The sequence below is a fragment of the Lycorma delicatula genome, chromosome 4 (genome assembly GCF_047948215.1).
Source record: "Lycorma delicatula isolate Av1 chromosome 4, ASM4794821v1, whole genome shotgun sequence".
NCBI lineage: Eukaryota > Metazoa > Arthropoda > Insecta > Hemiptera > Fulgoridae > Lycorma > Lycorma delicatula.
The window spans coordinates 70,137,648-70,209,401 of NC_134458.1; the positions used below are offsets into that span (position 1 = coordinate 70,137,648).

At 30.6% G+C, this 71,754-nt stretch overlaps 1 protein-coding gene across 7 annotated transcripts; it reads right to left on the reverse strand.

Moving 5' to 3' along the window:
- Positions 1-4,343: 4,343 nt before the first annotated feature.
- Atf-2 (Activating transcription factor-2) lies at positions 4,344-60,170 on the reverse strand. 7 transcript variants are annotated; one of them, XM_075363295.1, is made up of 12 exons: positions 59,720-60,168; positions 57,744-57,840; positions 50,867-50,954; positions 49,343-49,485; positions 44,826-44,970; positions 40,779-40,947; positions 28,944-29,118; positions 17,482-17,634; positions 9,901-9,996; positions 9,005-9,123; positions 7,048-7,238; positions 4,344-5,103 (listed from the first exon to the last, which is right to left on the reverse strand). In XM_075363295.1, exons 3-12 carry the CDS (start codon positions 50,904-50,906, stop codon positions 4,502-4,504), a joined length of 1,833 nt encoding a protein of 610 aa, XP_075219410.1. In that variant the 5' UTR covers positions 50,907-50,954; positions 57,744-57,840; positions 59,720-60,168; the 3' UTR covers positions 4,344-4,501. The 7 variants fall into 7 exon arrangements, with proteins under 7 accessions (XP_075219410.1, XP_075219408.1, XP_075219407.1 ...); XM_075363298.1 differs by lacking the exon at positions 57,744-57,840 and adding an exon at positions 5,240-5,279 and having other exon boundaries at positions 4,964-5,103; positions 59,720-60,170; XM_075363293.1 differs by lacking the exon at positions 57,744-57,840 and having other exon boundaries at positions 59,725-60,169.
- Between the last annotated feature and the right edge of the window lie 11,584 nt (positions 60,171-71,754).

Sequence of the window (71,754 nt, forward strand, 5' to 3'; positions counted from 1 at the left end):
ATTATAAGTAATAATTTTGTTATAAAATAATTAAAAGTTAATATCATTCTGTGACAGCTTGACAAATTAAAAGGTAACTAAATTTTTCTTGTTAAATTCATCCTTCACTAAATAATACATATTTTTTAATAAATACATTAAAAAAAAATAATTAACTCATGTTTAAGGTCTTTTTTATAGTAGACTTAATGGTATTTTATTTTGTATATAATGAAATTTAGTAGTATTTTTAGAGATATAAAGAGATAATAAAATTTTAAATTTATTTATAGACAAAGTTGCTAAAATTCTATTGTGTTAAATTCTTTTCTTCTATTTCTGCTATCAAAATAAATATAGTTTAATTTTAAGACTTATACAGTTTGTGTTGTTAAACTTAGAAAAAAATGTACTGATATTAGCAGCTTTAAATGCTATTGAGGGGAATGTCAGTTTGGAAGGAGTACTGGTATGTGGCTTTCTCTCCTCAATTATTTTCAAATAGATTAGAGTATGGTATGATGAGAAAAGAACAAGTAAAATATCAAAAGACAAATAAACAAAATTAGAGATTTCTATCTGAAACTAACAGGGCTTGGCTTGTTTGTATGCATCTTCTGCATTTTCTTTTTACAAACACCCTATGAACAGCTGGTTGAGGCAGCAGGACTGGTTTTGTTTGGGGATTACACAAACTTAAAACATTAACTCATAGTTATGAAGTAAATCAGCCAGAACATGACTGAACACTTGAAATTTGTTAGTCAGTGTACAAAAATAAGATTTTTTTGAGAAAGTTCTTTACGGACTAAATTTTTAAAAATTGGAAGAAATTTAATAAATAGTTATTAAAAATTAAATTTAACATATTTATTATAATGCGTAATTTTTTAAAAATAAATAGAATGAATTTACAAATTTATTAATTTCATATTTTTTTTAAATTCAGTAAACTTCCAGCTAGGGACCTTCTGTTAGGATATAATATAAATTAAATATGCTTCTGAAAGTTTTTAAGATTAATTATATTTGTTCAGAAGTCTTACTCTTCATGTTAAAAAAATATGTAAATTGTACAATACACAAGGGGGACCTAAAAATAACTGCGAGTTATTTGACTTTTTTCAAGTGCCATCCAGGAAGTTTGTTAATTTTTATGATGACTAATAATAAAGGGCAAAGAGTGTAAGAGAAGTTTAGTTTTATTTTGGGGATATCAGCTGCTAAAACTGTTTTAATAGTTCAACAAACTTTTAAGGAAGAAGCTTTAAGTAAGAGTGTAAAAGTGGTATTCATCTTTTAAATGAGATAAAATGTCACTCTAAGACTAACCAAGATTTGATTGATCTGATCTTTAAGCAAAACTTTGAAAATATTTATAAGAAAATTAATAAAACTCATTGCTGGACAAATGCTAAGATGACTGATTAGTCTTGTTCATGTTAGCAAAGATTAACTGAAGATTTGAAAATGAAATATGATTCTGGAGAATATGTTTGTTGATAGAGGATAAAAAACTAATTTGAGTTTTTTTTGTTATGATTTGATAAAACAAGTTTAAAATTATTCTTAAGTTTTAAAACTTGAAAAGAAATCAAAAAATGAAACTGGTGTAAAATTTGATCTAAAAACAAAACAAGCATAAAACCATTGCAAATTGCTGAATTCACCAACATCTTTGAAGGCTTGACAGGTTCAAACTCATGTTAAAGTTCCTGTAGATTTATTTTATGTTAACAGAATCACATACAATCAGCTCTTCTAAGAGTAACTATGAATTAACAACTGTTGAAAAACTTACACATAGTGTGTGAAAAAATTACAAAATATCTACAGCAGTGGTGAATGGATACTTCCTGCCTCACAGCATAGTGTACAGCAGTGTTTCCTGATCACCAACACAGAATGTGGATGATGAAACTTTTTTCTGTTTCCTAATATAATTTCCCAAATGAAATGAAACTGTTTTATTGAATTCAGTGAAATGAAAAAGAAAATGGTAGAAATATTGTATTATATCGACATTAAAAGACTTCCAGAAATAATTTCAGTAAAGGTAAAAAAACAATGGAAAAAGTGAAATAAGTCTGAACTAAAGTACTTTGAAGATTATAGTGATAAATTATATTAAATTCAATAAAAATATTTTATAAAGAATTCCAGTTATTATTGTGTCTCTGCTAAGATATATATGTAAACATTTATACAATTACATTATGTATCAAAGCCAATATTAACTTCCAGTTTATATATTTATTATTTCATCTGAATACATCGATATGATCTATATATGCTATGCAGCAACTGATGCATTGGAAGACTCTAGCATAAACATTTTTGAACACCTATTATATTTACCAGATTTAGAACACGACTTCTACTTATTAAAAAAAAAATCAAGCCATCTGCTACAGATATACTATTCTGGATTCATGGAAGACACAAAAAAAGAAAGCTTTCTCAGAAGCTTTTGAACTAAAGACTTCAAAGAATCCTTTAAAGAAATAGAGAATGTGCACACAGCCCAGCAATGTGCTGACTGAGATGGAGAGTAAATTGAAGGGGATATATGCTAAAAGGTAAGATTTTTACTCCTGAGATATTAATAGGTCGTCCTGGAGCCTTATAACAAGAGTTCATAATTGTAGACGAGTATATCATATCAGACCAACAATTTCCTTATGACTAAGGAAGGTTCCTTTGAACAGAGACATTGGTCAATAGTAATTATTAGCTAATGCACATTTGAGGTAAAATTCTGTCTGAGTAATACTTCAGTACATATCTGATCACATAAACGTTTGAGGAGATAAAGGAACCAGACTACCCCATAATTCCGCACTTAGTACACCTCATAGTTTTGCTGGAGCTTTAAACAATTGATAACAGCTCAAGTGAGGATGACCCTTCAGGATGATAACTTAAATAGTACGAGGGTAGATCAAATATAAACAGGATTTTTGTTCTTGAGTGTCTACGGTTGGTAGGACTGGGCCCGCGCTTCTAGTATGCTTGGGTGGGCTCATTACGAGTGGGGAAAGCTGGCCATTCCACACTCCCAACCAATTCATCAGTAATACTCACAATGTCAGAACAACAGGTGTATCCCTCCACTCCGCATTGCATAATTATAAAATTTCTTGCTCATGAGAGAGTTCAAGCAACGGAAATTTTCCAGAGATTGACTACACAGTTCGGGGACCAAACACTGTAAAGGACTCTTGTGTTTGCCTGGCATAAAGAGTTCAAGGAAGGATGAGAATGAGTGGAAAATCAGAGACATGATTGCTGTCCTCTGACCAGCATTACAGACAAAAACATTTGCGCGGTTTGAGACATTCTTGAAGACGATCGATGGGTGAGTATCAGAAATTGCAGAGCAGGTTGGAATAAGTTATGGGGGGCTATAAAGCAATTATCACAAACAACCTAAAGCTCTGTTAAGTGTGTGCCAGATGGGTCCCTTGCCTTTTGATCGTAGATTAGAAGTTGAGACATTTAGAGGTCTATCAGAGACTTACAGCAAGGTTTGTGAAGGAAGGTGATGCATTTTTGAGTTGGATCATCACCTGCAATGAAATGTGGGTCCACCACTACACTCCCCAGCCGAAACAAGCCTATATGGAGTGGCGGTGGAAACGGGAGGCAGCCCCAGTGAAAGCCAAGACTCGACTGTGGCAGCTGGCAAGGTTTTTTCAACAGTTTTTTTACCAGTGAGGCATTTTGCTCGTTGATTTTTGGCATGAGTGATGCACAATCAATGCTGCTTACTACTGCGAGCTGTTGAACGAGGTGAGAGCTGCATATCGCCGCAAAAGACGAGACCAAGCAATTCGAGAAACCATCCTCCTCCACAACACCAGGCCCATACTGCAGCTCTAACGGTCTCAAAACTAGACGAAATGCATTGGACTCAACTTAATCATCCTCAATACAGCCCAAACCTGTCGCCCTGCGATTTTCATTTGTTTGGGCTGTTTAAAGAAGCTCTAGGAGGGCAATGATTTGAAGATGAGGAAGGCATGGAAGGATTCGTGCGTAATTGGCTCCTGATGCAACCAGCTTCATTCTACGATGCTGTGATAAAAAACCTTCCTTCTCGCAGCAAAAATGTATTTCTAAAGCAGGAAACTATGTAGAAAAAAAAAATATTTGCTTTTATTTTTCAATAAATTTAAAAAAATAAAATAAAATCCTGTTTATATTTGATTTACCCCCGTGTATAATAACACAACTATGTAATTAAATAACATATAACTGACAACTATAACTGAGGACCACTGAACCTCAGTGAATACTGATACATCTAATAATCTATTTATGGATTATTATAAAATATATTTTTTAAACTTAAATCACTGAAATCAATATATACAACTGATTATTTAATTTTCTTAAATACAAAAAATTTTAATGAAATTTTTTAAGTTAAACACAAATTATAAAATGCATCTGCAATAATAATTATTATAACATGGCATTAATGAAATAACATTATTAAAATGTACCATAATTTAAATGATCATCTGTATGCAGTTGTGACAATTGGCTGCATGTCAATAATACGTAAATTATTATCTTCAGGCAACCTTAATGTAATATTTTCACGATGTAATGCGTTCGGATTAATTTGTATAACCTGAGTTGCAACTGGTTTACTAGTTTTCTTTTTACCAGGTTGAACATCATTTGATTGTACATTGTCAATAATAACATTGCTATCTTTAAAACTTTCTACAACACTTTGTAATGTCACATACTGTTGTGTATCACTATCTGTTGCGATGCTTGTTGATTTCTCATTTATTTGGAAGTCACGTGCGTTTTCTACATCTATGCCTAATGTTTTTATTGCACTTTTTTTCTTCAGTCCATCATTCTGGGCAAGAGATGTTGATTTTTTTGTGGAAGAATTACAAAGTTTTTTCCTAAGATTTTGTCGAAGACCAGTCTCTGCTGACGACTGAAGTCTTTTCTTTGTAATGCCAGGTGGATTAAAAAGAATTACAGTAGCTGGTTTTTGTGCTAACAGACTGTGATCAGAAATAACTTTGTTTTGTGTTACAGGTAATGTTACATTAAACACCTGAGTTGTCAATGGAACCAAAGGATTTTCAGCATTACCTAGAAAATAGAGACACAAACAATAATATAATATAAAAACTAGTCTATCCATAAGAAGTCTGATTATGAACAAAATTTGTTAATTTAAAAAAAAGATCATAAATAGCAAACATAATTCATTTAAAACAGAACATACCTGTATTCGGGTGGATTTTTTACTAACTACATCAACACACCTAAAAAGAAAAGCACTACTTTAGTAAAAATCTTACCCCTCCCCCACCAATCTCTTTTATTCCTTGGAATCTATATATTATAGCTCCTTCAAAGTTCAAGAGAAATATTTTTAACAAGAATCACTTTAGTTTATTACACGTAAAAGAGAAAATCTATAGATACATTAGGAAGAAATTTCACAGAATTCATAGAATGCAAAATCAGGAGCTTTTTGGGGAAGATAATGAATATACCCAAATTTTGGAAACTAGATATTAGTTAGAATATAATAAAACCTTCATTCGTTACCTGAGCACAGCTCGAAACTGTAATTTTTCTGGGTTAAACTGCTAGTACACTGGAAATAAAACAGTACAGCCAGTTCATAAGAAATCACTAAACAAGATAAAATATCAACAGATTTCTAACAGTCTTTCCTAATTGCAATACTTTTCTTTTATAATAATTTTTTTAGTGCCACACATACAAGCATTAGTATGGCACTAATAAAAATCAATTTATATAATTCATACACATAGTTTAGATATATCACAACAAATTACTGACAAATTAAAGATGGCAACTTTCTGATTTAATACAGAGTAATGATGTGATTTCCAATTGAGCATGAAGCAACTAAAACTACTATAACATCTTTTTATCAGCTGTAATAATTGAGTACATAGTTAATTTTCTCTTTCCTGTTTTCATCATTATTTTATTACTTCATATATTTCTTAATGTTTTAATGTAAAAGGTTTTGAAGTTAGATATATTATAAATGAGTTTTATTGTAAGACTAATTTATTTATCATTTCTTTTAATTAGTTTTATTCAATCTTTTATTTAAATAGCACTCCTCTTTAGTAATATTAAATTTTTAACTTCAGTTTATTTTGTATGATTAAATTCATTTTATTAAGGGTTTTTAAGAATTACCTTAGTTTGTAATTTTTTATATATGTTCTTGAGCACTCCTCACTTTCTACACACAAAAAAACAATGAATGTAGAAGGTAACTAATTCAAATTTTATAATTTGTATAACTACTTTATTCTATGAAGGGAACTAAATATAGGGCTTACGTAATCTTAATAATAAAAAAAGGATTATGTAAACATGAAATTAAAAAAATTACACGCATTAAAATATAGTTAAAAATTTTAAATGAATTTAATTAGTATGTATATACTTGTGTCACATACTAATAAAATACTACTACATACAAACTAATGAAATCCATTTAAAATTTTTAATTATATCTTAATTGTGTGTAATTTGTAAAATTTGACTTCTAATAATGAAGTAACACTTTGAAAGCACTACAATTAGGTGAGTGTTTTTACCTTTTATTTGTACTGTACTGGTGGCTGTAATACATATATATAGGTATTATGTTGAGGCAACAAATATTAATGCAATTGACCATTATGAAATGTATAAACATATAAAAGCATAGAACAATGGCATACTAAATGGACAATTCTACGTTTGCCTAATTAAAAGAAAAAATCACGAGAATAGCAGCACCAGTTACTAATGATGGACTGAAAATCTTTTCTTTTTTTTTTTTTTATTTAAAAAATGTTTTATTACAATATTTTGGTTTGGATTGTTGATGGAAAGTTACTTTTAGAATAATATAGATATTAACTCCATTAATTAAATCCATTGGTGATGGAAACTTAACAGGAGAAAAATTTATTTTCTTCTAATACCTTAGATAAATGAATTATTGAAACCAGTTGAAATAGACATTAATCGTTAAATATGATGGATTCAACTAACCTTGTGCCATAGCCTGAGTGACAGGACAGTCTTTATGGGCCAGCAACAGTGTCTTAAGTTGTGCAACTTCTGCTCTAAGAGAAGCAACTTCAAGCTGGAGCTGTTGATTTGTATTCCCCATCTGTTCAGCTCTTCTTTCCAGGGATGCAACCCATGATTTGCGTTTTTCACGACAACGCATAGCAGCTATCCTGCGGTAAATAACGATAAAAATGTGGTATGATTGACAACTTCTTATCTATAGAATTATTATGGGTCATCTAACAGAATAATGACCCATTATTATGGGTCATTATTTTATCTTTAACCTTGTGGTCATATAACCAGTTTAAAAGAAAACAAAATTTATGAGAGACAAAAAAAGGATAAATCATTTTTTTATTAAATCTTTTTATCATATATTATTCTTTTGCACTGACCACTAAGAAATAACATATCTGTCTTTCTTTCATGAACAACAGTGTTGAACAATAAAGATCTCAAGTTTTTATAAGTGATGGTATTTTTTAATGAAGAATATCAATGCAAATATGCATCTAATCCTGTTAAGACAAGGTCGCCTTACTGGTACAAAGCAAATTTATGTAGCAGAAGAGCACCAAACCATAAACACTTCAGTCAGTTGAGAAACTGGTAATTTTTTTTAAACAAAAATGACCATTAAATGAAAAGAATAAATTCTTAAAACTGTTGAGCACACACAAACACACACACACACACACACACACACACACACACACACACACACACACACACACACACACACACACACACACACAGAGAGAGAGAGAGAGAGAGAAAGTGCGAAAGATAGAGAGAGAGAGAGAGAGAGCACAGTTCCTTTGTTTAACTGGAGTAGCTACCTACATGTTCCTAAGAATTAAAGCAAGCACTAAAGTTAAAAAAAGTTATGACAGTTATTATAAGCCATATTTATAAAAAAAATTATTAAAAGAAGATTCCTTAAAAAAATTCAACTTTATTTACTACTTTTACTTATTCATTAATTTATTATATTTTTAATGTAAACAATAAAAATGTCTGTTACTGTTAACAGAAAGTATCATTACATACACACATTTTCATAAAAAATGTACTTTTATAACAATGTATTTACAACTCTTACATTAATTAATAAACATTTTTTTTTTGTAGAGGAAAATAAAAATTGGTTCAAAATTCAGTCTGACTTTCCCAGTTTTGGAAATGGAGCATTGATAACTTACAATTTCCGCTGTACTTAGTTGTTTGATGTCACACCAGAATAAATAAGGTGTCATTTTGTTCAAAACACAGCGCTCCAGATTTTATATATAAAAAACAATTTTCTGAGCTATTACTTACCAAGACATCAATGATCCATAAATTTAAATAGCTGGCTGGCATTTTGAAATTTTGCACTGATAAAAATTGAACACAATATATTTCACGAGAATATCAAATTAAACATGTAATGTAATTTTCATTTTAAAAAGAAAATTTTAATTTGTTCATGAGAAATGAAATTATGTTTAAGAAATATAAAATAGCAGTAAGATGAAAAACAAAGAATTTATCGATAAATATTTATAGGAAATCTTTTGCTAATTTTAATATCTCACATCACTTTCCAAAGTTAAGCTATTTTTTGATGTCATAAAATGTATAGCAGACCTAGGCAAATGGAAAACTACTTTGATTACAAGCAATTCTCCAGCGAGTTAATTGTCTTTTTTCTTAACTATCCCTCTTTCCTTATAATTACCTTTTCTTTGAATAAGTACCATGGGAATTGCATCAGTTGCCACCCTGGTTTCATTTGCAATACCACATTTGGACTTCTGGTAGCAAAGGTAGTAGCAAACAAAGTGTTTACTAAGGCTCAATAGGTCAATGATTTTTAATATGGGACCGTTTTCTACCTGGAGGTCACAATAAAAAGCCAAATAGAGGTTGAGATGACTATTAGAAAGCTCACCTATTTCTTTCCAGAACCTTCCTTCTTTTATCTTCTTCTTCATCCTCTGAACTAATTAGACTGGAATTCCTTCTAGGCTGTTTTTCTATAATGTATTCACCTTTACGTGAAATTGGTATCTTAAAACAGAAAATGAATAAGCAAAATTAACAACAAAAGTACTTCTTAGGAACAGCAATTTTTTTTGTTTCAAATAAATTATTTAAAAAATATAATAAAACTGATACAATAAAGGAAGATTGCTACATACAATGACTACAAGGAAAATTTCTGAAAGTTAAGACAGTAAGATTCAAAGCAAGATGACAAGGTATTCCTCTAATCTGATAGCTCTACAGCAGCTAAAATCTTTAATCATATTTCATTAAGCTTATCTACAAAATTCAATACATACTAATGGCTAAAGACCTTAGTGACTGATAATTCATTTTTTCAGTTTGGTGAACTGTTCACTAGTTCAATTATCAAAAGTCATTCATGAATAAAATAATAAACTTCACTTATTAGTTTGTGGATTCTAAATTTATACACAAGTAAACTATTTTTCTATAAGTTTTTTACTAATAATAACAAGGGTGATTTTTATGGAATCTGCAGAAGGTTTATGTGAACAAGGTTAAGATTCATAAAATGATCACCATGTTATCTAGCAAATTAAAAATTAATTGAAATGTTAAAAAAAGACTGTGCAGAGTAAGATTAAATTATGTGTTACTAGCAACACTACTTACTAAAAATCAAAATTTTGGTGAGTGAACCTTGACAGTAGACTGGAAAGAATTTAAAAAAAAATGATGGACATAATAAGATGATCCTGTAATCTGTGTAAAGTATTACAAACTAAATCTGAGAGTACATGTTAAAACCCTAACAGTTAATAAGTTGTTTTGGCTTACCTTCTTTGGTTCAGTAACATGAGAATGACTTTTCTGAGAACTAGAATTCATACCGCTTGCAGGACATGAATTTCCCAGTAGTGCTTGTTTTAATTTCTGAAAAGTAATTAGAAATTCAGTAAACACAACTGATACAGATTATAATTACCATAAAGAAAAGAAAATGTTTTAATAAAAGAATGAATATTAAAATTAAGTAATAATATTAAAACAGTTCTTGTAACAAATTAGGTGTAAAATTACATTTTACCTAGCTTTACAGCAACATGGTTGCTAAAATTCATTTAGTAGTTTCCTCAACTTGATGCCAACTATTTATCTATTATATCTAAATTAGTGGGAGACATGAGTAATAAAATTACTTTCATAATATAGCAATAAAATTTCTTTCTTGCTGATGCTGGTGAATGAAATTTTCAATCAGATGAACACTAAAGACTAGTACAAATGCATTTAAAAATTTATAATTAAATTCTTGTGAAAGACAAAAATCCATTTTATAACTAATTACTATTTTTGTAATAACCTAAAAATTAATTAATTATAAAATTTCATTCATTGTCTTCTGTTCTTCCGTGCTTTCTTTTATGTCCTGATACTTATTGCTTCAAGTAATTATTTTTCTATCATTTATTATATAAATCAACTGGATTTTTAAAAAAATACAGTCTTTATTATGCCCCAGTAAGATAACAACTTTACTGAAAAATCCTGAAGGAAAATAAAAGTATAATAATAAATGTTTTAGTTTAAGAAGAATTAACCTGTAAAGAGTGATTTTTGCATCCCACTGCATAATGAGTACCTAAAATATATAACTATAAGCTGTGTGAAAAATGTGTCACAAAAAAAATGCATATATTGCATTTTAAATGCATGACTGAAGTAATAGTCTATTTGGTTAGCCTATCTCTGGTAGATTAATTGATTACATGATAAAACATTAATGAGTAGTTTTCAAAGTAAAACTTTTAAAAAACTCAGTAAATCTCTAGCTAAGACAGTATTCTGGTTCTAGACACCTTTGAGAACTGTGATAAGAAAAACAGATTTTGTTATTTAAGTTAGAGGAAAGGATGTCAAAATTAAAGATGTAAAAGTGAAATCAGGACTTAAATTTCAGTTTCTTAAAGCTGAACTAGGTGTCCAGTAAATTCAATCTTGCATTCTATTTTATTTTTCATTTACATCAATTAATTCTAGGAAGTAGTTTAATATGGGGTAGTGCTATGATATACCCAGACGATGTCAATCATTTTTTAACATTTACAGTCGGTATGCATTTAAGTAATAATGGACTAACATTAAATGGACAAAAAATTACTGAACTGCAGAATAAATACAATAAAAAAAGCAAAATATGAAAATGTATGCATTAATAACATGTTAAATGAAAATTTTTGCTGTAAATGTCATCTTACCTCCATCTTGAACACTCATAAATAGAGAAATGTTAAGGGACCAAGAAAAAAAATCACAGGAAAGATGGCTACAAGTTAAGAAGAATATTACAAAAACAACTGTGGAAGTAGAAAGCGTTATGAAGGAGGGGTGGTGGAATATAAAAGAAGATGGTAGCCTGCGACCCATTGCTTACCAACTCAGGTTATTGGAAAAAAGGAGAAAGAAAAGCAAAATTTTAGGGGCTATAACTATTTATCATGGGATAAGTATATGATTTAGGTTACTAGCATGGTAAAGTAGAATTTGGTGTACATACTTCAAGGAGAAATATTGTACTGAATGGTTAAATAAATTAAATGCAAGAGTTTATCACAGTTTCAATATGTAACAATTGGATATGGTATTTTCCTTCATTAGGTTCCAATCAATTTAGAAAAATGTCATTAGACTTCTGTTAAATACAACACAAGTAGAGCATTGGAGGGAGGTTTTCTCTTGTAACTTTTATATAGATAAAATATAAAACCTCAAAAAAAAAAATTAAGATGACCGATTGCAATATAAGAAATAAGCATGGTATTCATACCAACAAGATAATTTAAAATTATTTCAAAAGAAGCAACATTGCATGGCTAATTAGTATAAAAATATCCAGAGTAAAAGATTATAGAAATTAAAAAATCATTCAAAAGACCATTAAGACATTTTTATTTGATAATACATATTATTCAACCAATGAATTCTTTCTTCATAGAGTTAGGTTACCTATATTTCACTATTAATGTATTCATTTAGTGATAGTAATAGAAATTAGATAATAAATAGTACTGCATGCTAGTTTAAAGTTGTCATAACTCTTTGTATACTTCATTGTATTCCCAAGATTTAAAAAGAACCTTATGTCAAAATTCTTGTTTAATATTTTCTTCCTCAAGGTAAACAAATGGAAGGTGTTTTGTCTTTTTTACAGCGTGTATCTAAATTACTGTGTAAGGAGAAAGACTTGAATTCAGGAATTCATCAATTAAAATAAATTATTGAAAATAGGAATAAAAACATCAGCGTTTACAGGTTAAACTTCAGCAAAATTCAATTTTTTTTCAAAATAAAGTTATGTCTAATGACCAATTTTTGTAATTAGATAATATTTATATAAACTATTATATTACAGATATATTATAGTGATTATGTTAACAACTTTAAAATTTTTAACATACTTTCATGTTTCTTTCATTACTACAGCATGTGCTACTAATATAAGAAAACTTATTTCAGTTATGCAATACTGTCTTTAAGTTTCTTTTTGATAAGACTATAAATAAATGACAATCATGAATAACATATTCAATGTATAGTTCAGACATCAGCCACCTAACATCAAGGCAGGGACAAATTAAACCATCTCTTCTAAAGTATTTCAGTAAATTTTCATTTTGATTTCTATATACTGAAATGTTAGTGTCCTTGTTTAATAAATTCCATTATTTAAGACATGAACCTAGGAGTTCTGCATGTTAATTTGACAAATACAAGTCATAAATTTGGCCACTCAGTTCTGCTTGTGTGATGAGGTGAGGTTCAATATTTGATTCTTCTGGAATGTAATTAAAATCTATTGAAGTTGAGGATTCATCAGTTGAAACTTCTGGGGAATTATAAATTTCTTTCCAAGAAGTTGGAGCGATCGAAATTGGTAAATCAACACCATGAATTACTGGTCTGATAGCTGAACGAACATTTGGGTATACAATAGTGCTTTTATTGTTTGAATTGAAATCAGTAACATCTGTTAAGCAAAAATAGCAGTCGTCATAATGGTTAGTAGGCTCTCGCCAAAACATACGTACACCAAAAGGCAAATGCTCTTTTTTCTTTTCAACCACTAGGTTAGTTTAACGTAGCACTTGATGCATTCTATATGTGGACTCCAGGATTTATCTTGGTCTCCCAAGGGAAAGTGAAAATAATGTTTGTAAGCAGTTTTCAGCAGATTTGATACTATTTTTCGTTGACTTTTCATGGTGAATTCTCTACAAATGTAACAAACAATATTTGGAAAATTTTTACAAGCTCGATTTTTATTCCTTGTAAAATTCAAAATGTTTAAATAAATGACAGTAAACTGAAATACTAGAGAAGTACTTACTTAATTATAAATATAATTAAGTTTTAATTTATAAATACTTAATTACTAAAAATATATTAAAATTGTTTCACAACGGAATGCAATAAAACACACACCTACACACACAACTTAACAAATCTTAATGTTCAATAAAATAATACCAAAGTTGTTCTGTCATAAAAATCTTTCACTAAATTTATGGCAAATATAGGTCTACAGCATGCATCACAATATAAATCAGATGTGAATAAGTAAACATACAGACGTACTAACTTATTTATACTGTTTGTTCCAAGAATGAGAACAAAAAAAATTTAAGGGGTTGTAACTTAAGAACGTTATGTGATGGGTTGTTTCGGAATACATAGTCAGATTTAGCATATAAAATACTATACAGAACACCTCTCCCTTTTCATTTCCAAATTTTATGTTGAACAGAGTAATTGGTCATTTTATGAAATACTGAGAAAAATATACCATTTTTTCAGCTTGGTGTGTACGAAATGTGGGTATGTGAGTTGTGTATCATATGATACTAAATACAGATACAAAGAAGAAAAAGTACTCAAGAAATAAAATCTACAAAGAGTACTTTTAATTAAATAAAATGAATAAATGCAAAAACATATTACTTTAAAAACATTTGAATGAATACATACACTAACAGAAATATAAATTATATTATCAGATTAAAAACCACAAATTACTTACAAAAATGCTGGGATTAACTTCCTGCATAAGAAACGACTAAATTACGAGGTATAAGACAACATATAAAATATGAAACTGTAGTTTATAAAGCTTAAGTTAAAGACTGATTTTAAAATAGTCTTCCTAAACTGTAACTAAATCTGATATGATGTATGATAAGCAACATGAAAGTTAAACAAACATCACTGAGTAAATGGAACAACAGAAGACAATAAGTCTATATGTTTATTTATTCAAATTTATTGAAAAAATTTGAATTTGTGACAATGTAATATTAATCAAAACTAAACTGTCAATATTATTTCTTGTCTTCTAATATATCATCAGCTTCTGACACACCCCTCATATATAAGCAAAAGTTAAAGTAAGTAGCCATAAATAACAGTTAACTGAATAACATTGCAATATAATACTAATACATTTGTATAAAGCTCAGATACTTTATAAAGTCAAGATATTGAATAAAGCTCAGAATATATCATCACAATATTTTTAAATGTCATTCAAAACACTGGTCAACGGGGTTCAATTACAATTAATGAAATTGTCTCAGGAATAGTTTCTGAAAAATGGCTTTACAAGACAAACTACTCAACTGTAATCAGGCTTACAGTCTGTTGTTAACTAGTATGACCACAAGAAAAAAGAAAGTCTGTAGAAAATCAACCCATTATTTTAATCTGTATCCATGTATTACCAAAGAACTACTGAAGTGATACTAACAAAACTTGCATGATAAATCTATGTAAAATTGTTTTCAAATACTAATCATAATGCAAGAATTATGTCAACTAAATATGACATGACTAACTTTTTTTATAGCTACCAACAGAAAACCATAACTTTGTAAAAGTTTGACTTTTATCGATATCTATAAAACATCAGATACAATGCATTTTAATCATTTTTATAAGAAATTTGCTAGAAAACTTATATTTAAAAATTTTGATCTTAAATTTACAACAAGCATTCCATTTTCTCTAAAGGTTGTTTGTTTTCAGTAAAAATCTATACGTTAAGGGGTACAATTGAGCTTTGTTGGTAATGAACCACTTACTTAAAAACAATATGTATTATAAACCTTTCCTTTTCAAACAACGTTTCAAAGAAAATTCCAACTTTTTGGTCAGTTACAAATTTTCACAAAATGAATAATAAAAGAAACAACAAATTATTGTATAAGTCAATAAAATTAGTTTCATTAATTTATTGTCAATATCATGATTAACCTAGCCTTCCTTAGTTAGTTATCATTATCACCAAGACTCATATGTAATGAAAAATTGACAGCAAACGTCAGTTGGAGTACTGTGTACTAAGTTCTTGTTCATTATGTAAAGCCAATTTAATTGTAAATGAAAAATTAATAAAAGTTATTGGCACTAAAATAAACAGAACTGTAAAAAAAAGTCTCAATATGTGAATGAAAAGCTGTAGCGCATTAAAGAATTTATAACAAGAAATGTGCTCATAACAAACATCTGTACTTTTTCGACTTTGAATTTATTGCTTCATAACCATTACAACTTCATATAATTAATTTACATATTTACAAACATTATAAAAATGAGCAATAACAATTTATTCCTTTTTTTGTTTATTTATATACAATATATTGAATCACATATCATTATTCTAAGAAATTAATGAAATTACGCTTTCCATTTATAGACAATTAAATATTTGATAAATATAAACTGTTTTGATAAATATTCTAAGAAAGGATCTATTATCAAACAAATGAATCATACGATATGGAATATAAGAAATCTTTATTTATTTTTAAAACAATCTAAGCTCAATAATATCTCTCCCATATTTTTTTAAAATAAAATTGACTATTTTTTTGGCCTACTTTCTTGTCAAAAAATTACTTTTCAGATAGCAAAAAAGTATTATTCATCATTAAAAGAAAAACAGAAAAATACAAGAGATATGAGGGGCTAAAGAAATGCAACTCACGTGCCATATAATGTTAATGATGACTGCATTGAATGGATTCGTTCATTCACTTCACTACAACTTAACTGGTTAGTTTTTAAATTTTAATTACATGTACATTTGAAACAGTTGTTATATGCAGATTTTAAAAGGTTTGTTATTTGTAACTACAGATAAAAAATAAAGAGAGGAATAGTAAATGCCTTGTGATGTTAAGGGCCTGCAAAAAGAGGGTTAGAAAAATTTAATGTGAAAATGCAATTTTGCAAATTATTATTTCATAGAGTTGAATTAAAATTATTTTTTCATTTATTACTGATTCACTCTAATAACTCAGTCTGAAACTATTTGAACAAATAGAACCTTTTTAGCAATAAACATTTAGAATTTCAATTAAAAATTCCATATTACAATGGAAATATTTGTTAAGTAAAGTGCTACAGCAGTAATACTGTAATTGTTCTTTTTGTTCAGTGTTATTCTGTTCTAATATGTAATAATTTACTGTTGTAATACAAATGTACTTTACTGTACATTTACATTTAAAGTATATTTTACAAATGTACTTTAATCTGTGACTGAATTCAATGCTGTTAAAATACATTTTATCTAAATATTCAGAAACAATTATTTTTGGTGTTAGTGATTTAAGCAGTTATGACACACCACTTTGTCATTATGTTAGGGTCATTCAAGAGTTGTATTTATTAAAGCATATTCATTTTTAAGTGTATATCTGTGATGAATAATCCACATTTGTATGTACTTTCATTATACTAAATCTAAAAAATAATGGTAATTTTTACAGTACTAAAAGTAATAATACTGGGGTTGAAGTTGAAATTGCAATTTACAGTCTGATAGTGTTAGCAACTGCAATACTGACATATTTACATATCCAGACATATATTAAAACATTTTTTGTGATAGTGATGTAAGGAACATGCTACAGAAATAATGGACTCAATTTTTTTTACACCCAGTCTGTACCAGAACATTTTATTAGGTGAAAACTGTTGCAAATTAAGTTTATTCTAAGTAACGATACAAGCTAATACCCAGTGACAGTTACTTTTTTCATAATGAAAGATGAACCGAGTTTTGTGGTGAATGAAAATGTGAAATGTGGCTGCCCGACAGGGGTTTGAACTTAAAATCTTCTGGATGAAGTAAAAAAGGTGGCGTTTAAATGTGACAAGAAATCCATGCCCAAATATATGAAATCAATACCCATTAAGAGGTAACAGGTGACTACTAGCAGCATTATAAACAAAATTCTAATAATTATATATTAGATAAAATGAACAAATCATGTAAAAATATGACAAGTTTTCTTTCATAAACATTAAAAATTGATTAGTATATTGCTAAATTCACACATACACTACAAACACACCAACCTGTTTAGCCATTGAAGTGTTGTTTTTATTGCTCATACTATTAGGCAGAATATTTTGTTTTGCAGGTGCACTGTCAGCGTAATTTCCAGCTCGCAGAACAACTGCATTATTATTCACAGATTTTAATTCAGTATTTTCAATTGAATCAACTAACTGAAAAAAAAAAAAATACTGAATATATATGAAGCAAAATACATAAAAAATATTTATCATCTTGTGTTACATAAGCCATTACAGAATATCTCCTAATATAAAAAACCTTTTACAATCAATTTACTTAAAATTTATTTATTTACCCAAAACATTTTTAAATTTCACAGCTATATTATTAAACATTTCACCTATCTTTATCTATCCTCTCAGCTAATCATATCAAACTTGATAAATCTTACTTCCCTAAAATCATATGATATCATCTATACACTGCTTAGCTTAAATGAATGAATAATGCAAGTACAATTAAATTCTGCCTCATTAACACCTGCTACCAAAAGTGTGACTCACAATGAGCCACCTATTACAGTAGGATGGCGACAACAAAAATCAACATGCTGATCCAGCGATGTGATCATGTGTTTCCACTTTGTTAAAGAAAACTATTCCTGTCCATGGACAGCAAGGAAATTTTCGACCCGCACTTTCTTTTCATGATATTGTAGTAGAAATTGTACGAGGGTTTTGTTCACCTCAAGCACGGAAAGGCCCATGTATATCGGCTTGTTGAAATACACCTCTTTCTTTGCACACTGAATAGCACATAGAGTTTTGTTATAGATGATCCTATCCAGGAAATTCAGCTTACTGATGAGTTTCATCAGCCTTCTTTCGTAGGAAACCAATTCTATGTTGACCCTCTTTCTGACGTTCTCCATACATTTTCCTTCCGTATGTGGTGTTGTTCATCAGTTTAAGGAGGTCTTTTTCAAAATCGTTCCTGGCCACCTGGTGATTGAGCATGTTGAATTTAATGTAGCCCTTCAACCACGCGGAATGAGTGAACTACAACATCTTAAGAACTTTGGTCACCCAAAGCCCTTTTCTGATCAGCTGTTTTAAGATGAAAAAATGGCAGATATATTTCATCTTGTTCCATACCGTCAGTATGAATTTTGAGTGTTTAGAGATGGAGAGACCACATTCGTGGGCAAAAAGGGGAAGTTGTTGTGCATATCATGCAGGTACAGGAGATACTCAACATTGACTTTGAGAATGTATCCGATTAGACTGTACTTTGCTATTGACACAAAGTTTGCCAAGACATAATCTTGTTCTTCGGGCTTTATCCACCATCTTTGTTTGAAAGATGCTGGCTCAAGGCTCATCCTTACAAGCTGATGTTCAGATACATCACGTATTTGGATGGTTGATGAAGATCATATCTGTCACCACTATATGGATTGTTGGCTTACGCATGTTTCTTAACAGACTGAAATATCACCGTGAATGCCTTTTTCAAGGAACAAGCAGATGTCATCTGTGATCAACTCGAATTGGATCTTTGTTTTGTACAGCATTACACTGAACAAGAATCCTGGTAGTGTGAAATAATGCGCACAGTCTAGTCCATACTCCCTCAAACAAAGACATTTTACATTTTCAAAATCATCGGACAGGAGCAGTATAACACATTTAAGGTACAGATCACTATATTTGCCCAACATGTTTATTTTTTAAATGTCCCTACTCTTTTTGTGTGTTCGTCGTCCTCTTTGGTTATATCTGACACCCTGTAAGGCTGCTACAGAACCTCTTTCAGTGGAAGAGAGATCTCTTCTAGCATTTCCCACGAGGTAGTTTTCCTGTTATGGACAGACTCCTTTTCAGTAAAAATTCGGCTTCATTGAAAAAAGTTTTTAGCGGTTAAATTTAGCGGGAGGGCTTTTTACAAGGTAATCTAGACTGGAGGGCATAAAGCAGTGCACGTCGAGGTAGTGCAGGGAAATTCGGTCATTGATACTCTTTGAAAGGAGGAAATGTACTTTTCAGTAGATTTCGATATCAATGATCCTTTTCTCACCATAGTCCAATTCTCTAAGGATAAAATGAAAATCATGGTTGGAGCTGAGAACTAAATTGTAATTGTAAACCAGAAATCGAACTGAAAATCATAGTTGATGAAAACGGGGATAAACATCCTATTAACCCTTTTCAGGTTGCACTTATAGTACAGCGCTACCCAGTATTTTCCTGTGATGCGGCAATGATCTCTTGCTTGTTGGACTCCAGGAGTGAATCTCATGTTGCACATCTGACATTTCATGCCCGATTAAAAGGCATGTCTGTCTTCATCAGTGAATTCCATCAATCTTTGTCTTTGAGGATTCCAACAAATGGGGTGCTTCCTTTCTGTAAACAATAGGGATTGTGGGGATCATGTTTTGGACAGTCTCTGGTGTGGAAGGATGGACTATGAAATAAGACACAATAGTTCACAGGGATGTGCTGCTACATGGAAATGGTGTATGAACTTTTGGGGTTGGGGCAGCATGTTGAGATCAGTTTTAAGATACACTCGAAATCTTCTGCATACCAGACATCAGGTACTGGAAACATATGACTGTACTTTTTGAATTCCAATACAGGTTGAGAGCCATCTTCCTGCAGTTTAAGGAGTATGATTTTTGCAGGAGGGTTACTGCCAAATCTTTCCAGATGATCTTGTCATTTATATAATAGGTGAAGCACCTCTTACAAATTTTTATTTTACATATTTTTTCATCAACTGATATCAAATCAGCTTTTCAAAATTGGAAATGAAGCTAAAGTAATGGTGATCGCCATCAATCAGCAGCAGGAGATTGAAATGTCATGTTTTCAGCACCACAGAAATTGATCAGGACAATTTTTTTGTTCTTGTCTATTAAGTAAACGTTTACAATAAACATTGCTAATCTTTTCAAACTTGTAGATGTCACTCAAAAATGTAAAATTTAGGGAAGCAAAATTCTATTTTTCTAGCATGGCAGCATATCGCTGATTTATAAGATCAAGATTTTGCCCTTGCACGTACTTTCATATAATGACCCATTTGAAACAATAGTCGTCGTTATTCCTCACGTTAATGATGGCATGTTTGCCTGGGATGGATTTGGGTTGATGAATAAAACATGAACCTTTGGGGGATTGATAACATTTTATACTCACTAAGACACCATCAAAACTCAGCAATGTCCAGGCTCTCTGTTTCCCTTTGAAACTGAACTCTTCGCAAAGTAATGAGTCGAACGTGGCTTCTATGGGGCATTCAATATTGTTCACGTTGATTATCTCAAGTTTTTGATTTTAAAGTAGACGTCCCTGTACTTGACTAGTGGCTTTTTGTAGGAAAGCTCAATTACGATATTATATTTCATGGCTTCATAATGATCTAACGATTTCGTCAGTACGCTCTAATTTCCGATCTAATGATTCTGTTAGTAATGCTCTGATTTTCCTCTTAATCAAACCCAGAAGCAGCCAGATGTCTGTTTGCTTCGTTATTGTTCTTGTAGTAGTATGTGGTCAGGTAACAGTTGAACACCTTTTCAATCAGGGTTAATTGACCAACCTGATTGACTGAATCATCTTACCCTCTTCTCTGGACATGATCCTGCAAAAACAATCATGAATAAATCAGTGAACATTTTTGATCCGATATAGCAGCCGATTCAAAAACCACATCAAGTTTTGACTCATGTGGTTCATTAGTACCAAATTCTGTCACCAGTGTTGTTAAAAATGGATACATTTACTGGTGCATAATGTGCTCACTGTGTGTCTTGGTTTCATGATTTGCAGTCGGCAACTGTAGTTCAATGTAATTTTGAGTACAGTAGGGAGTATCCTAGTAGGCATATAATTTACTTTTGGTACTAAACCTTCATTGAGACAGGTTTTTTTTTCCTGACAGAACGGCCTGCTCTTCTTCCAGGAGGCAACCATAAATGGTATTGTTTACCTGGACATGCTTCAAAATTTTCTAATTCCTCAGTTAGATGATGATGATGATGACCAAGATGGATGCTATTACTATCAGCAAGATGGGGCACCACATCACTACTGCCTAGAAGTTCAAAATTTTCTTGATACTCTATTCCTAGGTCAGTGGATCAGTTGTGAAGGTCTAATTGCATGGCCACCTCACTTCTCAGATTTGACCCTGCTAAATTTTTTCTGGTGGGATTTCATTAAAGATCGGGTTTATATATCAGCATTGCCTGCCAATCATGTTGAGCTCAGACTTCAAATTAATCCCACAGCTGCAGAGATAACATCCAACTTGCTGACTATAGTCTGGAATGAAATCGACTTCAGCTGGGATGTATGTCACATTACAAATGGAAGGCTTAATGAAGCAAAGTGAATGTTGAGTGACAACTTGATGTTTTTCTATGAAATTAGGCCTCAACTGAATGTGTAAGTTATCTGAATAAATTTTTATATGGTTTTACATTTGTGAAGTCCTATTTGAATCACCCGGTATATTGCAACCATGTGACCTAGGGATCTATGAGAAGTTTTTACTAAGAAATAACTATTGGTCTACAAGTAGGAAATCTCACTCCAACCCAATTTATTCCCTTTTTGTATACACATTTTTATAAATGAGTAACTTACTTTGGTTTTAACAGAACTAGTGTCGATGCGGTAGTTACATCAGTTATAATTGTGACAATGTTTTGGTAGCATTGGGATTTCGTTCATTAAAAAACTGAAACAGAAGTACATGCACGCACATGTGTCAGCATACTGCACCCAAAAACCTCATACTCTCATCCTAAACTTGGCCCTATTGCTGAGACATAGCAGAAGGCAACCTCAGAAAAACTTTGACTTCAAAAATTAATGTTAAACAACTAATATGAGAGGATGAGTTAACCACTAGACAAATCTGATGGGCTAAACACAAATTTATTTTATTTAACTTATTATTATAATATTAAATGTAATAATACACATAAATATGAAGACTTATTTATCATAGTTATTTAGATGTGACCTGTGTTTTGTAGAGGTAGTCTACACAATAACTTGTACAGATGTTGATTGTACAATGTCGATGTTACCATATGATGGCAGAGGTAACAAAATCAGATATGGGTGAAGCTAAGAGGGGTCAAAAAACTTTTTCAAAGCGCTAGGACCAACTGTTTTTGATTCAAAATATTTGGGATTTTATCTGAAAATTCAGATTTGCTGGAACATTCTTGATCCAGTTGACAGAGTACAATTGATGCAAGCAAAATTTAGCCTTTAACACCTCATGTTTAAGCCTTTTATCAACCCCATTTGAATCTTGAAAATCGAACAAATGGTTGTGGATATATAAATCCTAAAATTTGGATTTGGTTATCACTGGTTGATCGGAAGTGTGTCTGTTGCATGCAATAGTCAGCCTTGTAGGGGGTCAAACATTTTTTCCAAGTACAAGGATCGACCGGTTTTGAGATATTTGGAATATTTTAACCAAAAATTCAAATTTAGAATATTTTTTCATATTTTGAGTTGCTGTTCAGACATAATACACACAAAATAAATATATTTGTTTTATTTAATTAAACACACACTCTAACACATACGCAAGCAAACGCACAAGTATACCCCAACTTCCCCTCTACATAATTGATGATAAAATAGTTAGGTTAAGTTAGTGTGTAGATGAGAGTCTTAATAGCCTGCAGGAATGACGTTGACAGAGGTTGTTGACCCCCATGCCTTCATGGGGGTCATGCCGCTGGTTGACTATCGCATTTCTTTAACCAAATCAAAACCAGGCGTCAACTGACTGTCAATGAAGCAAACAGTCATCGTATCCAAAAAAAGGGCAATCCTGCAAACTGCTTCAACTACAGGCCTATTTATTTACTCAACCACACAATGAAGATACTAGAGTCTCATTGATCTTCGGATCTGTGATATCAAGCAGCTGACCAAAACCACATGTGGTTTTGTCCAGGGTTGTGGCACAATCAATGCAATTCATACCACACTTCTGCTCATTGAAAAACACCAAGAGAATCAGAAGCCAGTGCACCTGGCTTTCCTTGACTTGCAGAAAGCATTCGACCAGAGTGCCAAATGACCTTGTCTGCCTAGCACTGCAACAGCACGGTGTTCCTGAGAATCATGGTAAGGTTGTGCAGTTGCTCTATATATCACCAACAAACTACATCCAAGCCACTGCCAGCAAGACTACTGATTTTCGTATCACTGTTGGTGTCCACCAGGGATCAGCACCGTCACCACTGCTCTTCGACCTTGCCATGGACTTTGTGGCAACTGATCTGCAGAAGCCACTGCCATGGACTCTACTCTATGCTGACTATGTTACGATAGCCAGCAACAACAAACACAAACTGCAGTCGTAAGTAGAGACATGGAATGACTAAGTACGACCTAAGACTCAACAAAAAGAAGACTGAATACCTATCAACAGACTCACATGAACCTAGTATAATCCAAATCAATGGCCAAGACCTGCCACGCACCAACTGATCCAAATACCTGGGCTCAATGCTTGTTGATGTTGGCTGACTGAAGGGGAAGAGGGCGACCAGTATCATATGTGATAAAAAAGCATACCCAGATAAAATTTATGTATAAAATTACCTTTGTATATTAAGTAAAAATTAGATTAGAGGTACTTTAGATATTCCTGGCAACTATATTATTTTTTTATTCCATTTAACTATCACTAATATATATCACTTCCCAACAGTAAGAGAATTGTAAAGTCTTTATGGTATTTTCAAGAATGTTATGTAGCATACCTAGGTTGTCTGAAAAGTTTTGAGCCTGACATAAAAAGGCATATTTTTTACAGTCAAATATAATTTTTATTTTTTAACAAAGTCTCCTTTAGTGAATACATTTTTTCCAGTGATGCTCTAACCTCCTTAACACTTCCAAGTAGTAGATGGTATCTTTCTCTGCAAAATAGGTGTTTACGTATGCGATAACCTCCTTGTCCTATGAAAATCTCTTCCTCCAAGGAAAATTTAAGGTTAGGAAACAAGAAAAAGTTGCTTGAGGCCAGATCTGGTGAATAGTCGACCAATTCAAAGTGCAATTTGTGAATTTTAGCCATGGCAACTGGCCATTGTCCTGATGGAAAAGCACTTTATTCTTCTTCAAATGTGGTAATTTTTTGCATTTTCTGCCTTCAGTTTGTTGAGTAATGATGCTTAATACTGTCCTGTTATTGTTTTACCTTTTTGAAAATAATTGACAAACAAAATTCCATTACTATTCCATAAAACAGTAGCCACCATCTTCCCAGCTGATGGAACCGTATTTGACTTTTTCAGAGCAGGTTTTACCCTTTGCAGTCCACTGTTTTGGCTGTTGTTTTGTCTCAGGAGTGTAGTGGTGGTTTCACGTTTCATCATACTGTTATTATCGACACAAAATATCTGACTCGTTTTGTTTAAACTGCTCAGCAGGGCCTTGGAAATATTCATTTGAATCTGTTTTTGGTCCAAAGTGAGCAAACACGGCACCCAATGTGCAGAAAGAGTAGGCATATCCAATTTTTCAGTTAATACATGACAAACACGTTCTTTTGATATGCTCATAGCCTCCTCTGCTACCTCTCTAACCTTAATTCATCAATCATCCAGTGCAATTTGGTGAACTTTTTCGATGATGTCAGTGGTGGTTGCAGTTTTTAGCCATCCTGAACACTCATCATCAACCAAGCTGGTATGACCATGTTTAAATTCAACTGCCCATCTTTTCACGTTGGCAAATAATGGAACAGAGTCCTCGTAAACAGCGTCCAACTTGGTTATAATTTGCATAGGTATATTGATTGCCTTTCAAATGCAAGTATTTAATCACAGCACGATATTCAATTTTTTCAATTTTCACAAAAACACTCACAATGACTTTCTCAAATGATAATCAAACAACTGAGCATCCAAAATGGCTGAAATTTTAGCAAGTACCTTTCAACGCATGCGCGGATATATTCCCTAACTTTTGTTGAAGAGTGCTGCCATCTTCATGATGAGGTTCAAAACTTTTCAGACAACCCTTGTATGCCAAAGAGAAAAGAGGAGAGTTATTATGGGAGATCTAAATAGCAATGTCATTTGTAAAATAATGATTACAAAAACTCAATACTCTCTATCATATGGTTTGAAATAATGTCTAATCATCCAACTAGCGATGAAACTTATTCTTTGTCAAAGATAACTTATATATTAACAAATTTAGATGATTTGAACAGGTCATATTTTATCTGATCCCAGGGCCTTGTTTTAGCAGTTAACAATTTCAAATGTGATATGTTAACTCCATTTATAAATAATGCAGAGAGTTGTCTAATAACAGATTAAACAAAAACTTAAAAATTCAGAACAGAGAATCAACTTTAGTAGAAGGTATAAGTAAAAAAGGGATAATCTTGTAAAATATATTTTTCAATTTATCTTGCCCACTATATTACAAGTAAATGAATAAGCTTCCTTTAAACAGTAAAATAAACAAAAAAATAATTAAAGGCTGCGTACTTATATGACAAAACATGTTAACTTGATACATATAAATCAAAATTCAAAAACTTAAAAAATGAAAATAAAAATAAATTAAAGCAATCCCAATCAAATTGTAATTTGAATAAAATTTAACAGGCTGAAAATAAGTCTAAAGGTTTAGAAAAATATGCAATCACTTATGTAAAAAAAATAGGGTCAAACAAAATGTTGAGCTCCGTTTAGGTGAACGGAAAGTCAGTGAAACGTTTGATGTCTGCAACACTGTCTAAAAGGTGATTCAATAATTAACAGAAATACAGTAATGTATTTCAGCAATATTGTTGATTTTTATAAAAAAAAAAAAAGATGCTAATGAACATCTGAGAAGACTGATTTAGAAATTAAACCAAAATTTTAACAGGCTGCATTAGCATTTCAGCTAATTGACAAAATAATGTGGAAAGATGCTCTGTTTAACTTAATTATTGTTAGCACTCCATCATCACACTTATTTTTAAAAACAGAGTTAATAATAATTTGGCATAAAATTATCAAACAATTTGTTTGATTTTGAACTTGGGTAAGCTAAATGAGCTATTTAAAAGTTATATATAAATACATATATATATATGTGTGTATATACATATACATATGTTACAGTAAATTTGATTAATCCAGTGATTATGTACAATTACCAGTGTTCCGTTCCGTGTCGAGCCGTCCGGTGCTGCGATCTAGTGGGAGTTTCGCTCATACTAGCATTCGGCGCTCGAATCTGATCCAAGGTGGTAACGTCATATTCTTAGTCCGGATGGACTTCATTCTTTGTTCGGATGAACGTTAGCTTTAATGTTTTATTTAATTTTATATTTTTTATTTTTATGTCAAGTTATATGTTATGTTACAATTCATGTCATTAACTTTCAAGACAACAATTCAATAAACCATTATTCAACAAGCAACAAGTCATTGTCTTCATTCATCACCTACAAATCTACAGTCCATACTCGCTGTAAAATCTACCAACCAGTGCATTTGATTAATTGACTATAATGTTGGAGAATAGCATATACAATTTGTATACTTAACATTAATTAGGTGAAGTTAGCGAGCAAAGCGAGTGTAGGTTATGCTGATATACATATGATCATCAGTAAATGTAATCAACATAACCTATGCTCGCTAACCTCGACTAATTAACAATAATGTTTTGATTATTTAAATAATAAATTCAATAATTACTCCTTATAGTCAAGTTATTTTAATATGTAAAATACGTTAACATGGAAAGTATGTAAAATGACTGGTATATTTAATAAACTGCTATATATTTATTAAATTCTCTAACACTGGAAGTGATTAATCAAATTCACCAGTAATTATGCACAATCACTGGATTAATCAAATCTATCATATAAAATATATATATATCAAGTGGTTTCTCCTTCCTGACATAAACTTGTTAGAAAAATCAAAATGCTGTTTCTTCTATAGCTGATTATATCTAATTTGTTTGCATGAGAAATGATTCTGTGTATAAGGTTTCTGGTCTATTTCTGGTTTTAACTAGATACTTATACATGGAATTACACTTTTTCCGTAAGGATTAATATCAACCTAAAGGTTAGTGTTTGTAGGATATATTTATTGTTAATCAATCATGTCTGTAGAACAGAACATAGTGCACAGAAATTACATTGCACAGTCATTTATAAAATATTGCAATATATAATTTGCGATGTTTCATCTTGCATAAAGCACATTTACATAGTCTCTTAAAACAATAATTAAACCTGCTTATTGGCAAATTTTAAAACAAATTATTAAAATTAAGTATTTTTATTAACATGTTTCAAATTAAATGGTTAGATTTTATACTATTTAATACAGTCCAAACAATTATGGATTAATCAAAATTTAAAAAGAGCAGATTACTTTAGTTGATAGGAAACTGAACACAAAGTTTAGTTTTTTATGTAATTCCTTTAAATATAATCCCTCAGGCAATCATCATTCTACCGCCTTCAAATGATAAGTAGCTGTCCTGCTGGCTACTAGATGCTAGATTGATGCAAAAAACAGAGCCAGGGTGGCAGCTGGCACAATTCCCATGGTACCAATACAAGGGAGGGAATGAAGCTTCAGGAAGGGGAAGGTAGAAAAAAGGAATATCAACTCAGACAGACTGATTACTTAGGGTAATTTATTGTCTTACCCAGGAAATATAGAGAAAAACCTATGAATTCAAACACTCGGTTTTCAATAATCAAATAGGTAATTTGAATTAACAAAATTGCATTTTGGTATTGGTTTTAAGGTTAAAAAAATTATTTGTTTAAAATATCAATATATAACACTAAACAAAGGAAGTAAAATGAATTTTTACAACAAAAAAAAAACTAAATATGTTTAAAAAAATAAACAAAACTATTCTAGTAAACATCACTACAAATACTCTTAAAAATACAAGACTTAATTATAAAAACAGAATATGCATACAATTAGAATTTTAACTGAAGTTTCTATTAAATTTAATGGACACAAAAATAAAGAAACTTCAATTTTTACACTGAGCTCTTTTGTTATTATGATTCCTAATTACTTCCAGTCTCATTCCTCTTGTTAGAAATGAACATTTTTTCCTTAATTTGGAATCTAGGTTTGTAAATCCGATATGACAAAAAGTGTATTTTATTTACTTACTTTTACATTTTATAATGCTATAAAAATTGGTATAAATTTAAATATTACACTTTTAATGTTATTAAAAAAAATTAATATTAAATTATACAAAAATGCAGCTCTTTATATTACACATTTTTCTTAATGTACTTTATTACTGATTAAATTAATTTATAGGTGTTTATAATTATGACTGATGCAATTTTGTTCAAAATAGTTCCTACAAATGATCTGAACTATCCCGAATTTCAAAATATTAAGATTTTACTGTATATAAAATAATTTAAAAAAAATAAAAACCAAAAATCATAGTTTTAAACTCACATCATTTTTTGTTTCTTTATTGGCATCTTCTACATGGACTACTGAAAGCTGCACTAAACGACCATCAGGTATTCGAAGTAAAACCTGAACAGGACTCTGACTAACACTTAATCCAGACTCTGATTCTACAGAGCCTTCTACTGGAGTAGAAAAAACACTTTCAGAATTTGGTAAGCTAGAACAGAATTTGTTAAGATTACAGTTTTATAAATGCTTGTATACATTTTAATTATAACATATACATAATGTAAAAAAGACTAAGAAAAAATCAAACTAATAAATGAGCCAATTAGATGAGATAGAACTTACTGTTGGAGACATTTCTTTTAGTCACCTTCTTTTAGTTCTTTTGATCTTCAGTCTTGCTTCTTAATTACAAAATTTAAAAGTTTTTTGTTTTCTTTTTTTCATATTTAATATTATTATTACATTAACAATATAACTATTTTTTAATCAAGACTGACGATGATCTTAAGATAGAAAGTCTCTCTCTTCTAAGGGTGAGTTCTGTTTTATTACTCTACTTAGGTTGATCAGTTATTTATTACATTACATTTAAACCGCCTGAACAGTGTAAGACATGAATTGAATAAAAATTAACAAGGACTTTCACAAATTTCTTACATATCTTCAGCTAAAATTTTATAAACAATTAGAACATAAAAGGTGTAAAACTGATTCAGCTATCCATCAACATTTGGAAAACAGAATAGTTCATAAATTCTGTGCGAGGTGAGTAACTGACTGATATGCACTAAGTTACTAAGTTAGTTACTAACTTGTAAAATGAATACTGCCTTGAAATTCAATTGCTACAATTACAATGACAGGGTGAAGATTGAGACGTGGATCAATTTTGTGAATATATAGATGAAGCATCAGTGGAAACAATAGATTATATTTTTTCACTTGTGACTAAAAATACCCAAGAGACACTACCAAACTAAAAATAAAAATAAAATAAAAAGAGACCAAACTAAAAATTATAGTTATAATATTTTGGGACTAAATTAGACAATTTTATAATCTGTAATAGGGAATAAAAACAAAATTACATCTTTTTTTCAGAGTAGGCCTATTTATGAATTAGAATATGTACTAAAATTACATCAACATATATTTCTGTAATTTATTTTTATGACTACATGGTTTGGGTGGGATTAGATAATTTTGTAAGTTTTTAGATGTTTCAAAGAAAATTATGGGATTACTTTCAGTCACATGATGGAGTGGGAGGTGAAAATGAATTTTCTTTATGTTCTGAGGTGCGAGTACAAAAATAACATTCATGTAAACTGTGATTTCATTATACATTTATTTATAGAAAAAGTGATTCCAAATTGAATTGCAATCACTTGGAAGTTCATTCTATTGCCAAAAATAAAATAAAAAAGTTCATATAAACATAGGTCAGAAAATGGTTTGTTATTGAGTTTTGGCTCACGAAACATTTAGCCCTGCTTTCTACTCCCACTGTGAAATTAAACCATACTAAAATTCTTGGGGTACAAATTGAGGGATAAATTTGGTGCACCCTTATGATTTTTTTATCTAAAAATTTAATAGTGTTCCCAGACCTCTATCTCACTTAGGTTTTAAAAAAAATACGGTATAAAAAACGAAAAAGTTTTGTCAAAAATACACTTTCTTAGGTTTGGAATAAAATATCTTTATTAATTTAACAAAATAAAGAAATAAAAATTTCTAGTTAACATTGTAGAGAATTTAATTCTGAGAGAAAATTGATGCAAATAACATCTATTAAAATTAAACACAAATTTGAGAAGTTCAACTTTAATTAGGAACAAAATACACAAATTGGATCAGAAAAATGATACAACTTTAAACAGAACAATTTACACACAAATGCTAAAAATTATAAAAATAAATTTGAAAGACATCCTTCTAAAGCATATTAAAAATGTTTATTTTTCATAGGTTGGTAATAAAAGCTGATCAATTATTAAGTTTGGTGTCTAGCATTTCAATATACATTTGAGCAGTATTTGTGCTGTTATCATTCAGTCAGTCATTCATAATGGGTGACACCACAAATTTGTTTTCATTTGGAGAGTTGACGGACATGTTGTGATAAAGAAAATAAAAATGGATTGGCTGCTGTGCGTGAATACCGGGAAAACTATCCACATCAAAGAGTACCAGATTGTAAAACATTTGAGGCTTTGAACAGGTATGCTTAAACCACAATTTGATGCTGGTTGTGAACATTTTGTGAGAAATGCCAATGCTTTTGTAGTAAAGCTTTGATTTTAGTGTGTAGGGAGCCGAGTGCAGCCACCTGGAGTTGTGTGCAGCAGTTCAAAGAACTTTTAAAATTTTTAAGTCCTTCTTTTAATAAAATTTAAAGTACATGATACAAAACCTGAGTCTTAACATAACTGCACAAAAAATCATGATTTTTTTTTTTGTTTAACATTGTAAATGAAACTATTACAAACAATAACATGAATCATATGATTTTTGCAATTACAATAAGTTACACACACAATAAAATCCATAATGAAGCATTTCAACAGAATTACAAACAAGTTTAGTTGTGAATAAATGAACAATAATATAATCAAATTGTTAATATTTGATTAGTTGAAACCATAATTACATTCATTGTGACATAATATTAATAGTACTCGTATAAATGTATAAAATTAAAAGCTCATAATAATATAACCTTATTGTACCTAAATATATATATATATATAAATCAATATATAATCATATAATGTATAATATAAATGTAAAATCATAAATAAATTAATACAAATATGTAAATTAGGTTATAAATATTAAAATAATATTTATGAGCATGTTAAAATCATATTATAAGAATATATTCAAATTAAATTCCAAGAATGGTAGTATGAAAATAATTAAATCAATAAAAAATATTATTTAAATCAATCATTTGAAATTGGTAATAGGTATAACTTATGCACAGGTCTTCTTAATTAACCATTAACTGTACATAAATCAACAACCCCTACCAGGTTGTCAAAACTCGGGTAAACCTGGGTAATTCCATGTTTCCAATGCATGGGTGAAGAATTTTCATTGGTAACTAATACTAAATCTCTAACACAAAAATTACGAGAAGGAAAACTCCATTTATTGCATTGCTATAAATAATGTAAGTAGTTCTTAGACCATCTTCTCCAGATAAGATTGTATACATTTTTTGGTAATTAAGTTCAGATAAAGAATTGAGTGGAAATCCTATGAGAAAGTGTCCGGGAGATAAAGGTTCTGGGTCTCTATGATCTGTTGAAATAGTGGCCTATGTGGGATGGGAATTGAGACGGGCTTCAGTTTGTGTTAAAACTGTAAATTCCTCAAAATTAAGGATCATTTGTCCAGTTACACAATGCATATGAAATTTAATGCTTTAGATTGCACTTTCCCATAAACCACAAAAATGGGGTGGAGAGAGAAAAATAAATAACCAAGTTAAACCTTGTGTATAACCTGGTCGTGTTTGCATGTCTGATTTTAGTTTATCTGAATTTAAATTTGATACAACTTATAAAGTATATTTTTGGTGGAATGAAAGTTGGAACTGTTGAACCATGACAAATCATAATTGGATTGCCATATTCAACTGCACAAGTAGAGAATGGTCAGGAAGAAATAACTCTGAAAGATGGTAACTGACCAAGTTGTTGTACCTGGCATTTTATATTATATCGAAAGCATATCATACATTTATGAATGATAGAAGAAATAATTCTCTTACCATTTATAATCAAAGTTGTGCAATAATTTATGCTCAGTGTATTCAATCATTGAATTGCATAACCTTTTACATATATCACAAGTATACTTTATTGATTTATTATGCTTACCAATATGCATATCTAATTTTAAATGTCTTATTACAACAATTACAAATATATTTTTGACTGAACATATTGTAAAAGTATATCATTTTTGAATAGGACTTTTAAATTTATAAATAAAATGGTTCATAGAGCTTCTCTTAGGACAGTAACAGTTACGTAATTGTTTTCCAGAATGAATTTCTTAGTACAGAATTTACGATAGGTATATCTATAGCACAACATACTGTTAATGTGCTGGCCTAATCCACTTCTATTATCAAATATTTTTTTACAATGCATACACTTGTATTATTTTTTATCTTCTTTCTGGTTTTTTTTATCACATTCACATTCTTTATGTCTAACATAATCATTTTCTTTTTGTTTGTCCTCCTAGTATCTAAATCTGTATCTGAACTACTTGGGCTAGTTTTGATAGATTTACTTGTATCCGTATCTGAATAAGAATCTGTATCGCTACTATTCTGATAAGATGATGATGACAAATCCAATTTTGGTTTTTTTACTTTGCTGCAATCACTATTTCCAGTTAAATGAATATCACTAAAAGTCTTTTTATTCTTTTTTATATTGCTATTATTATTATTATTATTTTTACTGCGTGAAATATTAAAATTTTTATTTTTATCACTATTACACAACCGTTTTGGATTTTGCAGTTCATTTAATTTACTGTTACTATCAATCCTTTTTACTGGATTAACATCAGTAGAAAATATTTGCTGATACAATTTCATATTAATACTACTGTTATTCTCATTACCTTTTAAAAAATTGACTTTAATATTACTACATAACAAAATTTCTTTACACCATTTCTTTGGATTAATTTCACCAATTAATTAATCTTTACCAAATTATTAACATTAATTTTCTTTAAGTGTATCCTTAACTCCCTAGAAACATCTTTATTTATATTATTAATTACATTTAACTGTTTTGACTTATTCAATTCCTGACTTGACTTTTTAGTATTAACAAAAGAATCAACTAGTTGATTGTTATCTTTGCATGGTAACAACACGACAAATTTGCCTTGATTATTTAGAATAGTGTTGGATTAAAACTATTTTTCACATGTAGAGGTTTCATTAACTGAAGCATCAGTATTAACTTCTTCAATTTTCCAGGAATTCTCGAGTAGTTGGGAAATTTCTTATGAACATTATGAGCAAGAAAAGATGAGTTATTACAACCCAATTTTGATTAATGAAATTCTGTCGATGGTTAATTAGAAAATGTGAACATCATCCCGCTTTCCTCAGTAATATTCTAATTAATGATGAATCCTGTTTTACAAGAAATGGCATTGTAAATTATCTACACACTCACACTTGCGCAGAAGAAAATCCCCCATAATACTGCCTACAAGTCCTTTCCAATGCACTTTTCATTTAATATGTGATGTAGTCTTCTTGATGATAATCTCATAGCCCCTTTTTTCTTACCGCAAGCTCAATGGAGAGCGGTACTTGCACTTTTTGCAAACAAATCTGACAGAACTCCTCAAAGATATTTCACTTGCAGATAGAGTGCAGATGTGGTTTTTCAGTGACGGCGCACCTGCTCAGTACTGTTGTGATGTGATGAATCATTAAATAACATTTTTAATAAGCAATGGATTGGTTGAAACAGACTAATAAAATGACCACCTCAGTCTCATGCCAGTGGATGTTTTCCTTTGGGGTTGGATGAAGTCATTAATCTATTCTGCTCATATTGGCACACAAGAAGAATTGAAACATTATATAATAGAAGCTAGAGCTACTATTAGGAACAATAATGATGCTATTAGATGTGCCCAACTAGCATGGATTTGCCAAGCTGAACTATGCACTGAAAAGAATGGCAGCCACACTGAGCAATTGCTTTGAAAAAATGTTTACAGCTTTATCAATCAATTAACTTTTGATATTTAATAATTTTTAGAAAAAAACAAACAGTATGCGATTTTAATTTTTTTTATAGCTATTATTTATTCATTTTTTTTCTGTTACTGATAAGTTTTCTATTTGTTTTCATTTACATTACATTGTTCAAAGATTGATGAGAATTGTTCTGCTTAAAATTGTAACACTTTTCCGATCCAGTTTGTGGTTTTTATTTTTAATTAAAGTTGAACTTCTCAAATTTCTGTTTAATTTTAGTAGACTTTATTTGCATCTCAGAATTAGATTCTCTACAAATTAATTAGAAATTTTTATTTGTTTATTGGTGCATTAATAAAGATATTTTATTCCATAACTAAAAAAGTATATTTTTGACAAAACGTTTTTGTGTTTTACCGTATTTTTCTTAAAACTTACGTGAGATAGAGGTCTGGGACCACTTTTATTCCATTTCTTATTTGAAAAACCATAAGAGCACCAAATTTACCCCTCAATTTGTACCCTAAGAATTTTACTGTGGTTTTACAGAAGAAGCAGAAAGCAGAACTAAATGTTTCATGAGCTGAAACTTGTTAATGAACCATTTTCTGACCTATGATTATATAAATGTTTTTTTCTTACTTTTGGCTATAGAATCATCTCCTGAGAGATTGCAATGAAATTTGGAATCACTCTGTATATATTGATTTATAGGCCTATATATAAAATTTTGTGGCTCGAAAATCTCCAAAACTATGAAATTCATTTTATTGAAATTTAGAAATGATGTAAAAGTGTATCTGAAGTTGTGCATGTGAAAATTTGATGAAGATTTGTTCAGTTGTTATTGAGTTGCACTCAATTTAAGGTCAAACAAATTTGAGCGTGACAAGTTAAAGAATATGTAACTTCATACTAAATATTTTCAAATAACGAAAAGTCGGTCTTCTTGTGCAGAACTGTGCCAAGAAATTTTTTCACTCCTCATCACACTAAAAAAAAAATGTTTAGCATTATTGACATCTAGTCTTTCTTCTATTTTCATAAAAGAATTATAAAGCTATAAGCCCTCTGGCTGTACTGGCCTGATTTTACAATGTTATTTTTCCTTTTCATCTAAAGACATTAATGATGCTGAGCTAATACATAATCTTCAGGTTTACCCCTTCCAAAAAAATACGTTTTTAGTAGACTAGGCTGTCTTGAAGAGTGCATGATTTGGAGAATGTTTTCAAAAAGACAAGACATGTACCACCCACTTGCACTTTTTCAGTTTCAGGCGTTCTATGTAAAAAAAAGTTTTTTTAGGTTTCAAGATTTTAGTTTTACCTTTCATTTCCAGTTATGCTCAACAAAAAGTTTTCATTTTTTATTTATTCTTAATATATAAAATGTTTTTGGAAGGCTTTGTTGTAGAGTGGTTCTGATCCCATATCTGTAATTTTACATCTCAATCTGACACCATAAATGATAAAGCACTATAATATTTTTATTTATTTAAATGTTTTTTAGGGGTTGGGATTCCCAATTTGGGACACAGCCAAATATCTTTAACTTTTCTGTTAAGGACAGGTTGAACCAAACGTTCCTTGCTATTTTTGTTCTAGTGCCTTATTTCATGTGACAAAAATATGTCTGCAAGAATGTGACCCCCACAGAGAGCATATGCCAAATTGATGAAGCTTTGAGTAATGGAGAACATACAAGAAAATTCTCTATTAACTTTTTACAAGAAGGTCTTTTCATCTGATAAAATTTATGTCTATTATATCCTGTCATATCTTCAAAACAGTAATGAAACTGGGATCCCTCAGCCCAGGTATTAGATACTGAGGTATTTTCTCTCATGCTGACAAAAAGAAAGGATTAACATCAATTCTATGAATCAAGTCAATCTCTTTATTAAGTAAAAACTATGGAGGCTGGCCCCACAAATGCTTGTACCATTATTACACGGCATAAATATATATTAAAAACCTTTAATCTTAATTTTACAAGCCTAGGATTACGAAATTTAACTTTTTTGAAATGCTTTATTCTAATAGCTTTTTTCCACCCTACTCCCCTGGGCTGGGCATACAATTAAGTAAAGCTCAGCCCAGGGAAGTGTCCTTTTACTCTAAGGGAGCCTCCCCGCCCACCGGCAGTTCATTTCCCCTGGTCTGGTTTATTTTGCCTGCCTGTAATCCTTGTGAGGGGGTAACCAGGCCGGACTATGTCATTCCCAGGCCCTGCACAACAGCCGAGTCTTGGTCTTACCCCTGACCTACGATATCTCCGGAGTCTCCATCTGCTCATTGGAACCGGCACACCTAAGCATACCGGCCCTCACGGATGGGTGCTGTCCGCCCTTCCCTACACTAAAGTCCACAGCGTCTCCCTTCAGCGTCTGTAGGGTGTAACACCTTCATAGCATATGTGTTGAAGGCCCTCCAGTACTCCTCTGAGGACAGCATGAAGGACACCAGGTTTTCAAGTCTTAATCTGTCGATGCCTGCTTGAGTCCACCAAAGATGCCATTGTGCATACATAAATATGGTGTGCTCTGCTGTGTCCTCTCTGTCGCAAAACATGCAGCATGGAGAGTCCCGTCTGCCAAATCAATTGAGGTAGTGTTCAAAGGTTTCATGGCCAGAGAGCATTTTTGACGTATAAAAATTTATATCAGCATGTTTCCTTTTAGTCCACATGTCTAAGTCTGTGATTAATCTCCTTGTCCAGGCTGCATCATTTCCAGTCATCCATTTTTCACGCCATGTTTCCATTACATTAACCTCAGCCTCACTCTTCCTATACCATCGTAGCAAAGCTCTCACACTCTAACTTGCAGGTCAATTGGCAAAGCTGATGCCAACATGCACACCTCACTGTATGACGTAGTTCTATAACCCACCGTGACACCCAGCAACATATGCCTGTGGACCCTCTGTAAATGTTCCCAGTTCCTCATGACCCTCATTCCTCCACCCAAAACCAGGGTGGCATATAACAATGCTGAAGTAAGTATAAAAATTATTAATCAGCGTTTGGAAGCAGGGGTCGACTGAGTAGTGATCAATGCATTCAAGGATTTCAAGGTTTATTCGGTCCTTGTACAACCGTCTACTACATGTTGATTAAATTTACACAATTTGTTGATCTGTACACCCAGGTACTTCATCATGTCTCTCTTTTGTAGCAACTGTCTGCCTAGCATGGGGTTTATTCTACCAATCGTTTTACTGCCCGTTAGTGTGATGTATACACATTTCTATAGGGGCAGCTCCAGTCTATGTCCCTGCATCCAATCCCCGATTGCATTTAAGACCTTGTTTCCCCTTTCTTCCAGCTCAGCCTCAGACCTGCTACTGACCAGAAAGGCCAGCTCATCAGCATACACCACTGTTTCAGTTGCAGCCGGCAAAGGAAGCTGCAGGACGCCATCATAGACCATGAGCCAAAGCAACAGCCCCAGGACAGACCCCTGTGGCACGCCCCCAAAGATCTGAAATCTCAGCCTTCTGTTCTCAGTGTCAGCATCAACCCATCTGTCAGACAGGTACTCAGAAATTTGTCTCCTGAGGTAGGCACTGATCCCTTTTGCAGCCAGCGCTGCTATAATCGATTCCCATGTTATTGAACCAAATGCATTAAGTATATCCAACAGGATTAGCATCAGAATCCTTCTTGTGTGCCAAGTGTCCTGTCTCTCTAGAGCAGCCCAGTCTACTACCTTTCGTACTGCCTATATTGTGGAGCATCCCACCCAGAAGCCAAACTGATTTGCATGGATGCCCGGGTCTGCATTAAGCTCGTCCATCATGCAAAGCACAAGCATCCTTTCAATGGCGTTACTGAAATTATTTAATAGCACAGGGGGCGATAATCTGGGTTTGCTTCATCTCCATCTTGCTTAGGGAGAAAAACCACTCTTGAGTTCCTCCAGCACTCTGCGAAAGTCCTGTTCTTGAGTTCATGTTTGGAGATCTCCGAAATCTCCCACTGGACTTCCTTGACTAGCTCCTTTAGCACTGTGGCTGGTATGTCGTCTGGGCCCAGACTTATTTTGTCCTTCAGTTTGAGGATGGCTGCCATCACCTCATCTTGTGTGAAGTGCTTTCTGTCACACTCTTATGTATTCAGTAGCAACATTATGCAAGGAAACAATCTAATCAGTTGGTGTCTCGCTGTCTCCTCGGTGAGGATGGGGAGCCGACTATCAAATTGTTTTGTAGGGATGTGATGGCTTGCCCCCACATGTGATGGCTTGATCTGAAGCAAGCTCTCTGCAGAGTTCTCTCCATTTATTTTTCTAAAACTGCTTGATTTCATAATTTATTAAGCGTTGTGCAGCTACATATCTTTGCGCAGCCTCTTTGTATGCATCCCCTCCTGCAACCCTTAACTGCTGTTTTTGGCATCATAGACTCTGAAGTTCACTTCGCATATGCGATATTTGCTCAATATACTGGGTGAAACCTAGTACTACTGTTAGGAATCTTTGAAATCTCATGGACTATCAAATCCTGGAGAGATAACGGCGACAAATTTCTACCATCTTTGATCAGTCTGGCAACATTTTCGACGACAGTTGCAACTTGCCTTTGTGTCAGTCTTGGGAGGTTTCTGACAGGCTATTGAATGAAACAATGGGTCTTCAATTTCTAAAGTGTGGCAAAGTGATCACTTGTCGTTTTGTCCTGCAGAACTCTTCAGTTACACCTGAAGCGATCCCATAATCTGTCCATTATGGTTAAATCCAGAATCAAGGTGTCGCCTCGCCGCATAGGTAGGTATGTGATCATTTAAGCAGTAAAGACCATTCACTGTCATGATGTCTGAAAAACCCCCCGCATTGGTTTGTGTAAGGACTGCTGGTGACAACAGCTTTACATTTCAAGTTGTCCATCAGAATGGTCTTCCTGGGCGATCTGGCAATGACATCATTGAGTTATCCATAAATGCTTCAAACTCAAGAAATTCGCAGTTGGGCTGACATTGGCTCCAATCAGCAGTGCATCAGGTAATTCCACTGCTATCAGTCCTTCTCTGTGGAATGACTGCCAGCCCCACCGTCCACTAATATTCAGGATAGCGATGTCACCCACAGCATCTGTGCACCATTATCTTCAGGCAACTGTATATTGGTTAGGTTTGATTGTTATGAGGATGTCCACATTGAGACCCCTCACCAGTTCTCCCACTAAGTCGTGGGAGAGAATACTTCTATTGGGATTACATAGGGCCAACTTAATCATTTCTGGTTGAGCCGCACATCACGCCTCCAGTGCGGTGTTCAATGCTATTGCAGTCCAAACATCTTTTTCCTTCTTGGCATTCCCTTTGCCACCACAGTTGTAGCACAGCTCTGTTCTGTTGGGACCTCGACACTCAGTGCTCCTGTGCCTAGAGCCCCAACATCTGTAACAGCGATTGTATTTTGGATTCTACTCTAATATAAGCTCGGCAGTGAACCCACTTGACTGCTATCCTCTTCTCTATGAGTTTATTTGCTACCCTGTGTGTTGTGCTAACTGTCATCTTCTATGTATCGCCATACTCTCTCCTTAGTGATAATATTATGAAGTCCTCATGACTCCTGACAACGCCAGCAATTGCCTTGTTTATCTTCTGCTCTGATGTGTCCAGTTCCACGTCTCTGAGATATAAATATAATAAATGAGTTGTTAATCTTTAATAAAAGGATTGTCTTGCTTATACTATTAATTACAGTTAGATTTATTTGTCTTGCACAATTAATTAAGCTGAAAAGATTTTGATGGGTTTTGATTTTTAAAAAGTAAAAGGTGTTGATCAGTATTATTGCACTAAGTTAACTTGAAATTTTTTGAACTGAAAATCAAGTGGGGTCGCAAAAATATCGGTAAAGTGGAAGCTCCATATACATTACTCACTCCACTTTTCCACTTCTGACAAAAAGGATCTCTGTTACAGAAGAACCCAATAGAAATCAGTTTTTCTGTTATAATAAACACACATTACCCATCTTCAATTATAGAAATATTTTTAAAATAAAAATAACAAAATAGTTACATTTGATTATAAAAAAATAAAATAAAATATAATAGAATAGTTACATTATAAAAAAAATAGTTATATAATAAAATAGTTACATTTGAACCGGCCTGTCAGATGAAAAAAGTTTTAATTGCGAAGTATCAGCTTCTTGGATTACAACTCTATTACCATTGTTCTGATGTTCTTGAATACGCAATGTTCCTCCTGTATCTTGTTCATTTGAAATAACACTTTTACTATTGATATCATTTCCTTCAACATTACCTAGACATATACATATAAAAGATAATAAAATTAAAATACTGCAATAAATATGGCAGAATATCTATAGCTAAAAATATATATATAGCAAACAATAAAAATTGCTATAATAAATTTTAAAATTACAATATTCTAATGATACAATGAAGAATCAAGAAAATCCAGCTGTACTTGAATAAGTGTACTAAATCCATCACAATCACAGTAAAAAACATGGTTGCAAGAACAGAGGTAGAATGAAAGGTCGTATCTCTGGTTTTATGGGATTTTACAAGAATCAGTGTTTTAATGTATGAAAAAAAGTTGTAAACTTTCACTTATAGTTTTTACCACTTACACTTTTCTATATAATCACCTCCATTTGCCATATATTTCAATGATAGAGAAAATCTTTGAAAGCAGTCCCGGAAGAATTTACCATCTTGTGCCTTCATCCACTTCCTCACACACTATTCTGACCCTTTATTGGTTTAAAACCAGTAGCTCTGAAGATCATTAATGTTGAGAAAACACTGATATCACAGACTGATAAACTTTGAAGAGAATGCCACTTAATATCAGTCAGAGATGACAATTCTCCAGCGATGGTATTAGGAAAGTTGTCCATAGTTTACACAGATGTGTGGTGAAGGAAAGCAAATGAGTAAGTGAAAAGGAAATGATTTAAAAATAAATGTTGGGCACTTCAAAGAATAGAAAAAGCCAAAATAATTATAAAGATAACATGCAGTCATGAGAATCGCACACCATATTAACCAAACTTAATACTAACCATAAAATTAGCAACATGCAGGGAGAAAAGCAATAGATTTTTTGGGTTAATTTATTCCCCTCATATGACAGGAGATGAGCCATCATGACATGGGATTTAGGCAACAATAAGCCAAACGACTTTATGTGCCTCGGTACTGCAGTAATAGTTGTGAAGGCTCTACAGGAACTCTGAAAAACTGACAGCTGATGAGGCTAAGATGAAGTTAAGGCCTAGGAAACCACTAGCAGATGAAAAATGTTTTCTTAAACTGAGACACATCTTTGAAAGGTAAGAAGTAAATACAATCAAAATGGAAGTGGTAATAAGTCATGATCAGAGTTAGAAGAGAAATTAATGAGTCATGACAAGATAAGTGAAATAAGCAAAGGGAAAGCATTAAGATATTTTACAGATAAATACTCTCTGTAAGCAGGATGTAATGAGGAAACGGAATTTGATAAAGAATGCATATACTCCCTGGTGGAGATTAGAATTGTTACGCGTTATCCAAAAGGAATAGATCAGTTATTAGGAACTCATGGTTTAAGAAAAAAGAAAACCACAAAATAATATGATACAATAGTTAAATTAGATCAGACGATTGGTGAATAATATGTCCATTGTAGAAGAAGGAAGAAATGGGTAATAGACATAAAAGATTTTACTTTCAGTTTCTTTGTGATGATCAGTTATTGGTGATACTTTAGAGAGGAAAGAAGGAACAGCAAAAGAATAGAAAAACTGAAATAAAAGGAAGAGGAGGCAAGTTATAATACAGAGGAGAAAGTGCTGCTGAAGAAATGGGAAAGAAATGGAATGGTATAGCGATGGAAGTAGTAATGTTCTGCACTAGATATTTAGAATAGAGAAAAGAATGATGGGAATGTCCATATGATAGATGCATATAACACCATTTTACCACTTTAAGGAATTTAATGATGCTGAGAATATCTTAATTGGCTGCTTAAACCAAGAGAAGAGGATCAGAAGAAGAGAAGGGTTACCACATGGAAAGAAATACAATTTAAAAACAGCAGATGCAAATGTACACTGAAAAGAATGAAAGGAGGTAAAACAGAGGGAGTGGTTGAGTTGAATGAGAAGATATTAAGAGCTACTGGAAAAATTAAGAAGCGGAGGTTATGTCAGGTGATGAGGATAGTATGGAAAGATAAGATGCCTAAGGAATGAGCAAGGAATAAAAATTATTCCCTTCTAAGGCGAGAACCAAGAAAATGTTTAAGAATTTCAGGAGAGCACCTACATTTATCATGAGCAAAACTTTTAAAAAGATACTTGACGGAAGAATTTGGGCAAAAGTAGAAAAAGGTCATAGAGAGAAGTCTGAAACAGTCTTCAGGTTCTTCTCCTTAACAAGGTTAAGGTCAATATTAACATGAAGTAGTTCCAAGAAAAGTATTATAAGCATAGGAAGGAACTGCTAATGGTTTTATCTTCTTAGCTACCAAGAAAGTACACAATCATTTCATCCTTTGAGTACATATATTAATTCATATTAAGTACATATTAATTCATCTTAAGTACATATATTTTATCCTTTGCACAATTTCTGTGCAAATGTATGTATGAGGAAAACATGTTTTGTGTAAGAATAGTTGTAAAAGACAGGTTTTTTGAGAAAACAGGAATGAATAAATTGAACGAGAATAAAAAGAGTGCTATCCGGTTTCAAAAGATCCAGCACCAGAAACATCCCTGCTCTCAGAAATTCTTTTCTGAATGTTCTTATATTTATCAATATTGTCCATCACCAAAAATTAATAACAAGATTGAGAGCACAGTACTTGCTGTAGTGAAGCCAACAGTGAGAGTTGGAGAAAGAACAATGAAGGTAACAATATTTAGAGCTAATGTTTGCAACTAATACAAGACAAATTTAGGAACACCTAACTGAGTGGAGAGTAGTAGAGCAATATGGGATTAGATTTAATACACAGAAAAATCACATCTAGGAAGCAATGTAGATTGGCATGTAAAGTGATAAGATAATTTTAAAGAACAACCGATTTTTATCTGTCTGAAAAGTATGCAGATTGAAACAGGAGGAACTAAGAAAGAGATAAATGAGAAGCCATGTAAATGCAAGCAATCCTTAAAAGAGAGAGAAATTTGATCTAAAGTAAGGATGTGGTACTGAAAAGTAAGATGATATATCAGGGTTATTGCATCCCAACACTTACACGTTCAGCAGACATACATATTATGAAGAAAAAAGTAATAAGCAAAATGTAGACTTATAAAATAAAATTCCTGTTGAATACAAAGGGATTTTCAAAGGTACACAGGATGAGAAATAAAAGAATCACAAATTTAGAGGAGAAAACCTTCAAGGATAAGATTGTATAAATATTTGAAGAGAATAGAGAATGGAATACATCTATGAAAATGATGACATGAAAGGGAGGAAGCAGGTAATGGAAGGGAGGGAAAAATGGAGAGAGGAGAGGGAAGATAGAGTTATGTTTCAAATACTCAGTCTCATATGTGAACTGTGCAAATTGATTATTCAATATTAACAATCTTTCTTAAAGCATATAAACTAGATTCTACTGGATGAAAAGCCGAGATGCTACCATTTGTGTCACAGAAGTTGGCAAAATATTAGTACTATAATGACAGAAACTGTTCTATATATTGTATTATAGTAAATGTATCCATAACTCAAAACTTGCTGGCTCCAACCCAGGGTTATGGAAACAGAACTACATTAGAACAAACCAGTATGAGCATAACATAGCGGCATGGATATCAATCTCTCTACAGACATATAACAGCAAAACTTTCAAAAACCAGGTTCTTTTAGTATACTGAAGTTAATTTTTTAACAGCATTCCTGCTGTTGCAGTTTTCCTTTGAATGAATAACTACATACTTCTGGCACTCTGTAGTAGCCAACAATCATGGCAGTTGATTCAATTAACAAAAGAATTATCAATATTTTCAATAGAAGAAAGGGGAAAATGATAACAGGAAAAAACTCAGGATGTAGAATGTAAGAGGTACATTAAAGGTAAGAGATAGACACAAAAAAGAAAGAGATGGCAGGGTGCATTGAACTGGTCAAATGACTGGCGACAAAAGAATGAAACATAAATAATTTAATTACCACTTTGTTGTTTGCTAATGATCTGGTGTGAAGACTGCGTTAATACTGATGACTCACTTTCAATTGTATGAGGGAAGACATGAGGTGTATGCAATGTATCATCCACACCACTTAAAGGTCCTGTACTTCCACCAATACTTGAACCCTTTTTGAATAAATAAAATGAAATTGTAAATATTTTATTAGTTTTAACAAATACAAAAAGATACAATGAAAATTAATAATAAAAAATTATTATTTTTTTAATACCTTAATGTTAAACTGAACTAGATATAGACTTAATCGTGTTTGGTGATAGGCTCCAATACATAGTTCTCTTTGGCCAGAGGGTTTTTTATTTATTCTACTATTGGAATTATTTATGAGTCAAATAACATATTTGTGTCTGTATGTGTTTCAGAAAATCCAGAAACAGAAAGTTACATGAAAATTTGTGTGACCTACCCAGCAACTGATAATGAGCAGTGTAACACATCAGGACAAATCCAAACGATAAGAGAAACTGAAAAATCGCACTGCATTTTTTTTTTAAATTATAGTGTGCGATTATTTTGGGCTTGTTTTGCAGTATTCAATTGTAAGTACATGAATCTGAACGATTTCATTTTACAACAAATGACATAAACACTGAAGTAAGGATTGGGAAATACGTTTTGGCTAGATAGTGAGAATCATACTTCAGTTATTGGGAAATCAGCATCTTTCTTTGCATCATCTATTGTAAAAAAAGATTTTCCCTTTTTTTTCTACAGTAAAACTAACTCTTTGTAACAAAAACCTTTTTTTATTCATTTTAGTTCAAGTTCTTCCAGCTTTTTTTGGATTCCATCCACATATATGTCTTGTTTACAGGTGTCTCTGAACCACATTTTTTTTTGCAGATTATAATTGATTAAAATTATTTAGCTTATTTAAAACTATTAAAATTATTTTAATAGTTAATTTTAGCTGCAATTTTAAAAATGGAAATATCTGTTTTTGAGCATATTTGATGGTTATAATTTTTCAAAATCTTACACAAAAGTGCCTGTGAAATTTTTAATTGCACTGGCCATATTAGATAATTTAAGCTGGTTCATTTTGGGCACTTCATCACACAACTCTAAAAAGTAAACTCTTTCTTAGGAGATGAAATCATGAATCCTATTTTTAAGTCTACTGCTACAGATGTAATTCTATGTAAAAAAAGAGATAAAAATATTGGAAGAAAAATTTGTCACGCAGACTTTACAACATAACTCATTAACACTATGTCTATGTTAGGTAATTAAACTGTACATTGCAGTGATAGAGATAAAGTATACTGTATGTATATGTCACCCTTCATTTCAATCCTTAAATCATACAATAACACAAAGTATCATTCAGTTTTCTTTCCATTGTTATTGCACCGAATTAAGTAAATTCTAAGAATTTAACCGATCAGTAATTATTTTGTCATATATATTGATAATAACTAAAGATCTTTTTACTAGTCTGGTTTACAATATTTTACCATATTACTGAATGACAATGCTAAATAACTATTGTAACTGTAGGTTTACATTTATACCTTTTATGCTAATTATGAATAACTCACCTAATAATCTATACTACTTTATTATTTTTTATAATTTGAGATTTTTAAAATGAATTAGGAAGCAACAGAACTAGAGGAAAAATAAATGGAAGAAGAAATTCTTTCAGAATTAGTATGTAAAAAGTTTGATACCTGCAATGAAAATAAAAATATCAGTTTTGAACGATAAACAGGTAATAAAGAAGCAACTTACTTATGTTCAGTTTATCTTTAATTGCAATAAATTTTCATAAATCATTATGAAGAAATAACAATAATTCAGTTCAATGTATATTACAAAATTAAGTAAATTGAAAATAATATACTTTTAATAATATATTTTTTACTGCAGTGGAAAACACAAAAATAACATCCTGAAAACAGAATGAAAAACCACTGGTAATATAATTAACATTAAAAAATTGAAATACATTTAAAAGTAGTAATAAAAATGCTATTTAGCTAAAGAACAGAAATCTGTTTTTTGCTAAGGACTATTTAAAATTTGTTAAACAGGGAATTCACTTTTTTTTATTGACTATCAACGACAATGGCAATAAAGAAACCACTTTATACAGTAATACAAAAGAAACCACCAAAGAAATCATCTTGCCTTTCAGTCCTTGTACCACCATCAGTGTTAAATTTTATTTATAAACTAGAAAATAAAAAAAATAATATTAATTCTCAATCACTTTATTATTAGTGCAATGTATACATCCATGGAGGTCAATTATGAAAAGAGTAGCATTATTAATTTTTTAATGATAAACAAAATTTATTACATATAACATTTTAAAGTGAATTTGCAATGCTTTCAGTCACTTTTACAGCGATCTTTTGTGAGTGGAACTACTATTTCTCACTCTGACAGCTGATGTTTTTTCTGGCAGTTTTACAGAGTTAGGAAGACAAATATTTAGAACATGGTCAAAAAAATGTGTTAAATCTAAATTGTGTCACTTCATTTAGTATATATTGTTGTTTGCTTTTGAATGTTTAAAACAATATTTTGTGCTGAAGTATATTAAAATATGGTCCCACCCAGACAACACAAGACAATGTGAACAATTATTAACATATATGAATAAAATACACCATAAATTGAATTTTAGAAGCACAAAAAACAAATAAATTGTTCTGATCTTACCATAAGAAAAAGCAAACAATAAAGACATACTTTTGTAAAAAAACAAAAAGAAACAAGGCCACACGCAAGCAACGCTAGCAATTTTAAAAAAAATGAATTAAAAAAAACAATGAATGAATAATACCATTATTTAGATTTACATTATTTATTATTTTACATTATCAATGTAAAATGAATTTTAGATTCCAGGAACTTCACAAGAGAGAAAAATTAGAATGGCATTCTGCAAACCCTTTCTCATAAATATATTGTTCAAACATATGAAGCACTATCCTAGCAGCTATAAAACCTTTACTTTATGAATGTCAAAAAAATCAACAAGTAAAGTAACATTACTTTAATAAAGTTAAGACAACCTTTAATGTTCATAATTCAGAAAGAATATCATTACACTACAATTTGTTGACAGGTTATTCATATATTGTATAATATGCTGATATCATCTTCAATTTTCCTCCATTTAATTGTCCCGACTTCATTTCTCAACAAATATTGCAACAAGCAATATTGCAGCTAGCAGAGGTTGGAGAGGTGGGATTTGTCAGATATGGAATGTTATCTTAATGTATGGAACAATACTTGAATGAAACAATGGCAAAGGTAAGTCTACTGGACAGTCAAGTTAATGTACGTTTAGTTTACTGGTGATTATGGCTGTTGTGCAAACTTTATAATGAAACTTTTCCTTGCCAGCACTGCAAGTTAACATAATAGTGTCTGTAAATATTACCCTTAATCTAGAATGTTTGAATTAGTTTTTAACCGAAAATAATATTATTCAGTCAAGGTGACTGTGTTCAAAGTGTGGAAATGTAATGAATTTGAATGGTGGCTTTTTTCATTGTAATAAGCATGCTACAATTGTAGATAAAAGAAAAATATCAAAACAATGTCACTTTATATTTCAAAATTTTGGTACTTTGTTCTTTCACCACAAATTATCTTGAGAAGTTATATGCTAATTAGTAGCGTTTTGGATAACAATTCTACCTCACAACAATGTATCTGTTCTGAACTTGATATTACTCCATGTACTTGCATTGACTAATGTTCATATTTATGTGAACTATGTGTATGTATGGGTGCATGTGCTTGCATTTGTGCACAAGCATCTTATTTTACAACACTGCATGTGCACACATACATGCAATGCAACTGCGGTAGAAATATTGATAGAGAGTGGGATTTTCGAGAGATAAAAGTGCAATTCCAGAAATTGATTTTTAGTTCCTTGGTATACATGTAACTAGAAATTATAAAGAACACATTTTCTCATGCAGTACTGAAGTCAGTAACTGTTGGCAATCTTACAGTCTGCAATTTGAAGGTTTTAAACATTTAATGATTAACTAACATACAATTTTGTTGACTCGCACTAGTACACATACTCAAAATATCAAAAGATTGTGACATGAAGTTCAACAAAAAATCCTGAGGTTCAGTAATTACAATCATCACTTTGTTGGTCATATCTTGCAAAATTTCTGTTTCAATGTTTGGAATCAGACTAATGTATATGCATTCGTTATACTACTGCCCTGAACTATACAACGGAACTAAAGCAGCTAATCACCATGCGTAGTTACATTACTGGAGTCTGATAGTGAGGTAATTTTGAGTAATTAGAAAAGTAAATGTTATTCTGTTTCATTTTTCAACCTTTACAAATTATTTTTTCAAGATAAACTCATGTAGAAAGATGTAAAACTTAGTAGGAAAAGTTGAAGATGGCATCAATATGGCATGCAATTATTGGTTATTCAAACACATACTTTCCTAACTCTACGATAAAAACCACTAAAAAATTACCTGCAGAGGGGTGATGATACCAGCCTTTGCTGCTTCAACAGCTTTACGGAATGTTTCTTCAAAAGGGTTAACATTTTGTAAATCTTGGAACAAACCAACTTCCTCACAATTTCGAATAAATCTGGTTGGAGTAGGTGTCTGATCTAAAAAAAAAGAAAAACAGCATAAATAAAATTCATTCATTATAAATAATAGTTAACTATAAAAATAAGTTGGGTTGATCAAACAAAACGAATTAACCAACAGGATTTTGGGTCAGCTGCTTGCTTGATGTAAATTTTTTATGACGGCTAAATAATGATAAATTTTTGTATGATGGAATCTATCAATCTCAATGATTTTTGTCGGTATTTCGACATATTTGTACATATGTCAGTTCTATTTAGGTTATAAGGTAACAAGACTAATTCACCAACAGGATGTTAAACAGAATCCTTTTCTACAAATGACAGAATGTAAAAAAGATTTTATTTTTGAGGTTTAATAAATTACTGTTAATACTACACATTAAATGAAATAAATAAAACATGATGTATAAGATAAAAACTACAACTGACTGATATAACATAACTGCCTAGAAAGATAAGTTTTCTTTCATCAGCTGTTTGCACGGCACACAAAATAGACAACTGAATTTTGAAGATTCAATCAATCAGTGTGGTAAAAGTGGAAAAAACCCAGATTGTGAATACATTTGAATCAAATTTTCATATTACATTTACACTTCTAAGGTTAAAACAATATTATATAAATAGATATTTTCAAATAGATGTTAATAAATCTGCAAATAATTGAGCCAACCTTCATGAAGGAATAGTGGGAAGGAATAGGGAAACGAGCAGAAGGAAAAATCTGATGGATAAGTTTTTTTATGGTTTGAAAAGTGATTTTTACGTGTAATATAGAAATATTATTTTAAGTATGTCATAAGTAAGTAATAAAATTTATTTTATTTCTTTATGTTTAAGAATCATGGTAAACTTAATACTTAATAAGTAAAAAATAATAAATTCTATTACTTAAATGCGAAATAAATAATTTTTTAATTTTCAGTCTCATGTTTGTCCTAAGTCTGTTAAGCTGATCTTTTTTCTAGATGCCCAATTGCAGTTTTATAAAGATAAGTTAATTTGAAAGGTATGAAAAACACCAAGCCTGAGTGGGATCAAACCCACAGCCTTCTGGATAAAATTTAGATGCTATCGCTCTACTACAGGAACCAACAGATTAAAACCTAAATGAAAGATTTTCAGATGAATCGTACTAAATGAATAAAAAAAGTCGCAAGGATGGAGTAATCACTTCATAAAAAACAGTTATTTGTCAAAGGAGATTTAACCAAATTACAGGTAAAAATGACGGTTGGGTGAATAAGTTTCAACCAACTATAGGCGATGCGATTGGGTGACTACAGAGCCTGTCACTACCTGGTCAACTGAGAACACAGTATAGTCAAAGCATACATACTTATAGTACATCAATTGGTTAGTACTATCAGTTGTTCTTAAAAATACCATAACTTACCGGATGAAACATTTGTCTTTGTACCAAGATGCAGTACCATATTATGTTTCTTTTTATAATTATTTAACTGGTCTTTAGCTGGTAATCTCTGAAAAATAATTAACATTTTATGATTAAAGAATATTGAACAATAGAGAATACTTAATGATTTTTAATTATAACAGAATAAATAACTCATATGCAGTTGAAGTAATATATTTATAAAAAGAATTAGTGAGACGATCATGTTTTCTTAAAAACAGTCTGAAAATAAAATAAAATAGTTGGTATTCAAATATCTTGCAACTTGTTGAACTTAATAGTCCATAAAAAAACAGATTTTTTGATATAAAACTCAAGAACTATTAAGCATTTAGAGCAATGGAAAATTGTTATCATAAAACTAATTTAATTCTACAGGTGATCAAAGTCCATTTTCAATGCTTGAACCAGCACTATAATGGAACCACTTTTACTTTGCTACCTCAAAATTCACTTATCGATATTATTTTACTACACACAAATGGAGTTGCTTAAATAACTACATAAAAATAAATTCTACAATCTACAAAAAACAATCTGGACTAAATTTATTGAGAGAAATTAAAAAAAAAGGTGTAACTACATGCACTGCTTACAAAAAAGATACTATTAATACAATAATATAACACATTACAACATACAGTTCATCAGTAATAAAACATGTTAATACGTTATAATAAAATAAATGTAATTCCACATAAAAAAATAAATTCATTTTACTCATTTAATAAACAATGTAATTTTTAAAGTTTTCTCATTAAAATTAAATATTCAATTTACTTTGTCAACCAAGTGATTGACCAGGAATAAATCAGTAGATTAACCTCCTGCAATTTGAAGGTCAATTAAGATGAAATGCTGCCTAACACATTCAAAATTACACGGTCAAAAGATATATATCACAAATATATTCAATTTAAGAAAAGGGAAAAGATGTCAATATGGTTGACAGTAAAAAAACATTTTTACTATTATTTTTAAATCTAATACAGATGTACAATGATTTCAATTCAAAAACAACATAATTACTGATAATCATATTAAAAATTAATCTGAAAATTTTTTTTTGTATTTTGAATTTTAGTAATGCGGAGTACAGTTTAATGTAAAAAAAAAAGATAACAAATGAGTATAGTTTAATGTAAAAGTGAGAGATAACAAATGAAACATACACTATAAATAAAAATATTTCATACCACCCAACAAAAGTAATATAATTATGACTATTTCTAAGTGATGAACAAATATTTGAAAATAATACTACATATATATACATAAAATGTTTTATATCAGATAGTGAAGAAGTAGTAGTGTTAATACATTGAATGAGAGGAATGAAGTAGGGGGCAAAAGGGTGTGCAAGAGAAACAAATAAAAAATTAAAATATAAAGGAAGTATATTAGATAATGACTGAAAATGTAAGAAACAAAATAAGATCAGAACTGCTATGGTCAAAGATAAGTTTATGAGAAAAAGGAAATAATAAGTAATAAGATGGATAAAAAATTAAAAAAATTAATTAAGTGCTGAGGATGTAGTGTTTTAACATACAGTTTAAGAAACTTGGACAATGAGAAACACAGGTAGAGAAACTTTTAAAAAGTGGGAATAGAGAAAAATGGAAAAAAATACACTGAGGAGAAAAGGGCAAATGAATGCATGATGTAGATTATCATTAAAAAGAAGAAAAATAGGATCCATGCAATTTGAAAATAAAGTTAAGTTTGCGTTGCCCTAAAAAGCCAAGTAGTTGAACAAAAAGAAGGGGACGAAAAAAGTAAAACAGTGGATGCGCTCAAGAAGCAGGAAAGATAAAAATAATTTAAAGAAAGAGCAATACACAAACAGATGTAGAGAAGCTGGAACAGATATGCCATAAACAAGTTTGGGACAGAAAACAGATAGATATAATAAAATGGTAGTACGCTAGAACCTAGTTAAACTGAAAGTAAACATAAGCTAATAAGGGCATTTATTTTTACTGATTATAAGTTAAAATTATTTTCTGATAATTTAATGCAAACCAACAAAAAATAATATTAATATACTGTGTTAAAATATCCAGCCACTCAAAATGTATGCAGGCAATATTTTAGAGAAGTGTGGTTTCATCAGTATAAAAGTGGGCTTCAGCTCATTTTAGTGTTGAAATTCATCACATTCTAAGTGAAATATTTCCTTATAGGTGAATTGGAAAAAAAAATGAAATTGAGTACCCTGCAGGGCCTCTGGACTTGACATCATCTGATTTCTATCAGTGAACACTTCATAAATTTAAAAATATGGCCTCATGAAGTTAATGAACTTTGAGACATAATTTAAAAAGGACCCACAAAATAAAATAGTAACTGCAGTTTCAAGTTTTTACAACCATCTAATATGATCTAAAACTATACAAGGTACACATTTTGAGTACCTATTTTAAAGGTTGATACAGCTTCATAAAATAATTTATGGAAAACAAAAAATTACTTTGGAAACTCAAGTCAGAGACTGAAGTAAGTCGATAATTAATTTTTTTTTCTTGTGAAAGGTTATTTCATTGCATACTGCTTCTTTAAAAAATGTTTGTTACCATTTTAAATGAATAATTGTTGATTTCCAATACCCTTTAAAATGACTGGTTTCAACCCTACTTTCCATTTAAAATTTTTGAATTGTCCCCATGACAGTTTAGGATGTGATGGTCTTATAGTGAAAAACATTTTTTTGTATAAGATCGTTTTAAAGTCGAATTATTGCAAAAAATAATTTTTTGTTTTTGTTTTTCACAACAATCATGAAACTAGACAAAAATGATGAAACTACTAAGATTATTATTAAAAAAAAATTATATTTAAAAATATTTGTAAAATTCAGCAAATTTTGTATTCTGAAATCAATAAAATAATTTTATATACATAAATACATTTTTAAAATGAAATATAATAAAAGTAATTAATTATATATCTTTAAATTAAAATTTAATGATCAATTATTACTATAGAATACTCACAATACAGGATGTAGAATGAAGTCATACTACACCTAACAGATTTGTTATTATTCACTTTCAATTTAATTGAGCTGAAAATGTTTCATTTTTTCATAACAATGGGCAATATATTACAACCTTATTGTACTAATGTTTACCGTCTGAATATTACACAAGGAAAAAATAAATGCAAAACATCTGCTGGTAACATAATTAAAAATCATGTTCATAATTGTATGAACTGTTAATTTGTGATCTGGCTTTTGGATCATATATTTTTTCCTGTTTATACTGGAACTTTTAAAAATGAATTTGTAAATAGTTTTGGAGAAATAGATGGACTAGACATTTGAAAATAGAAAGGTAATCTGTTAATTTGAGCAACCAAGCAGAATGCTGAATGTACAATCCCAGCTGGAAGATGGATAAGCAGACTATTTGGAGGGGGATAGTTGTTATGCGAGTTTGGCTCAATGTGATAAAACTGACACACTCACAAGGTGTCTTCAAACTGAGTCTGAACTACTGAGTTTTTTTTTAATAAAATTTATTAGATAAACCTAAGTTTTCTGCATATTTTTTTAATATGCACTTATGTAGCCTAATCAAATATTTATGAATTAATTCCTTTAAAATGCTGTTGATTTTATTTATTTAACATTTTTACAAACTTGTATCACAAATATTTCACATAATTATATGTGTAATATTATCTATTAGTATGAACTTAACTACTTCTCTTCTCTATTTATTAATTTTGTATTTAGTGATGCAGCTCTGATCAATGTTTTCCCACTGGTTTTATCAATCCTTCCATACATATTCTGGAACAATTCCTGTTTGCAATCTACAGAAAAACACCATTACCATTCCTGGTACGATCTACATAATTTATACGAGGGTGGTCCAGAAAGTAACTTTTGCTTGTGTCTAGCCTGGAGATGGGTGGGGATACAGCTGCCATCTTGGCATGAAAACGTTTCTATACTCAGTACGCATCAAGCTGTCGTAGCGTGTCAGCTGTGATTTTTCTACTTTGTTCGTTGTAAATTATTGAAATGTGTGCTTCAATAGAAAATCCCACGAGTTGCGAGGTGCATTCAATAATTAGGTTTTTACTGGTAAAAAACCTCAAACCAACTGAAATTCATCGGCAACTTTGTGAAATGTATGGAGATGTAATAATGAGTGAAGGTGGAGTGAGGCAATGGAGCATTCAGTTTAAAAATGACCGCACCAATGATCATGATGAGGATCGCAGTGGTCAGCCTAGCCTTGTGACATGAAAATCAATGGTAAAATTTGTGAAAATTATCGCATTATGATTATGGAACTCTCGCTTCATTTCCCCCAAATTTCATGAAGTTTACTGCATGAAACTGTATATGGGAAGCTTGGTTACCACAAGTTTTGTGCAAGATGGGTGCCAAAAATCTAAGGCGACAGATTTCTACAGAGAAGGAATTAAAAAGCTTGTGCATCGTTATGATAAGTGCCTCAATTTAAATGGTGACTGTGTAGAAAAATAGTTTAATTATGTATATAATAAAATTTATTTTTTTTATTTGGTTGTTTTTTATTTCAAATTGTAAGTTACTTTCTGGACAGCTCTCGTAATTATGTTCTAATTTAAATAAAGTACTCAAATAAACTATCAAAAACAGGCACCTAGTACCATCATTGGTAGTGAAACTACTATATAAGCCAGATTTAATAAATTATTGTGAGTTTATGTAGCTATATTTATATAGCTTATCTACATGAACTGGAACGATCACAATATATAAAAAGGCATTGTTTTTTACACCTGTTCTCTAATAAAAGTCAGTATTACTCTATGGGGGAATCTAATGAAGAATAAAATATATTTAAAATACAAAAAAAAATTATTCCTATCATACTTCTATGCATTGAAGGATTTCATATCTTTTTATCGAGCTTGGGATCCTTATTAATGCATATGTATAAAAGTATATCTTATGTAAGGAATAACTGAAAATTCTAGTATAAAGATAAAATTTGCCAAAATTGCAGTACTAGAATTATGCAGTTATGTTTTTACATTAAGGAAAGAATCTATGTTGTAGAATAATTTTGACCATAAAGATACACAGCATATCATAAATATACAGGTAGTTCTTTAAAATGGGTTTTATTGAAAGTAAATTTAAAGATTTACTCTTCAGTTGCTTGATTGATAACCCAATATCCGAGTTCTTAAATAATCTGTAATTGCAGCTCAACAATAAAATACAATGGAGCAACTAATAAAAAATAATAAATACAAAGTGCAGCTAATCAGAATACTTTTATTTACTTTTGTTTTGTTTTTTAATATGATTTCTAAAAACTGACAGTGATAATAGAAACTGTAAGTACCATTTTTAGAGTTAAAATTAAATGAAAAAATTGAATCAGGTAGGGAAATGACATCAGAATTTAAAAAGATACAAACCAGCTGATATGACAATGATGCACTTAATAATGTACAAGGTTACAGTACTGATATATACCTGAAACTAATTCTTATTTTAGAACTCTTCCGATAAGATGTTCAAACACATACTGTGACACTGATCATTAGAAACGTGTTCTGTGATTTAATTAAAACTTAGTAAACACTTTTAATTATACTTAACAAATTCCTATCTAAACAAAATAATATTAGATAAATTTTAAGGGAAAATGGAATAAGACAAAAAAGATGAAACATATGTAAGTGGCAGTAAATATGTTAATTAATAGCATCACAACAGGCAAAGGTGAGCTAGATGAAAAAAATGATAATAAAGGATGAATGAACATCATACGATGGAAAGTAACTTTTCAGGATAACGTAAATAATAGAAAACAGCATTAAAAAAAACTAGGTAATATCTATGATATAACATTATATTGCCAGCATTCAATTGAAAAAAAAATTTTTCTATGAAATTATTTACTTAAAAGTTATAAACTTATTCCTTTGGTAAGGACAAGTGAAGAAAGAATAGAAAAAGTAAAAAAAATTATATATATTTGGGCATTATGGTGTCAGAGGATTTTTATAGCATAATGGAAATAAGTAAATTAAATTCTGGACTTTTACCAAAGAAATAGGAAAGAGGTTAGTCAAATGCTTTCTACGGAGTGTCATGTATAGAAGTGAAGCTTGGAGAAGAGGAAGAGGGACTGGATTGAGATTTTTGAGATGTGGAACAAGAGAATAGAGAAAAAATAGAGACTGAGAAATAAGGAAGTAATAAACAGGATTAAAGAAAGATCACTAATGTGGGAAGTACACAAAAGAAAAAGGAAACTATGAAGGATATCTGGTTAGAAGTGGAATCTTGACAACTGTATTAGAAGGAGAAAGGAGGAGGAAGAAAAAGATGAAGTTAATGGATGAGGGCAAGATTGGAAACTATATGGGGTGAAGGAAAAACTTGCGACAGGGATGGATAAACATTAGTTGGACCTGCCGTAAGGCTGAATCCCAGATGATATAATTCACTTAAATAACAAATAAGTTACTAATTTCCAACCAAATTACTTCATCCTATAGTTTGATTATGTTACAGGAAACTATATTTTTATAGTTTGAAAAATAATGATGAATCAAAAGATAGTTAACAAAGAATCCTTCTTCTATTAGATATTATTAGGTATCTATGTAAGTTATTAAACTATATATGAATCAGGATGTATTTAGAAAGTTTAAAACCTTAAGTAATGTTTCAAAATAAGTTCCCAGTCTCAAGTACTAATGAAAAGGTTTAGGTTTTACAAAAAGGGAGGGATGTCATAATAAACATCAATTAAAAAACCAATGTTTCTCAAAAGCATAAATTTTAAATGATTAAGCTTTGGAGCAATTAAAGACTATTATACTTTATAGTTACCTTTTGTAAATCATTCTTCTTTTAAATAACTAAAGAGCATGTCAACAGTTTAGAAAAAGTAAGAGACTGTTAAAAGTAGTATTTTCAGTTTTCTTTGCTGTAATTAAAAAATGTAGTGTATTTTTAATAAAGGCCTAATGTTTTTAGAGTAACTAAAAAAAAAATTATTACTAACATTTTAAATAAAAGATGGTACTTTTCAAAAAGGTCATAACGTGTACTATTACAGGAAGTTTTCAAGATACTTCTCTTAATACCTAATAACACTTATCATTGCCTACTGATGAATTTTATTAGAATATGTCTGAAATATTTCACATAATGAAAAATCCCATGGATTTTAAAAACAGCAATAAACTTGTGATATATGAAATTTTATGTGAATAAAAATAACATGTATCACTTATTTCAATGACAGATATGTGTTTGTTACTATTACTTTAATGAAATCACCAAATTTATCTGAGTTATAAATTTCATTTTGGTGGAGAAGAATAATAAAGGAGGTACTGTTTTGATGCCGTTGGAGGTAACATGCTTCATAATAACTTATTCTATTTAATGGATATTTTTCAAATGTGATAAAAAAAGGGCACATGCTGGTGCTTTAGAATGAAGAAAAACTAGTAAGTAACCATCTACCAATATCTCTTCTCTTATTGCATCTCAGTTTTTGTTTTTAATTGATAAAATCTAAAAGGTTATTTCTTTGAACCATTTAACTGTTATAAAGAATATTATTTTAAGAAGTTACTGCATTGATTAGCATTAAATAATTTTCTTTCCTATATTTATTACAATTAAAATTCAATTTCAACAAAACCTTGAATTGACATGGAAATTAACAAAGTGTTTGACATTCCACCATAATTTATTTCACAAGTTTTAAAATATCAAACTTCATAAGTTATCTTTGAAAAGGATTTTATTTTAGACAGTCAAGAAGGTAAGATGTAAAATGTTGAAAGCATGATTTCTAGCATAGAAAGCCGAAGGGATCTATCCTTAGCCCTATTTTATTTGTAATTTGAATTAGTTACTGATGTTTTGAATTTATTGGCTATACTATGCTTTCTTTAGTAGCACAGCTCTTATAGCACAAAACCAGAGTTAACTAATATAAGAGAATTCATGATTATCTTAACAATATATCATTATGATTTCTCATGCAAGCTAAAATGATTTTTTCTAAAAGTTTTTATGTTATATATTAAATACTATTTATGTTATGAGTATTTCCCTTTCACAATCTTCTACTAATTTGGGCTACCTTTAAAAATCTATAAAATTAATTGTAATTATGAAGTTTGTTCATATGATATATGACCAATTCTTAAGTAAAATAATTAACTGACAGAGATAGGTAATCTTCATACTGCATTTCAAGAGATGCCAGAGAACTGAGGATGAACAAAGATTAGATGATAAAAAATGAAGATCAGTAGTAGAATCGGGTACTTAAAAATCATACTGAATTTATTAAGTACTGAGCATCAGACTGGAAAAAATATATATAAACTAACCTGAGAAATACATGTGCAGGTGGTTATTGCCAAGAGATGATAAATGTAATGAATGAAGAATAAATTACTTCAGTTATAATATTACAGTGTTCATAGTACATATTACAGTGTTCATAGTATTATTATAACCAACTTATAAAAGACGGGTGAAAAGTTTTTGAGGTACATGACCTTTGTACCTAAATCTGTTACCAAACTAATAAGTCATGCCACTGCTACCTAATGTTTATTATATAACTAAAAGCTGCATTTTTAAGTTCTAAACAAACTTTTAGGCAGTTAATAATAATATTATATGATTATTATCTGATTAAGTAAAAATTCGTATAGTATAATATTGTAATCACCAATGTTGTGATACACTAACTCAGCACTTAACATAACCTCTAAATCAGCAACTAAAAATGTAACATGTAAACATAACACTCTATTACTGTTTTATAATATTATTACCGTACTACTATCAGATCCTGTGCAATTAAACTGTTTTTCATAACTTTCTTCCATCCCAAATTTAAAGCATCAATTCTAACCAACTCTTCGTTAAAGAATTAAGGTTAAGTTTTAAATACTTCCGAGCCTGTATACATGAATACCATAATAGACACCTTGTTGAATCCTATCTAAACAATTTCGGCACATAAGTAAAATTTAATAAAATTTATTTGTTTCAAGGCTAAATACAGACGTTCAAGGTTAAGAGATCAAATACTTATCAACATTTAGAAAATACTGCGGGGAAGTATATAAAACGCTACACAGAAGATTACACATTATATTTTCTACACCAATTTCACAAAACCTATTTAACATATCAACGGCGTTAAATTTCACACATATAACTAAAACCATGTAACAAATTCTTAATAAACAAATGACGTAACAAAATGGATACTCAATAACGACATTTAACACGATAGACCAATTGATACGAGCAAAGAGACGCCTACAGTGAGAATTATATTATTATAATCGATGTATTAATGAATTTCACTGTAAGTTAAAGCCATTAACATAAAAAATGTCACCAGCTAACACGTTTCATTGTTATTAACGTAAAGTAGATACACATTTTTGAATCCTAGCTTAAGAGTATTTTTATCAAAATTAAACCGATACGGAAAGAACAGGACAAATGTGACAGAAATATTGCTTATTCTTAAGGATTAAGTTTCATGTGTTTAATTTGCTATACTTTTTCTATATTTCTTTACATCACATTCCCTCTGAGTAGCTAAAGTGCCTGTAAACATATATTTAAAAAATAAAAAATAAATGTCATTTTTTAATAAAATTTTTATCGTAAGATTTCAAATTCTTCAGATTATGCAAAATTTAAATCTCGTTAAAGAGAAAAAATCTATTACTGCGTAGGCCGTTAATTTCATTTGCGCAAGCTCCTGATGCAGTGAACGTGCACAATACGCAAATCACCGTAGTGTAGCAGTGCGGCATAGCTTTCAGGAGCATCTGTTAATATTTATTTGTTCCCCATAATAATGGAATTATGTTTACGACAGTGTTTCTGGACAATTTAAATCGACCTCTTGCAATTCACTTTCTTGAAATAAAGACAGTATCTGTTTTTTTCATTAGCAATTTATGTAATAGATAAACAGGTTCCACCAAAAGTAAATCAATACAGCAGACTGTGTCGAAGATGGAAACATTAATTGTGTGACAACTTATATAATGTTAAGATTATCTTTACTCAAAAAGTGTTATGGTGATGAATCTCTAATCTAAGAGATAGTCTGAAAAGATCATCTTGTAAAGGTAAGTAATGTTTGAAAAATCAACACTGCTGGGAAAAATGTATACATATCTATAAATTGATATAAATTTTAAAAGTATATATATTTACATTAAAAGGTACCAGTGAAATATAAAACATACATTATACTAATATATACTGTGATTAACAAAGTATTGATCATTCTAATTATGTAAATTAATTCGTAATCTATCCTTTTAGATAAAATTGTATGAAATAATATGTGCTCTTCCACACACCCCTAAGATGTGCGAAAAATAAGAAATAATATTTATTTCAATTTTTTGAATTAAAGTTACTGTAAATATTTATTTACAGTAACTTTAAAGGGCGCTAAAACAACACTGAATATTTTCTGTATTGTACAGAAAAGAATATGATAATGATAGGTTGCTTTTATATAAATTTTGCTTGTGTATCTTTTTTTATGAAAATTATAATGAAGCATGCAGTTAAAGTTGCTCATCATGAAATTGAAAGTACTTCATCAAGAATGTACATTCTTTAATATATACTTTTACAAATCCTAAATATAATGCTTATATTTTGTACAAACTAATACAGAATAAATTATCTGTAACTAGAATAATAGTTTATTTTCATACATTTATGTTAAACTAATTTATCTTCAAATCTAATTGTATAATATTAAGTTATTATTCATACAATATTGTTCTTAATAAATGGATATTACTGATGAAAATTATAAAATTTTATATAAATATATATTTATATAAATAAATAAAAATTTATATCATTTAAAGTAAAAATAGCAGAACAAAACCAAAATATGAGAAAACACTATTAATTTTTTAAAATTTAATTTATGATTGTACTCTTCAAAATGTTAATTATTTCAATAAATTTAGATATTTATGGTTTTTATCCATGACAGTTGGCAATGAAAGTTATTTTAAAACGTAAACTTTTGAGATAACAAAAACTAAACAAAATGTTATATATAAAACACCTTTAATAGCTTACTTCTAAACATTTTAGTTACCTTTGTGGTGAAGATAGTTGCAAGGGCTACTGAGAATATTTTAAAGTTATCAGAAAAAATATATCTATAAAATTTGATTTGGGTTATTGTTTCATAAGTTTATATATTAAAAAAAAATCAGTTTGAATATTGTAATAAATATGAATTACACTTCATATGCAACAAATTAAAATTATCAGACTTCTTGATTAAGACTTGTAATCTAGTTCAGTGTAATTCATGCTAAGCTCATATTCAGTTATGCCTGAGTGCTGAAAATTAAATCTCTTGCAAATTAGTGATTTAAGACTGTACATTTAGTAACATTTTAACAACCCTTCAATTAAATATAATGAATTAGAAAATTTAAATGTTTAAAGGAAAAGTACATTTTTTATATAGAAACTAGAAAAATCACATTAAGTCAGTTATGAGCAGATAGCTAAATTACTTCACAGATAATAATATAAACACTGCAACTGAAATTGGAAGAGTAATTATGCATGGAGATAACTGAAGAGAAACAGCCATGCTGTTGAAAAAAAAATTTCTCTGTTTTTTGGTTTGATGATTAATTTGCCATATAAACTCAAAGCTTGTGGTTATAAGAACATGGAATGGAAATTGTGTAGATTTGTCAGACAGGTGAAAAAGTTCAGCTTGTATCAACAAACCTTAAAAGTTGTGAACGTGAAATAATTTTTGTAAGACCAATTTGTGTTTGTGGATACCATAACCTATATTAAAAATGTCTCTTATGTTTTGATTTTTTCTATAACTTTTAGTAGTTAGATTGTGCCCAAATTTATTATTTTTCTGATTTCATTTAACAAAATTTATTTGTTAATTTTTTTATGTATTCATATATTTTTTTATCACTAAAACATACACTTCACGAGTTCATGAAGAAATTAAAAATAAAAACTTTAAAATACTGTCTATTAATTCTATTATTGCAAGGTTGGAATTATACAACTTTGCAAGTTGATTATTTAATTAAATAGAAAGGGAAGTAGTGTCTGAAGGGAGAAAATCATTGTCATATCAGTCATATGTTACAAAACTATTTTTTCCAAAGTGGAAGTTACATGTCCTGTTAAAATCTCTTTTTATAATATATGATTATAGGTGAACAGATCAATTAAGTTGACTAAAGAAGACTTCACTGCATCATTCACTATGCAGTAGAGCTGGGTTTGCTTTTTAAAGGGAAATGTACCAAGGTTACAGGAGGGGAATGACATATAAGTCTGATTGAAAATCTTAATTGATTCTGTGTTCTGCTTGTTTAATAAGTTCTTTTTGACAAATCCAATTTCTAATATGTTCATAAATTTTATTTTTTAACCCTACTTTTTGTTTTAACTTCTTTTTAAACCACTACTGAAATATAAGGAGAAATAAATACATAAGACTTAAACAGCGAAAAAATACATTTTAAATTAAAGTTTTGTTGAAATTAAGCAGTGAAGTACATAAATACAGAAACGTAAATTGTAAGAATAATAGACAAAAAGTGATAGTAGAATAGAAGCACAAAAATTATAAAATGACACGAAACTCTTACTCAGTAGATTAGAGTGAAAAAAAACACAATAAAAACACAGATAAAATGCACTTATTATTAATGATTATTCACCAAAAGACACTCATTACTCATCTCAGTCACAATGGCAACAAGAAAACTGCTGTAATATCTCCTAGACTAAAACATTAATAAATAAGTTAGGAAGAGATATGTCTTCAAAGACTGGAAATTGATAATTGTATAGTACAAGTATTATGTATGACGTCTAACAGAACACAGTGTGTGCAATTTCCAATCAGTTACACAGCATATGCCTTAGGCATTTCATCCTAATTTCTGGTATCTTACATTCAATATGCTGATCCCTTACATCTTCCAGATGTAAGAGAACTATCAAGGTGTAAAGTAGACAGTTTACTGTTTTTTCTATGGCTCAACATTTAATTAATCAATATTATTATTTATGAATATGTTCCACAAATGTAGGAAGAATCATATAGCATTTTTGTTTCAGGACAACGTACTTGTTTACAATTAGCATCATAAACTTCTCGGTGTACTACAACTGGCTTACTGGATGTTCTATTGGTGAAGAAGTAAACTGCTGAAGAGGTTTTTAAAACAACTGCTGAGTAGCATGCGGTGGCTCCTTCCTGTTCCAGGTATGTTTTCATAGATTTCTAGTCGATTTCTGACTTTATTTTTGTTTTTAATTTTGATTTTTGAAACATACATAAAGTAGTCGGTTTGATGCTTTCAGTTTTTAATGTGAATTAATTATAAAAAATTAAATAATTAATATTGATCAATAAAAATCATAATTCTATTAGAAAGATCTAATAATTCGATTATTTTAAAAATTCATCTTTTTAGATATATATATTTATATATAAAGTCTCAGTTTGCTGTGCAGGAAGCCTTAAAGTCTCAATAAACATAGTATTATTACATTAATTTCTAACCTTATTTTTATAGAGGTATATTTTTTATATTATTTACAAAGAGGTATATTTGTGGGACACAAGATATATTTATTTATAATAAGAATTTAATTTTATTTGTGTTTTCCCAATCACTGTGAATTATTCAAATTAAATTTTAAATATATTAGTTATCTTGAGATCACCACTCTGTGCAACATACACCAACAAAAATTTAAGATTGGCCGCTGGCGAAAATTAAAATTACTGAATATAATTTTTGTACGGGAAAAGCAAATCAGTAACAATTAAAGGTCATAAGAATATTGAAAACAGATTTACTGTAGTCAGTAACCTTTGGAAAGAGTTAAATATATTTTTAACACTGACTTGCAGAATAATAAAACTTTCATTGTTTTATTGTGCTAGTTTTATAAGAAATTGAGAAAAAAACAGTTTTTTAACTGTTTTTTAAAACATGATTAACTCAATAAAAATAACTAAAACAAAATAATGTCAATACCACCTTCAATATTAGCAGCTGAAACTATTTCACTATAGAAAGAGATACTTAGTTTATTTGTTACTTTATAATATACATATCAATATTTCTTATAGATGTGATTATATATAACATTTCAGTATTTAAAAGGTGCCAGTCAGTAAGTTTCTTTAATAGTAGTAATCATTTATTATACAGCCAAACTCTATGGTAAGTAGAGAGACTTTGTGTAACTTGTAAGGGTGAATGGTACCTACATTTCATTTGCATATGGGTTGGATCAATCTATGCATCAGGATTCTCAAGTAGTTTTTTAAATACTACTGCACCATGAATCATCACTCCCTCTATGAATCATGAGACCTTGTCGTTGGTTAGGGGGCTTAAGTGCTCAGTGATACAGAATAGCTGGATCGAAGGTGCAACCATATCGGAGAGGTATCTGTTGAGAAACAGACTAAGGAATGATTCCTGAAAAAGGGCAGTAGCTCTTTCAGTAGTTGTTAAAGGGGTAGGTCAGGACGACTTAAATGGCCATATCAACATCATACCTTCCTTGGTAAAATATTCTGGAGGTAAACTACTCCCCCGTTTGGATCTCCGGGTGGGGACTACTAAGGAAGGGTTCACCAGAAAATTAAAAAATAACATTCTACGAGTTGGAGCATGGAATGTTAGAAGTCTAAAAAAGGTTGGTAGGTTAGAAAATTTAAAGAGGGAAATGGATAGGATAAATGTAGATGTAGTAGGAATTAGCAAGGTTGAGTGGGAAGAGGAAAATGACTTTTGGTCAGGTGATTTTAGAATAATTACCTCAGCTTCAAATAATGGGCAGGCAGGAGTAGATTTCGTAATGAACAGAAAGATAGAGAAAAGAGTAGAATATTTCAAAATGCATAACGATAGAATCATTATAATAAGGATAAAATCGAAACCTAAACCAACTATTGTTAATGTCTGTATGCCTACAAGCGCCCATGATGATGATGAGGTAGAGTGTGTATACGAAGAAATTGACGAAGCAATTAAACACATAAAAGGAGATGAAAATGTAGTAATAGTTGGAGATTGGAATGCAAGCATTGGAAAAGGCAAGGAAGGAAATATAGTGGGTGAATACGGGCTGGTCAAAAGGACTGACTTATAGAGTTTTGCACGAAGTATAATTTAGTAATTGCCAACACCCAGTTTAAAAATCATAGTAGAAGAATATACACATAGAAAAAGCCAGGCGATACTGCAAGGTATCAGATAGGGGGGGTTATATCATGGTTAGCAAAGATTTTGTAATCAACTCGTTGACTGCAAAACTTACCCTGGAGCAGACATTGATAGCGACCATAATTTAGTGTTAATGAAATGTAGATTGGGGTTTAAAAACCTGAAGAAATGGTGTCAGATGAATCAGTGGAATTTAGAGAAACTTGTGGAAGAGGAGGTAAGGAAGATTTTTGAGGAGGGAATTGCAACAGGTCTGAGTAAAAACGATAAGGTAGAAAATGTAGAAGAAGAATGGGAGAATGTTAAAAAGGAAATTCTTAAATCAGCAGAAGCAAACTTTGGCAGAACAAGAGAACTGGTAGAAAACCTTGGATTTCAGATTATATATTACAGCTGATGGATGAATATAGAAAATATAAGAATGCTAGTGATGAAGAAAGTACAAGGAACTATCAACAATTAAGAAATATTATAAACAGGAAGTGCAAACTAGCGAAAGAAGAGTGGATTAAAGAAAAGGGTTCAGAAGTGGAAAGAGAAATGAACACTGGTAAAATAGCAGAGCATATAGGAAAGTTAAAGAAAATTTTGGGATGCATAAATTAAAATCAAATAGTGTGTTAAACAAAGATGGTACACCGATATATGCAATACGAAAGGCAAAGTTGTTAGGTGGGTGGAATATATTGAAGAGTTATACGAAGGAAATGAATTAGAAAATGGTGTTATAGGGGAAGTCGAAGAGGATAAAGGGAAGAAACAATACTGAGATCTGAATTTAAGAGAGCGTTAAAAGATTTGAATGGCAGAAAGGCTCCTGGAATAGACGGAATACCTGTAGAATTACTGTGCAGTGCAGGTGAGGAAGCGATTGGTAGATTAAACAAACTGGTGTGTAATATTTATGAAAAACAGGAAGTTCTGTCGGGCGAATCGTGGTCGCCGTGCAGGGCCAGGGAGGCAGCCTGGATGCAGAGGACGCTTTGGCTCCTTCATATGCAAGAATGAAGGTCAGTTGGGGTGCTCCGATGATGCATTTGGGACCCTCAGGTGTGAGAGGGGGACGCGGCGGTTTGCCGGCTTCGCGCAATGCGTAGCCGGCAACCTAGTGTAGGGACGGGAAGGGTAGCCTCTAAGTGGAGGGATGTAGTGGTCATCCAGAAGGGAGGGCTGCTGCATCTTGATGAAACTGAGAGGACCCCGATGGGACGCCAAAGAAAAGGCAAGACAGGGGGGCAGTCGACTGCCACGACACTCCGACATTCCTGCGCATAGCCTAACGGCGGAGGCCGGGGATGTTGGGGGTGTTTAAGAAAGAAAAAAAAAAAAAAAAAAGGAAGTTCTGTCAGACTTCAAAAAGAATGTTATTGTCATGATGCCAAAGAAAGCAGGAGCAGATAAATGTGAAGAATACAGAACAATTAGCTTAACTAGCCATGCATTAAAAATCTTAACTAGAATTCTGAACAGAAGAATTGAGAGGAGAGTGGAAGAAGTGCTAGGAGAAGACCAATTTGGTTTCAGGAGAAGTGTAGGGACAAGGGAAGCAATTTTAACGCTCAGATTAATAGTAGAAGAAAGATTAAAGCAAAACAAACCAACATACTTGGCGTTTATAGTCCTAGAAAAGGCATTCGATAACGTAGATTGGAATAAAATGTTCAGCATTTTAAAAAATTAGGGTTCAAATACAGAGATAGAAGAAGAATTGCTAACATTTACAGGAACCAAACAGCAACAGTAATACTTGAAGAACAAAAGAAAGAAGCCGTAATAAGAAAGGGAGTCTGACAAGGGTGTTCCCTATCCCTATTACTTTTAATTTTTACATAGAACTAGCAGTTAATGATCTTAAAGAACAATTTAGATTTGGAGTAACAGTACAAGGTGAAAAGATAAAGATCCTATAATTTGCTAATGATATAGTAATTCTAGCTGAGAGTAAAAAGGATTTAGAAGGAACAATGAACGACATGGATGAAGTCCTACGCAAGAACTACCGCGTGAAAATAAACAAGAACAAAACAAAAGTAATGAAATGTAGTAGAAATAACGAAGATGGACCCCTAAATGTAAAAATAGGAAGAGAAAAGATTATGGAGGTAGAAGAATTTTGTTATTTGGGAAGTACAATTACTAAAGATGGATGAAGCAGGAGTGATATAAAATGCCAAATAGCACAGGCGAAATGAGCCTTCAGTCAGAAATATAATTTGTTTACATCAAAAATTAATTTAAACGTCAAGAAAAGATTTTTGAAAGTATATGTTTGCAGCGTAGCTTTATATGGAAGTGAAACTTGGACGATCGGAGTACCTGAGAAGAAAGGGTTAGACACTTTTGAAATGTGGTGTTATAGGAGAATGTTAAAAATCAGATGGGTGGATAAAGTGACAAATGAAGAGGTGTTGCGGGAAATAGATGAAGAAAGAAGCATTTGGAAAAAATATAGTTAAAAGAAGAGACAGACTTATAGGCCACATATTAAGGCATCCTGGAATAGTCGCTTTAATGTTGGAGAGACAGGTAAAAGGAAAAAATTGTGCAGGCAGGCAACATTTGGAGTATGTAAAACATTTTGTTAGGGGTGTAGGATGTAAGGGGTATACCGAAATGAAACGACTAGCACAAGATAGAGAATCTTGGAGAGCTGCATCAAACCAATCAAATGACTGAAGACAAAAAAAAAACTGTACCATGTGTCATTTCTTTCCTAAATCATTTACTTCTTTTTTTGTTTTCATTGTTTTTAAGTAATAATAAATCTTTAATGAATCTAGAAAAAATCTTGATCTTTTACCAAGAGGAGATTACTAATTCCCAAACATAAATAAGATTTGTATTAAATGGTTAATGAGATAAATTTGTAAACAGAAAACATTCAAAAAGTAGCTGTAGTAGTCATCATATTTGTAAATGGTTTTTGTTTTCTATTTACAAGTTATATGTTATAAACAGTCAATTTTTATGAAAATTAGTGCTTTACTAATAAACTAAGCTAAATGTAATTGGTATTTTTAAATTATTAAATATTAAACAATTTGCTTTCGAAATAATGGAACTTTTTCTTTCAAGGACCTTTTTATGGAGCTAATTCTTTCAAGCACCTTCTTCAGTGGAGTTACCAGTAATATTGTTGTTAATGCAATAACTCCACCAAACTAAGTGTGGTTATCAAAAGTTCATTTAGAGAAAATAGTTCCAATATTTTGAAAATGAATTGTTTAAAAGTTAATAATTTTAAGAACCAGATGTTATCATTTTTTGTCATGCTGTTCAATGAATATATCTATTGTGGGGCACTAAATATATGATTAATATCTACTGTAAATACTAGTTATAAAACAAATCCTAGCAATTAACTGGAAATGTGGTCAAAATTTTATTATTTTAAAATGGATAGATACATTAAAATATGTAATTACCGATAACACAAAATTTATATTTAAATAAATTTGTAAATCTAAATTTTTCCAAATTTTTTTTTCATTTCATTGTATTAATTGGGAAAAACAATATATATTTTAACATTATTTTTATTGTTTTATAAGGTCACCAACTAAAAATTAAATATTAAAACATAAAATAGATAATCTGCTTGTTTCACTTATGATATTAAGTTTTTCAAGTGCAGATGAACTATTATACATTACATTAGCCCACCTACTGAAATGGAATCCATGGGCCAATTCAACCTTATAATATGCAAGTGGATTTTTTCAGATTACTTTATGCTTATTTAAAGTATAGTTGAAAATTTAAAAAATAATAAAGATATTAAAAAATGTATTTGATATATATATAGAAGAATGATTTAAAATTAATTTATTTTTTATCCAGCTTACTAAAATGGATGAGTAAATTTTTCTTCTCACTAGAATTTTAAATGGAAGCAAAAAAATTAAGAAGAATTAGTTTATATAAGATAGTTTTATAAGATTAGTTTATATTATAGAAATGTTTTTTGATTTTAAAGTTAATTATTTAACCAAATAAAAATATTTTTACTAATAAATTACCCCATTTTCTGTGGTTTAACCATAAACTGCAGATAATAGAAATTACAACACACTATGATATTTAAAGTTAAAAATATAGATATTTGAAAAAGCATCAATAAATTAATTGTGATATTTTTTTAAATTGTTTATTTTCTTTTCTATTTCTAAGTTACAGTATGCCTGTTCCAATTTTAAAAATAGCTCCCACATAAAAGAGACTGAATGAGTATACGTTACACTGTATTAGTGCTACTCTTCTGTGCAAAGCCTTCATCATAAATATTATTCTAAATAAAGAAGTTGCATTATTTAAGTGACATAAATTAACAAACTGATTAATAACCTGTGGTACAATCTGACTATAAAATGAACACAGACACAGTATGTATGAGTGAAATTAAATAATACAACCACTATGTTTTTATAATTAATTGAAGTACTTTTTGTTTTTAAACTGTTTAAATATGATTCAACTGTTTGCTTAAAAACAAAAATCTGTTCGTATTGTTCACTCAACTAATCTCTTAAGGCAACAGAAATTTCCTCATAAAAAAAATTGTAATAAATTTCTTTTTGTATTGTATTTTATTATACTCTTAAATTCATATTTCCATTAAATATAACCTAGAATAATGTCAACTGATGAAGATATTTTGCTAATTACTCATTAAATATAATAATTTTACTTAACTTTATCTAAAATAATGCACAATTTTTTATTTTTATTTTATGATTTAAAAAAAGAACAAAAAGAAGATAATTAATTTGATTTTTTGCCTGATTTAAAAAATTGAATGAATATTTTCTATTAACAATATATCAATCATTTTTTTTTATGTTACACCTAACAGTGATATTTTTATTTTTGCTTTCAAGTCAAATCACTAACATTATTAAACTTCTTAAATAAAGTAATAAACAAATTCTAATTCTTCAAATAAACAAAAATAATTAACCTTACATTTAGTAAAAAAAATTGTGTAAATAACTTAAATATTTGTTAAATTATGAAACATCAATTATGCTATTAATATAGAAATACTGACACCCATAGTACTTCTTAATATTTTACTGGTTCTCAGTATGTATAATATTCACTAAAAAAAATAAAACTTTGAATGCTTCACAAAAATTAGCATTAGTTTCACAATGAAAACAATTTGTTTAATTTTGTTCAAGTTATCTTCAGTAACATTTGAGTCAATGTGAAACATTGTACAGAGAACAATGCAAAAAAAAATCTGAAATAAATAATGTATGCATTTCTGAAATAGTAAAAACTGCAAGTGTGCGAGTTAGGAAAGTCATTTAAAATAAATCTAGCAATCAAAATAAAAACATTTAGCTCTTTTAAATGTTAGGCATTTTTTAAATTTAAAATTATTATTTTGTGAATAACTTATTTCTGAGAGAATTATAAATTTTACAAAACATAATAATGAGGCAACTTACTGTTATAGAGAAGTGCATAACTGCTTTGAATTGAAGAATATTTGAACAGTTTTATCATTTGATTTAAGTGTAAAGAATGTCTCAATGCCTGTCTACTGGCAAATTTTA

Coding starts and splice junctions, on each gene's coding strand:
- Atf-2 (XM_075363292.1), bottom strand. CDS start 59,773: ATGGAAGAAAGTTATGAAAAACAGTTTAATTGCACAGGATCTGATAGT. Junction 49,486..50,866: donor AAAGACAAATGTTTCATCCG/GTAAGTTATGGT, acceptor CTTTTTTTTTAG/ATCAGACACCTACTCCAACC. Junction 9,124..9,900: donor ATGTTACTGAACCAAAGAAG/GTAAGCCAAAAC, acceptor TTCTGTTTTAAG/ATACCAATTTCACGTAAAGG.